Genomic DNA, 72,089 nt, shown 5'->3' on the forward strand with positions numbered 1-72,089 from the left:
ACTCAGAGACTAAAATTGGGAATTAGTGAGAATTAGAATAGATGGGGTGAAGGGAAATTCTGAAGGCTGTTTATATCAGGCGTCAACACAGTTTTCTATAAAGAAACTGAGAGTAAATATTTTACGTTTTGTGAGCTACATAATCTTTGTGACAGCTACTTGACTCCGCCATTCTGCCACTGTAGTGCCAAAACAGGCATAGACAGCACGGAAAGGATATGTGTGGTTGTGTTTCAATAACACTATTTATAAAAGCAGCCTGGGTTTGGCCTGTGAGCTGGTGGCTCACCAACCCCTGCTGAAGAGGGGTTCCAGGACCCCAGGAGCTAACTTTTTGCTAGAAGGGTTCAGTCCACTTTCAATGCCCGAAGAGAGAATCAAAAGCCTTGCTTTTTCTGTGGCATCTTGGCTCCAATCCAATGGAAGTTAGTCCAAGGCTGCTGAGATTCTCTCAGTGACTTGGAACCCTGCAGAGCCTGCAGCATTGCCCATTTGGAACATTCATTAGTCTCAAAGCACAGAACCATGCCAGGGTCAAGTCCAGAGGGGCCTTCCAAACTTACTTACATATCCCTCCAGAACTAGTTCTTCCTTAGCAACTCTTGAGTCCTATTATTTTAGATTTGGGTCATGAAACCAGAGATATTTTCCCTTCTCATGGATTCCTCTTAGGAATCTTTATGACTCCTCCTACCTGAAGACCTCTTGTTTAGAGACACCACAGATCACCTTGAGAGTTGCCCTTATTTTTTTAATTTATTTATTTTTTTGCCCTTCATTTTTAAATTGGGGTCAGAGTCCAGTTCTTTTTCTTCCACCAAGACCTTAGCTTTTTATAAAGCTGATTCATCTATCAACATACCAGAGAAAATAGAAAAGTAGTGCCCTGGCAACAGAAGTTGTTTGATACCCTTCTCTAAGGACAGTGGGTTCTATTCAATTTACATTTGCCTATGTCAACCCTTCTCAAAGCAGAGATCTGCTCCAAGGTGACTTCTTTCTTTGCCTATAGAATGAATGTGCAGTTTGTCTTTATAAAAAGAAAATTTAGCCCTGTCTAAAAGAAGCTCTTATTCAGGTGTGAGGTCATTTTCTTGGGATGTAAGCAGCTCTTTCTGGAAGAGCTAGATTTTCTAAATTGAATAGGAGCTAAATTATCTAAAACGCAAATTAGAACAACACTACATATCTTGATTATTTTAAATTGCCAGTGCACCACTTATCTTTATTCTGGCATCATCTCACATGGGCTGGCCCATCACACAATCTGCACAGTTCACCAACCAAAATCTGTTAACCTCAGTTAACCCCAGTAAGCTCCGTGCATGGACAAGATGTGTATGCCTGCAAGTAGTGAAACTCCAGAACCAGTGCTTAGAAGAGGTTCATCAACACTTTTGTCATCACCCCTTCTTGCAGATTGTGGGTGACAGCAAAAAAATGCAGTGGTAGACAACTTGCCTTGAGGTTTAATTTATAGTCTATTGGGATACATTTCAGGATGATGGCATGGTAGGACTCTGGCTTAAAATCAATTAGATACTGCCCATTAACACCTCATACTTTATTCCCAGAGAAAAACTCTTACAATATCATTAGTATCAATATTATAGAGTGTGTATTACAAAGTAGTTTTTGGTTTATAAGTGACAGGAACTCAAAGAAAAGTAACTTGGGCAAAAGTGGCTTGGAAAGAGGTGATTACTGAATCATGTAGCTGAATCCCAGAGAAGCTTGTGTTGCTGCTGGCTTTGTGGTAATTGAATTCAAGAACTCAAAGCTCTCTTTTATATATTCTTCTCCCTTAACATAAGCTTTATTCTCTTCTACTACTATAAGACTTTGCTCATTTGGCAGAGGAAATAGGACCATGGGCAGCTTGGGACTTAAATTGGCAAGCCTTGCTACCTAAAGAGAGGGAAGGGCACACTTCCCTCCACCTCTAATTAGGAAGCCCCTGTGAGGGTACTTTGATAGGTTCCTGTTGGTTTTATGACCATCTCTGGACAAATCTATTGCCAGAAGATAGGATATTATATATGATAGGTCTCACTTCAGTCATGTGCTCACTCTATGACCAATATGCTGAGTACTGAGATAGTAAATGTCCCCATGCCTTGGGACCACATATTGGCTTGTATGTGGAGAAGAGGTCCTACCTCAGAAGAAAGGATGGATGCAAACCAAAACACTAGATGTTTCCAATGCCTGGAACCTACAAAAGATAAACAATTGATGAAATAATAGTTTACTAAATTATGAATCAGTGACATATAATTCAATGTAAAGGGTGAACCAAAGAATTCTAGCATTTAAATGGGCACCATCTCCACATTTGCAAAGATCTGTCATGTGTGACTCCATAACTGCGTGAAATCAACTTTGTATTAATTTTGTACATCAAAATAAGGTCCAGCATTAATATACCTATTTTTCAAATACCAATGAACAAATCTTTATCAAAGGTATAACTGAAGGGGTAAAAATTATTTTAAGTGTATAATTTTCATGTAGTTTATATATTACTGTGAAATTAAATTGTAATCCTATTTGTTTTATTTTAAAGTTATGTAATATCTTAATTTTAAGAACTATCTTGTTTTAGCTCTTTTCACAACTGTTTCCAGAACATACTGAAAGAACAAAAGCGGTGTGAGTGGCAGCAAAGGTTAAGAACTACTGATTTATAGCATCTTACATTTCTTTCCATGTCTCTTAATAATTCCTTCTAAAATCTTTTGGACTCTTGTGCTAATTTTTTTCCTAATTTATTATAAAACATAAGCATGGTGACTATAGTTAATAATACTGTATGGGATACTTGAAATATTGCACATTTGAAAGTTGCTAAGAGAGTAGATCTTAAAAGTACTTATCACAAGAAAAAGAAACTTTAACTATGTATAGGGATGGTTGTTAATTAGACTTATTATGGTGACTGTTTTGCAATATATACAAATATCGAATCATTAGGTTGTATACCCAGAACTAATTGAATGTTAAGTGTCAATTACATATCAGTAAAAAAAATCATAATGGTTATTATCATGACATTCAAATCAAGAGGGAACATGGAGAAATTTTAGTTTAGTATGACAAATAAAATATAATTCCCAGTCCACAGAGGAGTTCAGCAGCCAAGGAGACCAGGATAGGTGAAAAGATATACAAGAGGCACCTAAAAAATGCACAGGTGTTCAGAGGAAAAAGAGAACAGCTCAACATTTGGATTCTAGAAAACATCTGGAGCTGTTAGAGACTGGAGATAAGGCTGGAAAATTTCACAGCGGAAGTGAGTCTTCAGTAGACTTTAAGAGAATTTGAGATGCAGTATTTAAGAGAGTGCATGGTTAGCCACACACTAGGAAGAGAAGAGATGAAGATGCAGAGCTGCTTTAATGGAGCACAGTTTTCTGCAGCTCCAGAGAGAGGCTCAAAATTCTCATGTTGGACTAATTATTATAAAAACTCTATGCAATCAATGGGTAATCAAAGGATCAAGAGAACTAGAGTCGCTCTGGACTAATTAAAATAGGTTCTTATTTGTGTGTCAGATGCCTTTCACACTCCTTGTGAAAATTGCCAGTGTACTCGAAGTGTTGAGAGAGAGAAGAGAAAGAAGAAAGAGAGTGCTAATCCCAGTAGGATCATAAATCATGAAACACTAAATTAATCAAAGTATTCACTCAGAATCTTTATTATTCCAGGGTTATACCAACCAGTGTAGGGGAGAATAGAAATTATGGAATTTAGTTATTCAATAGGTATTCACTGAACTCTTGAAATGTATGGAATACGATGCTAAGGGTTGTGTGTAGGGTCTATACAGGGGACAATGGAAGATGAGACAGAAAGACTGGTGGAGGCCAGACCAAGGAACCTTAAATGCCAGGTAAGAGACTGGAGAACCATGGAGTATTTTTTAGCAAATAAGTAACATGATCAAAATTGTGTTTTGGGGAAATTATCTTGCTGCAAAATTAAAGAACTGGTCATAAAATGAAGTAATGAAGCCAGGGAAATTGACCCAGAGGCTATTATAACATCATAGCGATAATGATAAGACTGGAACAAAATGGTGAGAGCAGAAATGTAACAGAAGGGATGGATAGAAGAAAAATGACCTGTGTCATTCTCCCAATCCACTCCTACAGGTGGAAATACAAGGTTCGAATATATTAAATAAAACAAAATAATCAAGGTCATAATCAAGTGTCACATCGTGCAGTGCAAAATAAGTTCTGCTGTTCAGACGGAGGTCACTGGAAGCATGGAGTAGCATCAATAAAACTCAGAAATGTGAGGTGTGCGTGTGTTCCGGAATAGGGGAAGAACATATGAGTGGACTCAGATGCAGAATGAGCATGATCCAAGTATGGCTCAAACAAGCGCATCACAGGAGAGGACACAGTCTGCAGAGAGGAAAGTGAGGCTGTTTAACAGAGACAAGGGGTGTCCAGTGGAACCCTTATTTAGAGGTGTGCTGTATGGCAAAAAGAGCTTGGAGGACACAGCAAACTTTTGTAGGAAACCAGGTATTAATTGATGCCAGTGGAAATAGAGGAGACACAAATACGAAAGAACAAAATTTCACTGGAAATTCAAAAGGATTTGGAGACTAAATATAAGGGATGAGAGGCACGTATAAATCCAAGAGGATAGTGAGCGAGATTTTTAGACTGAGTGGTTGGGTCCATCTTACACTTTAATTAGTTGTTGCTTGTTACCCACTGGTAAGATAGTAGAGAACAATTTGCCCAGTGTGACACTGAAGGAAAAGGAAGCATCAATTTATATTCATGTATTTCTCAACCTTTTGACACATAAAATAGTGTATTCATACAGCACACTAGGGTAAAGTAAAAGAAAATTAAAGGCAGCTATATAAAACTTGGTGGGAAAAATTAATTATATTTTTACAGTATGTAAGCATGAAGACAAATCAAATGAGAAACTCGAGCCTACTGTCATAAATATGATTTTGTACAGGGAATGGCTATATACAATTAAAAATTTTGATCTCTCTAACTTTGTGATAACTACCATTGAAAAAACTCTTTGTATAGTAGTTAATAAAAATCTAAAATCATTGCTTTACAATCATTGAAAATAGAACAACCCTTGAAATGACACTGAAAGAATCCAACAGCTATGCTTTTGTTGACCAAAGTCATGTTTAAATTTCTTGTGATAACTGCATGTTTTCAAATCCAGTTAAAATTTTTATATCAAATGTCTCAAAACAAAAATTTTGCTCTTATTTCCAAAATGTGCCTGTGTTTTTAGGGCATTCGCACCCCCATAAAAGAGACATTGGTCACCATGGGCAAAATTAACAGATACAAGACAGAGAGGTATTAGTCACTGCTTTTATTTTATTTTTATTTTTTAAAGATTTTATTTATTTCAGAGAGAGAGAGAGAGAGCAAGCACGCAAGCATGAGCAGGGGCAGGGACAGAGGGAGAAGCAGTCTCCCACTGAGCAGAGAGCTCGATCCCGGGACCCTGAGATCATGACCTGAGCAGAAGTCAGACGCTTAACCGACGGAGCCACCCAGGTGCCCCGTAGTCACTGCTTTTATCTGTACCCACAAGGAAGCTGCTGGGTCTCTCCACTCTGTCACCAACCCCAACAGACCTGGGGTTGTGCCCAGTGCCACTTGGGCAGTAACATGCTCTGCGGCTGATTGTCTGGGGGCTATGTCCAGTGGGTTTCCAGGTGGTGGGGCTCCTTCCTGGCTCTGTTCAGTGAACTGGGGTGGAGCAGCTGTTTCTGATGCTCCTCCTCTGTTCCTTTGGCTCGCAGCCCTTTGGGCTTGCTGTCATATGATGCTCTACCCAAAGCAGAATGCTTGCAAACAGAAGCAACCAGCACTGAAGTTCCCGCACAGACCCTGCCACACCCCTGAACAGGTAAATATTTTGTGGGGCAACTGTAACCCATTCTCAACACAATACATATCAATGTACACCCACAGCAAAGCTCAGCAATGCAACTTTTTGTTTGGTTCCTTCTGTCACTGTATGGGATTTCTTAGGATAGCCACTACTCTCAGAGCAAAGGCATGTTCCTGTGGAATGGGGCTCACTAGAACTGTGTAAGCCACCTTTTACTGTGCCCTCATGGGAAATCACAGGGGACCATAGTGGGCAAAAGTCACTGATAGTAGGAAAATGTAAAACTCAATTAAAAAGTCTCTCCTGACAGAGAATACTGTTAGGTGTCAGATTTTTTTTAAAAGGTCTTAAGTTAATCCTTTAGTGAATAAGTGTCTTTGTATTCATTAGGGATTTTTGGTTGCAGCCACAGAAGTAGACTCTGGCTAACTTTATGGGAGAAAGGGAGAGGGGAAGAAGGAGAGAGAGACAGAGACACAGAGAGACAGAGACAAGAATTTATTTGAAAGGATATGGGAATTTGCAAAGGAACAAAAGAAAAAAGAAAACCAGACTTCTAAAAGGAAAGGAACAGGTCAGTTCTGAGAATTGAAAGACCAACATTAATTGCTGTTCTCTCTGCACCTGCCATGGATCAATACCAAGAGTTTTCCATCTCCGTATCACTCCCTTCAAAATTCAAATTCCTGAGGAATTGATTGCATTCGTTTTTACTTGGGTCCCCATCCCTACTGCCCCAGTTGGCCTAGAGAGGACTGAACACCTTCACTATAGCTTTGAAGGCAAGAGTAGACAGTTCATCATGAGAATTCAAGACACTGTCACAAAAAGGAACAATGGATCTTGGACCAACAAAAACAACAGATGTTCATTTTACCATTCTAACTCCATTTTTAGGTGAAGAAACTGAGTCCCTGAGGTAAAATGTTCTCCTCAGTCCATGATGAGGCCAGAATTAGAACATCACTTTCCCATCTGCCAGGACTTTCCTCATTTTACTACTTTTTCTCCTTCACACATTCAGTCCTTTTAAACCTCTCTCTTTTAGGAAAATGAAATAAAATCTTACATTGCCTCCCCAAACTGCTTTGAAGTGGGCTGATGTCTGAGAAATACATTACTAAATTAAATACACCTTTTTTCAACCTTAAAGATAAATGCCAGACAAATATCCCAAGGATGCATGGTTACCAGAAAACTGTTTGTATTTGGAAGAGTTTGTATTTGGCTGTGAGCACCCAAAACCAACACATAGGAAAACGACTTCTTTCTTATCTCAGGAGTCTGACAGTTTTAATGATCATGTCAAATGCATTTTCAGTCATATTTTTTCCAGGTTATTTGTGCTATGAAGTACTCTGTCTTGGGAAATGTCAGAGTGCTGTGCTTTCAGTAGGTGCGATTTTTCATTTGAATGCACTGGAACAGGATTTCCACTGAAAAATATTCAAGTTCTGTGAGGCACATTAAATTGTTTTTAATGCCGCTATTATTATGAGAAGCTGCAACCAGCAAACCTGAAGCAACATTCAACATATAAGTTCTGCCCTTGGCGCAAACACGGACATACATGGTGAGTGTGGGGTGGAGCATTTTTAGTTCAGGAATGTCCTCTAGTAGCCTCAGTGCTGGAAGTGGCTCAGAGGTCAACTCTTCCTGAAGCCTTCCTTGGCCACCACACTTGAGAAGTTTCTCCATAGTAATTACAACTTCATTCTAATTGTTTCCTTAGTAGCATACATCACAAGAGGTAATTATATGTTTGTTATGAGAGGCAGTGTGTGTAGTAACCCCTAAGATCATAGAGCTTGGAGGGGTGCCTGGATGGTTCAGTTGGTTGGGTATCCAACTCTTGATCTCAGCTCTGGTCTTGATCTCAGGGTCATGAGTTCAAACCCTGTGTTGGGCTCCACACTGGACATGGAGCTTGCAAAAAAAAAAAAAAAAAATCACAGAGCTTGGAGTAATCTACTGGGTTCAAAATCTCAGCTAATTGCAGTTGTTGCCCTTGCGTACAATAATTAACCTTTCTGAGTCCCAGGTCCTGTAACCGAAAAATGTGACACAGTGCTATGCAGTTCTTAAAGATGTTGTAAGATTTAAATGAACTTAACTGGTGCAAAGCATTTCTAAAAGTGACTCATCTGTAGTGGTTTCGTGTAAGTGCTTTCTATTGTTATGATTAATTTATTGTCCTGCGTCTCTCCCCTTCCACCTGCATTAGACTCTGATTTCTGTGAGGGCAGGAACCATATCTCTTATTTTATCCAATGGGTATCCAGTAAGAAAAGTGCCTCCCACATATTAGGGGGGTCAATCAATATTTGTAGGTTGAAAGGATGGATAGATGAATGGATGGACCAATCTGATAATGTCCCAAGTGCTTTCACATATATTGTCACATTCGAGCTCCCAAGTAGGGCTGTCATATGGCACCAATACATCTCTCATTTTATGTATTAAGAAACTGAAATGTTGGGGCACCTGGGTGGCTCAATCGGTTAAGTGTCTGCTTTGGCTCAGGTCATGATACCAGGGTCCTGGAATCCAGCCCACTTGAGGCTCCCTGCTTAGCAGGAAGTCTGCTTCTCCCTCTCCCTCTGCTCGTCCACCACCTTAATCGTGCTCTCTCTCTCTCAAATAAATAAATAAAATCTTAAAAAAAAAAAAGAAAGAAAGAGACTGAAATGTGGAGTAACTTGCTTGAAAGCAGATTTCAAATATAAATCCTGGGCTTGAGCTCTGGTCTCTGACTCCAAATTTCATTCTCTTCTGGTTCAATCTTTCATTTCTTCTTAATGTTTTCCACCTCTGAATCCCATCTACAAGATTATTCTATAGAAGAGGGAAATAATTTGCCCTGTTCATTGAATTGTTTTGAACATCAAAAGTTAAAGTAGGTAAAATACATCACACTGTTACCCCAATGTAAAATTATTATTGTGTTTAGTATTTGGGGGATTGCATAATGTAGCTGGATTGTTTTGTGAAATGACTTTAGAAGGGAAAGAAAATATTTTAAAAGAGGTGGAAGAGAAGAAAAGAGACTCTGGTAAAGGGAGGGATAAAGGATTTACAATAGGAATTGGCTTTGAATTTGAAGCATTTCCTGATCCCAGACCATGTGGTCAGGTCACGCTGGTCAGGCCACCTAGAGAGAAAAGGAAAGTACCTTTCTAACGTTTCAATAATTTCTTGAATTATTGAGGTGTGGTCAATATGCATCTCTGACATTTTATCGCAGGTTTTCAGCTCTTGCCTAATGACATTAGGGAGCTACAGTTTTAGCCTTCTGTTTCACCTCCCCTTCATATAGAAAAACTGAGTTTCTTGGATGATAAATTCAGAAATCTTATTTTTTACTGCTACCGCAACAGAATCACAAATTCTGTTAAGCTACTAAGAGAGTTGAAAAAAGGAAACACCCACAAAAGAACTTTGGTAGTAATGAGAAGTATAATTGCCGATTAATAGCATGATGATTGATAAACAGAATCGACTAATAATTATTGAACATTTAGTATGTGGAAGAAACTACGTTACATGGTTTTATATGCATTGCTTATTTCTTTCTACCCATATCTCCACCTACCTCCATCATTTAATTTAATTGATTCATTCATTTCTTCGACAAATATTTACTGAACGCCTATATGCCAGGCACAATTTCAGTTACTAGGTAAGACTTACTGACCTTTTAGAGCTTATATTCTAATGGGACATAAAGTCAATAAAAGTCAATGAAAAATTGACCAATAAATACTGGATAAACTATCAGATAGTGACAAATTCTATGAAGAAGAACAAAATAATGTGTAAGGATAAAGAGTAATGGAGGCCTGAGGTGATTAATGCTATTTAGGTGGAGTGAGTGGTCCTGAAGAGTTTAAATTTGGGCAAAGGTATGAGTTAAGGAAGAGGTTAAGCCATACAATGTTGCCAGAAGCGCATTCCCGGAGAAAGAAACAATCAGTGCAAAGTCCCTGAGGCTGTACAAAGCTAGGCTGGGATTTCCAGATCATTAAGGCATAGAGCAATAAATCAGGCAGAGCCCTGGGGTAGGGCTTTAAGGAAGATATGGGGAGGTTGGATTTTCTCCTGAGTGTGATGGAGAGCCTTGGAGGGTTTGGACAGAGGAGTGACACAACTGGATTTACTTTTCAGAAGATCATTCTGGCTCCTCCTGCATAAGAAAAGGTTTGTAGGTTATAGGGCTAGCATGAGTAGAAGCTGGTAGAACAGTCAGGAGGCTGTTGTGCCAGTCCAGGAAAGAGACAGTGGTAGATGTGGAGGGTGAGGGATGGGGGCAAGTAGTCAGCTTTGGAAGGTAACATAGTTCTCTTCTGATTACTTCCACTCTCTGGGTGAAATGAGTTGATGTCATTAGCTAAGAATGACAAGATTTGAAGAAGAAAAAAAAAGTGTGAGTTGGTCCCCAGAGAGTGAGAAAGTGAGCAGACTTTGGAAAAATACTAGGATTGTGGGGTAGTGGGGCCCGTTTGAAATGGTCATCAGTCGAATGTGAGACAATGCCACATGGTTGTGTGTTTTTCTCTACACACCTTCAGTTGCTCTGGCAAGGGCAGAGAATCTGGTTTAATTGGGGCTGGGATTTTGCTTGCTTAGGAGTGGTGCATAGGGAGGTGGAAATGAAGGTTTGTACAGCTGGGCTCTGGAACCCAAGAAAAAGAGGGCATAAGGTTATACTGCCTGTGAAATGTGGACATCGGTGGATCAGATTGTCTCTCTGCTGCCAAAGATCTACTGAAGTGTGCTGTGGACTGAATTTCTGTGTCCCCTCAAAATTCTTAGGCTGAACCCCTAACCCCCAATGTGATGGTATTTGGAGGCAGGGTCATTTGAGAGGTCATTGTTTAGATGAGGTCATGAGGGAATTGGAATTGGAGTCAGATGCTTGAAATGGAGACCTTGAAGAGATTGGGGCACGTGATCATGGAAGTGGGTTATCTTTATTAGTATAATACAGTATGTACTGTGTTTTATATTTGCTGGGTGTTTTTCTCCTTTGTATCACTTGACCCTTCTCGGTTGTCAGAATAATCAAAAAGTTGAGACCAGCCAAGCTCACAGTCAACAAGGTGAAGGACTTACCCTAGATTAAATGTCTGAAGAGGTGCCTCCTATTACAGTTAAGACTGTGATGTTGGCTTTGTTCTGGAGGTGTGATGATGCGGTTAGAACATGCCCTGGCTTTTGGGCTCAGTAAGAAAGCCCACCACACATCTGCCTCCCTTGATGCAGGGAACCCTCACCATTCCCAGGCAGGTGATGGTGTTTATCAGCAGGAAGGTGTTGTAGGGACCCAGGGAGTCTCCTAGGGGCCTTCATTCCTGGAGAGCCGCCAGCTCTCAATAAGTTCCCACCACGGCCTACTTTTCAGAATGGGATCCAAGTTTCAATTTCATGCAGGTAGAGATCGGTGTGCATGCGGTGGGTCAGTGCGCAGGAGCTGGGCTTCTGCTCTCCAGCAATCCTTAAGTAAGCGCCTGGAGCGGCCCAGGAGACTTTCCAGGGGGGCGTGGGTGTCTTAGCTCCTCAGCCTCCCTGCTGCAATATCCAGGGGTGCGTCCCCCCTTTTCCGATTCTTGACGTCAAGCTCTGACAGCGCGGAGCCGGGCAAGGGCGGTGGAGAGCGGAGGGAGGGTGGCAGGGAGGGGAAGCCATTGCAGCAACAGCTTGTAGGAGGGAGCTGGACGTCTCTCGGTGGAGCAAAACCCGGAGCGGGAGCCAGAGGAGGGGGAGGAAGGGGACCTGCCCGTTTAGGGAGCCGCCAGGTTGCTGCAAAGAGGGGCGGGGAGAGGCGGGGGCGCTGCATGCAACGCGCTGGCTCCAGCGGCGCCCGCGGGGAATGTGACATCAGCGGCGCCGGGCGCTTGCGGCTGGAGAAGGCAGCTCGCCTCGGCTGCGCGGTGTACACCTCGCCCGGGGGAGGACGCGGACTAGGGCAGGCGGCCGGGATGTCGGCGAAGGAGAGGCCAAAGGGCAAAGTGATCAAGGACAGCGTGACCCTCCTGCCCTGCTTTTATTTCGTGGAGGTGAGTTGGTCCAGCTCCTTGGCATAATGCAGATCTTGCGAGCAGCTCCGGAGCGAATTCGGGTCTTGGACGGTGCTGGAGGCGCGGAGACTGTGCCGGGGCGCGCGCCGCTGCCCTAAATGCCCGACCCTCCCCCTTCCCCTAGGTTTCTCCGGAGCTCCCCCGAGTGTGCCTGTGAGTGTCTGCCAGCCAGGGGTGATTATCACTGGTGGTGTCGCTGCTGGGTGGCCTGCAGGGAAGAGATACCTGTGTGAGTGAGTGTGGGGCTAGTTCCCTGGCCCTCCTGTTCTGCCGGTGTGCACAGCGTGCGTGGCCCACGGGGGCCATGATGCCAATATTTCGGGATTTGTGTTTTCAGTCCGCGAGTACGTATCTAGAACTCTGTGAGCTTTTGGTAAGAATTCAACTGCATACAGCCATGCTCAGGACGTATGAGGTCTGGGGATGTTTATAGAGCACTAGAATTACTGACTGCTTTATTCACACACACACACACACACACACACACACACACACACACACACACAAACGTTCCCCTATTTTAATTACTATGGTGCTCACATCTGCTTCTAAAATTGGATCTGCATCTCTAGGCATCAATCTATTGGCCCTTTTCCATGGCTAACAAAAATTATACATACCTGGGTACATATATGTATGTGTATACGGATGTATATATGTATGTATAACATTTTAAAAATATGTGACACAATCTGCTTTTGCTTGATTTCTGCATGTACATTTATTTTGTGCTGAGCAGCATTAAGGATAAGCAATTAACACGCAGATGCAATCATAATGAACCTCTAACTTACCAAAATGCAGTATTTAAGAAAGGAACAATTTATGGGAGGGTCATAAAGATTGACAGGTACAGTGATTCCATGCACCGTAGTCCATTGCATTAGGAAGACATTTTTTTGGGCAAGAGGTTTATTAAGTCAGAGGTAGAAAAGAGATACAATGGATAGGGTTAGAGAAATTAAATGGTTTTGGTCATAAAATTACGTTATGTAATTAAAACCTGGATTGCAATAGAGAATATTAGAGTGTTGCTGAATTATAAATATCTTTCACTGGCCGTCTTTTCAGCCAAATATGGAGGTTTAGCACTTCCAAGTACAGATAGTAGAGTCTGTATTTGATGAGGGTGAGGCTTATCTATATTGAGGGATAGCCATTGCCTTGAAACTTGGGGGAAGGGACATTGTCAGATGGTTCTTGTAGAGGACAGTATATTTGCAAATTTCTCTTAGGTGTCCCAAATTCTAAAAATGGTTTCAGTTTTAAGAAGGATGTATGTGACTTGCATAAGTCTCAGAAAAATGATGGGTGACTCCTTCATCCATGACCCATAGGAAAAGAAGGAAAAGGAAAAAAAAAGAGGTATCCTGTTTATTTAAAGTAATTAATTGATTCATTTATTTTTGCCCTTTCTCTTTCACAAGGGATTTTGAGGTCATGGTTTAGATAATTTTGTTGAAAGATTATAATAGTTTCTCCAGAAAAAATGTGGACAGCAGAAGATTCCATGATGAAAAGGGAAAATAAATAGAAAGAAAATGGGATACCTGACTTTAAGCTAAATCATGTCAGGTCACTTGTCGCGTTGCTAAGCCACTGTGGTTTTATACTAAAGCACTTTCATCCATGTCCGGACCCCTTATGTGTTCTAGGAGAAATCCATTCATTTCTGGGTTCCACCTCCAGGATGGAGCACACCTGAGGTCAGCTAGAAGCTGACCACATATGGATTGCAGCTGTATGGCTTCAAGGAAAACACTTTTATGAAAGAGGATGCAAACCAGAGAATTAAGGATATGCCTTTAAAGAGTCTATGTGTGCACTTTGGAAGTACCTTTCACAGCGGTACATACATATCACTTAATCTAAAATTTTATAAGCAAAAATGCCTCATAAATGCATTTGAAATGTGTCTCTAGGACCAAACATCTCACAAATGTCTCTTCTTTTCCATGAGTGGAAACAGCCCCAAATCATTGCATTCCCTTTGACCCATTCAAATAACCCTCTACAAATTCCTTAGCAGGGCAAGCTATAGAATAATTACTTGAAGACTATGCATGGAGTTTGAATGAGCATTAATGACATTATATCCTGGGGGTAACAGATTTCAAAGTGAGAGCCACAAAAAGTGGATTACAAATTATGTCCCTGAAACTTCAATGCATGATGAACCACTAAAGAACCTCTAGAAAATTGGAGAAGACATTAGTACACCAATTATGTAAGGGGTTGAAAGGATGCACTACCAAGCTTCTTTGGAATGACTCATTTTGAAACCAGTGAGAATGAGTTTTGTATCTCCTTTGGAGGATGAATAAATAGCAGGAATTAACATGTCAGTAAAATGCTTTAGAAAAATGACACTTTGTTTTACACATAGTTTCCTAAGACCTTAGTAATTAAAATGGAAAAGTGAAACATGAGCGAATCTTCCATCACAGACCAGCCCAAAGCATGTATCTCAAGCCTTTCTCTGTTACCTCAGACAATAACTTAAGCCCCCCCTCCTCCCCAATTTCTAGAGGTGGTTCAGGTTCCAGAGCATTCCTGAAATGGACCTATTTTAATGGACAGGAAAAGAGAGAGTAACCAACGGAGTGCTATTTACAGTTTGTACAGTAATAATGACAACCATTTATGAAGCACTTAATAGATACTAGGAATAAAGCTAAATGCTTTACCTGCACCATCTCATCCAGTTTTCAAAGGTTCTCATTAAGAAAAACGCCATTATCATCTATGTTTCAGAGAAGAAGAAACAGAAACTCATGGAAATTGAACAACTTGCCTGGGGTTTACAAAGCCAGGTCAGAGGTAGAGCTGGGTATTGATTCAGAGCATGTGCTCCTAACCACTGCACCAACTGTCTCTCCCCACACACTGAAAGAATATTCACAGGGGCAAAGTTACTGCCTGTGGTCTCCCACTGGTAAACATAGGAATATATAGTTTCAAATAAAGGCACATCGACAAAGATGACAGTTTTTTCCATAGTTTTCTTCCTCAGCTAAGCTCCTCCTCCACAGGGACCCTCAAGACACAAAGGTTGGTGGACAGTGTCCACTCCCCATACTCATTCACTAGTTAGCTGCTAGGGTCCCCTCAACAAGTCCCCATGACCAGGTATAGAGAAAGAGTGGAGACCCTGGCAGTCCAGGTGCCCAATGTCAGAGGGTGGAGATTACATCCTTGTGGGCACTGGGTTAAGTGGTTCAGCCCCTAAAATCAAGTATTCTTGTCCCAATTCACCACCAAACTCAATGTTAAGCAAACACTAAATTAATGGATAGAATTCATTTCTCTTACATCTTTGGTTTATGCTGCCAGCTGTCTGCTGACGAAGGGGTTATGCTTGACAGTAACTAAATATATTAATATTACATGGTGATTTGAAAAGCACATGATGATTTCCAGCGGGGTACCTCGCTTTATGAACAAGTTTGTTAATTTGGTTTTGCATTGTTCAACTTGAAAGAAACTCTCAAACAAGCATATCCAAGGCCTTATCAGGTTGAACAGAAAAGCAGGTTAAAAAGGAATGTTCCATTGAAGAAAAGGTTTCGTTTGCCTTTAAAAGTTCCAAAGCACTCTCCGACTGATGGTTGTGTCACTTGGTGGCGATTGCAGCTGGCAGCACACCTAGAATTAGTAAAAGGTCCTTCAAGCTTAATCATCCAACATTACGTGTGATAAGGCTGATTGTCTGGGTGCCGAATGCATTTCTTTTATACAAGTCATCATAATGGTTGTGCTTAGACTCACCATTTTGTTCTCATCAGTCATCCTATTCAAAGATATGAGTTCACATCAATTCAGTAGATAATATAAACAAATGACAAATACCTTTTAAGCCAAAAAGGTATATATTCTTAATAAATAAATGGGAAAGAGCTTTTTTTCATTTAAATGTTCTGTTTTATGACTTACACTTTTATTACTAATCTGATGTTCTTTTTAGGGAGGCTGAAGAGCTGTGTTTGACCAATATGCCAGGATATTTTTATAGGATCACAGAGACAGATCGTTTGAAATTCTTGTTTTTCTACATACACACACACCTGTACACATAGGCAGGCACAAACCCAGGTCGAGTGAGACTATCATCTCTCTCCATTAAGCATCAAATAACAGTATCTGAAGCATTCCAGATTCAGAATATTTTAAACACAACGAACTTGAAATTATACAAAGTTTTCACCAGTTTGAATGTTGTACTTAACAATGGCTATGTTTCAGGATTTTCTTAAGGCAGGTTAATTACTGTAGGGTTGGTAACCAGACAGTATGTTCGAGAATAAAAGCCCTTGTTTCTCGGTTGCTGTCCTACCTGGAGAATTTCCAAAAGCCTTTATTTGAGCACAGATACCCTGGTTAGGTCAGTCTGAATGCCACGCCCAGACATTCTGGTGTCCTGATAAAACGTTAATCTGAATTTTGTTTTCTTCCCACTGGAAAGTGTCCACAGATTCTTAATTGTGGCAAACCTTAATTCACACAATTTCTGTTCTAGCTCATGATCTGTGTGAAAATTATATAACTCACTTGATCTTCTCACTGGGAAATATAGCTAGCTTATTTCCTTCTACATAAACTTTGGCATCGGTAAGAAGTACAAAATCACATTTCTGCATTGCACATACCAAAATAGTACCCGAAGGCTTTTCCCTTTTCTGGATGGCATGGTGAAATAGTCTGCTCAAAGTAGTCCCGCAAACCTGCCAACAGAGATGAGCTGACAAATTTTCCTCCTCTTTTAGAGTCACAGTGCACAAAGTCCTCTGATGAAAAACCAGAAGGAAATAAAGAATAGATTCCTAAATTTTAGAGAGACTAAATGAGGACATTTCCACAAATACCAAGTATTGGTAAATGTGCAGAACCTGCAACTAGGGAATTCTGTGCTGTTCTATGCACCATCACCATCCAACTGTGTGTCCATGGCCAAGTCACTCATAATGTTCTGTGGTCTACTTTTCTCTAACAGAAAAAAAAAAAAAAACCCACAACCCCAAAACATTTGGCTTCTACCAAACTCAGAGGAGATTAACAATAACAACAATAATAATAAATAGAGAAGGAACAATTTCAGTTCTCCTTTATGTGACAGACCCTATTCATACATTATCTTTAATCCTGAGAACTACCCTAGAACTAGTATTAATATTGTGATGAGGTAGTACCAAGAAAAGATTACTATCCTTTTGGATATTTTAAATCAGCAAACTGGAGCTCAGAGAGCTAAATGTTTGTGCGGACACACGGCAATGAAGTGAAGCAGCCAGGATCCGAGTGCTGGTGCATCTCACTCTCGCATTGCCATCACACTGCTCCCCATCACTCATGCTCTACTAAATGTAACAAAGCAGTGTGACGGGGATACCCACCTCTACCATGCTCAGGCTAGCTTCATGGTGTCTGAAGGCAGGTCCTTGAAAGATGTCTGGTCAGGGCTCCTTCTGAGTTATGGAATAAAGTTTTTCTCTTTTATTCGGCTACTGAACTTGGCTCCGTTAGTGCCATCTCCTACTCACAGGAAGAGATTTAATCGTGACTCGAAGGTGTAGATGACACGGTATCTGTCCGCCTAAAAAGGCTCTTCCTTTGGGAAGGCACAGGGCACCCGTGAGTCTCCTGTGGAGACCAAAAGAGCAGCTAGAGATGGAGTGAGGAGGAGTTGGAACTGAAATAAAGCTTAGAAAAGGAGAGTATGCAGGTCTGTGGAAGAAAGAATCACAAAGAGACAACAGAAACAGAGAGAGGCCAGGCCATGGGGGGATTAGGAGAAGATGCATGAGAAAATAGAAGGTAGGCGTGAAATGCATGTGAGGGAATGGGGTTCCAATCTGTGAACAAACCATGGAGATTCCTTTAGGCATTTGGCTTGTCTAAGCTCGCTTGCTAAATACAAAGCATCGAAGGCACAATTGTCAGTGTTTCTGTCAGGAATGTATTACAGATATCACGCCCAGAAGATTTCCTACCAGCGTGTGTATACAGCCCAGGCTATTTTTCAGGCAAACTCTGTTTTTAAAAAAAGTGAGGAAATGTTGTATCACAGAATTAAGTCTAATAAAATCATGCACTCCAAGAATGTCTGGTTTGGTTCCTCTATCACAGAGGAAGAAATTGGGCCTTGAAAAGGTTAACTGAGCTACCTAAAGACACACTCTGGTTAATATCAGCTCGGGAATAGAACCTGAGTCTCCCGCCTCCTGTTCTAGTGCTCAGTCCTAATTATTACTATTTCTAGAATTCCTCATATTAGAAAATTTCCCCCTGGATTATAACACTAAAAATACAGGTCATTCTAATTGTACATGTGAGCAAATTGTGCTAGTTGTTTGAAAGTTACATCTCAAGACCTAGGGTGCACATTTCATGACATCTCATTGCGTTAGTCGACATGTTAAAGCAATTGTGAATGGATCTTTTGCTTTTCCAAATTGTTAGGCTCTTTGAAAAGCATGGTTGCTAAAGATTGTAAATTTGGAAGTGATATTTTTCTTTCTCATTGCCTAATTGCCCACCTATAATTTCACAACTGCTTCCTTTGACATGAGGTCTCTGACAGACAGGAAAAGAAAGGAAACATTGAAGGAATAAGAATATAATTTACATCATCAGTAACAAAATAACTGAATTTTCTATTATAATGCAATGTAATTTTTCACATACATTGTCTTTTTTGATCCTTTAAATACAACTGAGCAGTAGATACTAACTCTGTTCTACAAATGAAGTAACGAAGACTCAAGGAGGTCCAAGAATATGCCTAAAACCCAAGTAGTACTATACTCCTATGTTGGGCACAAGAAAAAAAAGAAAGAAGTTTGTATTTAGACTGTGAAATGTCTGTCTATTTATGAGCATCTTAGCTTCTATGGTTTCCTCTAGAATTAATTAGCTGAGAAATGTAATTCCAATAATTTCCTCATGGTCAAGTGGATTTTGGAATATGGAAGCCAAGGACAGAAATGTTAATTTTGACACAATTAATGTGGAGGTGTTTTTCAGTAATTAGACACTGAATCGGTTGCCCTGTAGTTCCATTATTCTTTGGTTGTTTTCAAATCACAGAACATTTATGTTAACTCAACATAAAGGAGGATAATTGCTTCCTTATTTGCTGTAACAAGATGGCTTCTGTATATTTTTCTAGAACTGGCCTTAGACCATTGAGGTATAAATTAAAGAGAGGAAGAAATATAGGTAATTAAAATCAACGTATTTAGAGGAAAAGGTAAATGAGGTATCAGATTGTTTAGCAGACTGTTGTTTGGGAGTGGGAACCATGAAACTATGTGTGAATGTGCTGTTTACAATTTAATGTCCTCACCAAAAACCTGGGCTATGTAATTGCCTTAGTGGTAAAACTGCTATTTTATAAAGTCTTAATAATGATTCAGAAACCAGGCCCATGTGGACAGAGCCCAAAATAGACCAATCTTATATTAAGTAGTCTCCAAAAAAGGGGTGCTAAAATGAAGTACCCAGGTATAATCTGTTTGTACCTTCATGACAGTTCCTTTATTCATTGAATAAATATTTATTGATTGCTTATTATGTGCCTTTTAGTTAAATTAGTGGAAATGATATGGAACCATTACTGGCGTTCTTCCTAGTCCATAGTAGAGTTTCAATAAATTTTCACTGAATGGATGGAATAAAACAGCACTAATAGGAACATAAATTTGTCCTTAACTTTCTTTTTTTCAGCTAACGGAGACATTTTTATTTATAAAGTAAGTGCTGATGAACGTCCCATCAAATATGTTGCTCTGTCTCATGAATTATTGAACGATGGAAGATTAAATCAATCTCCAAGGTCTATATGAGTCCTCAGTTCTTATACTCATTTTATGATCTAAGGCATACCTATGGAGTTTTTGAGATTTGAGACTTCAAATCGGTGTCATTTAAACAAAGATCTAATTGTTTTAATTTTCATAGATAATACTTTTAGTTACATAAGGCACACATTCAAGCAAACTCTGGGTAACTCACTTTCTCCAAGTCTCAATTTCCACATGTGTAAAAAGGTGCAAAAACTGTGGGCACACTTGTTTTTGTGACTCTTTGATTGTGTACAAATTATATAATGTGGCTAGCAATTTCTAATGGAAACTGAGTGCTTAGTAAATGAGTTTTCTCTTTCCCATTTGCCAACACCCACCCACTCACCCCTCATCTTGTCTAAAGTTAACTTTTTATGTGGCTTCAGACTTTACTAGATTCCCCAGAAAGGAGTTTGTTTTCCTGATTTTCTTTTTTTTGTATCACACATTTTGGTATGTTTTATAATGTGCATATAGTGATAAAGTAATCCGTTTCAATATATAAATACATATAGACTAAAGCTTATTGGACTTTAGTCTATGCTAATTTTTTATTGATAGAAGCACACACCACACACACACACACACACACACAACACACTCACAAAATGGAAACCGCATTTACTGAACATCTTCTATGTATTAGTGTAACACTCTACTTCAAGTCTTCACTCCAAGGATGTTGGTAGGCCTATACTCTGTGAGACCCTGCCATTCTTATCTTTTTAGAATTCTGTGGTACCTTATATGAACTCAGCAGCAGCTATCCAGTGCAAATTACATATCTTCTCATGTTTCATTTCAGCCATCTATGAAATTTAAAAAAAATTATGTTCTACAAGAAAAGATGAATCAAAGGGTAATCTTATCTTTGGGAATAAGTGACCTCACTTAAACTATTAGAGTGAAATTCATTGGAGTTTTTTTTTTGAGACAGTTGGATACACCCCAAAGAATTAACAAATTTTTTGCCTCCTGTGTGATGATGTGGAGATGCTTGTATTGTAGCAACTGAGATCTGAGTGATTAAAACACAGCTTCCAACTGTAAAGATTTGGGTTTAGATCATGAGTCTTCTCCATGGGAAAACATAAAAAGATAGGCAATAATCTGTTACAAACTGTATACTAGAAAGAAATGAACTTTTGAAACTTTTCTACTCTGGGTTTCTACTTCCAGTTCAATGTTATACATACATGAAGAAATTTATTCAATGATGCTAGATTCTTTGATATTTAAGTCTCATGCATATATAGGTATTCCATGGACAATATTGGTTCTAGTGACTTTTAGATAATTAGACCAGGAGATAATTAAGATAATTAATTTTTTTTCATTTTTTTTAAACTCCAACCTCTAGAGCGATAGAAATAACAGGGAGAAGATAATAGGCTCTCATAAATTTGTGTTGCATTAAAGTCACATTGGTCAAGAAATCTGTCAGTTAATGGAGATGGGGAGATAGAGACTGTACTGAGCCTCAGCTTTAGTTGTAGCTTTGGCCTCAGTCTTCTCTGCCTGATTCCAAAGGCTAGTGGTCCTTCTAGTCCAGTTCAGAAACAAGGGAAGAAATCGCTAAGACTTCATCACCCAGATAAGTGTTCCAACATGTCCAAGAAGGGCCAAGTGCAGCACCTCCCAGAAGATGCCTGCTCTCTGGGGCTATAAAATAATTTGACAGACTGTTCATTCCAAAGCTCCCAGCCCACCTGACTCGACAGGCTGTCCCTTCCTCCATCACCAATCTTGCATTTTAAGATTGCAGAGGTCAACACAACAGAGGAGAGGAGAGATGGGTAATAGGAGATGACCGCAAGAAGCACAAATACCTTAGTGAGCTGTGCTTCAGTCTCACATCCTCTCCTGTATTGTTTCTTCATTTTCCAGGCCATATTAAAAACCATAATGAGGACAACAACTTCGAATCTAGACAGAGGCAGTTAAGCATAACAAAGGGGCAGACACTGAGCTTGGGCAGTGAGGCAGGGACCTCCCCTTCTTCAACAGCAAAATAGGGCTGCTTAGCTACACAGACCAGATGGTTGGGTTGCCAAAATCAGAGGCTGCTCAAATCTTGGCATATGTGCAGAGGCTAACCAAATCTCTGATGGATGGCTACTTCTTGAAATGGGTAGAGAGGTTGCTTAAAAATGTCATCAGCCACAACACTGCTTAATGGTCCCTCCAGCTCAGAGACATCCATCCTACTGGGCCACCTTCCAAAGATATGTGCATGGCACCAGGTAAAACTCTAATAAGTCTGCCAAAGGGCACGTGCGCACACACACACACACACACACGCACACACACACACACGATCTCATTTACTCTTTTGACTTTTGGTTCAAACTATTTACTTTCCCAGGTTTTTGTGTTGGTCAAGCAATCCAGCAGTAATTAGATTTATTCATTTAAAACTTGAGTAATAAAATGTGCCTCTTTGCTAGATGTACTTGTATGCCATGTTATATTGTATTTGGTGTGTATATTTATTCATCTGACTTTTTGATGCATGTCAAAATGAAACACATGATACAATTATACTTAATTTAATCACAGCCTTAGGATGTTGGAAAGTAAAAGTTATTAATGTCCTGTCCCACGTTAATATTCCACGTTCAGTATTCCTTTCATATTCATTGATGTCTTTCACAGATACATTCGGGTAAATAAAATCCTTAGCAGCCTTGGAAAATCTTTAATCTTGAAGGTGGGCTCATAATATGCATTTAAGTATGCATCTAAGTACGTGGGAGACAAGCTTGAAGGAGAGAGTGGCTCTTGAGACATTGTTAGTTCTTATCTAAAAAATAGATTAAAAATCCCCTTGTTGGATAATTGATAGGTCAAATAAAATATATCAGCCACAAAGTATACACTCAATAAATGTTAAGATTTTAATCAGTTAATTATTACATAATAAAAAATATAAACTTTTATAGTGCTTACAAAGAATAGTTTAATGATAAATTTGGTACCTGAATTTAGTGAACAACTCAAAAATTTTTCAAAAATTGATGTCTCTAATTCAGTAATTTCTGTGTTTATAACATAAAATTATATGTCACTTTAGATCTCAAAATCATAATTTTGGTTTTGTTATTCCATATCTCAAAATTTTAGTAATTTTTAGTTACATTTCATTTCCCTCACATTGCCTGACAATATTTATTTATTTTTCTTTTACTCCTATGTTGTTTCATATTAGGAAATATGTATTGGACCCCAAAGGTACTATGTATTTCCTTTGTAAGACCATTCAGGTGAAAATATATATGTTTTCTCTACATGAATAAAATAATCCGAGTAATGGTGAAAATAATCCAACTAATAGTACAATCCATTTAATCTAAGTATATTAATATTTTAATTTTTTAGAAGATATCAAAAATACATGCATAATACCAATCACAGCAGAAATTGTAGGGAGGCATCCATGGTATATAAAGATAAAATGTACTTTATATTAGTTTACTTTTTCTATTTCTCAATGTCTTTGTGAAGGCAAAGGTCAGAGGTGGAAGTTTTAGCAAAAGGCAGTAAGTACAATGATCACGTACATGAACTCAGGCATTGGGCTTCTTAGAGTTTATAATCTAGCTAACCAGCTGTATAATCTTGCACAAATCCTGTCATATATCTATGCCTCAGTTCTCTCATCTGTGGGGATAATAATAGTACCTAATAATAGTAAGAGGTTTTGCAAAGATTGTATGAGTTCAGAAATGTAAACTACTTTAAATGGCACTTGGAAAATATTAGTAACATTAAATTGTTGCTTGTATCCATATTTTTAAAAGTCGGGTATGTGTTCTAAGGGAAAAGAAATTACAACTCTAGAAAGATTTAAAAGCAATTACTTTTAACAACTGAGGTATAGGTCCCCAGCCTCAGGTCTTAGTGTCTAATTTGGTTTAAAGAACAAAATGCTTTCCAAGACAATGCACATACCTCATTGTCTAATTATGTAAGAGGAGCAAATCTTCAAAACCTGAGGTTAAAACTGGTGGTTACAAAGCTTACTACCCCAAGCCTAATGCTGGATCAATATTCAGATAATAAAGGACATGTATTATTATTTTAAACTTTTACTGTTTGATCATTGAATGATTCTAATTAATGTTTTTAGAGCTATGAAGATGTAATTTATATTTGGATATAAAGACATAGAACAGAGTTTTCGCATTAAACCTAACATATATATTAAGTCTGGTTGCTCATCCCTATTAACTACCATTGCTATTTGAGGGACTTAGTTTGAGTTTCTTGTGTTCTTCAATGCTTAAAAAAAAATTGTTATTCGAATTCTAGAAATTTACAGTGGGAGCATGTTCTGTGAGAGAAGTAGGCAAGGATCTTTTAACGTGGGTATTTTTCTTTTATCATATTAACCACATGGCAAGAATTGTGTAAAACACTTAACATCTCTGTTAGAGCTATCCATCCATGTATGTATTTATTCAACACTGAGGCTACTGAGTATGTCCTTTGCTATACTAGGCCCTGGGGATAGAGAAGTGAGTAAGACCATTTCTCTGTTCTCAGGGGTCATATCACTGGGTAAAAGAGAAAAGTGAAGGAACTGCCATCCCATATGACAATCTCTATGACAGAGGCATTCCTCGGTCCATCTCTGTGCAGTTAGAGAAAACAATGCAGAGGAAACAACGAGAACAGGAAAGCATCTGGAGCTTTAAAGGTGCCTAATCCCTGGTATTTTATACTAGAAGTTATTTACGAGGGAAAACAAAAGTGAAGATAGGAGCAGAAAACATCCAAGATATAATTAAGCGTTCTTAAGATATTACCAAAAACCATTAAAATTCCGTTGGAGAAACCGCATGGGGAAGAGCTTTAAGACCTTGGACTATCAGATGATCAAGAGTGTGATTTGAAAGTTCCTAGCACTTTTCACTCTTGGTGCCACTGTTGAAACCCCATCGCACACATGGCCATCTCTCGCCTCTGTCCTCACACGGCATTTCCACGGAAGGCTGGGGTTCTTCTTTCCTGAAAAGCACCAGACTAATGCCAGATGGTGGCATGTGCCAGAGCAGCAGCAAGGTGGAGGGAGGCTCATGCTTCTGGGAACTGAACAGATACGGCTCCCCACTCTGGCTTGGTACTTAGAAGCCAGGCATGCTGTTTAACATATCTGGAGCAGGGTCTTTTCCTCAAAATTTATCTTACAATTCCCATAGAGGTCATGATGCTTACATGAAAACCCAATAAAAGTGCTTTTCTTTTTAGATATGAATTGCTGCTCGATAAATTCTACTTTCTTTTGTTTTTATTTTTGTTTATTTCATTTATTTATTTATTTGACAGAGGCGCCCCATAAATTCTACTTTCAGTAACTGAAAGTTAACTGAGCTGTAGAAAAGATAGGTAGTAGATTTGAGCACAAGAAGCAATTTTCATGGAGCACCTGGGTGGCTCAGTCGTTAAGCGCCTGCCTTTGGCTTAGGTCATGATCCCCGAGTCTCAGGATCAAGCCCCGCATCGGGCTTTCTGCTCCGGGGGAGCCTGCTTCTCCCTCTGCCTGCTGCTCCCCCTGCTTGTACTCTGTCTGTCAAATAAATAAATATTTTTTTTAAAAAAAGAACCAGTGTTCATGTTTGGGAGCTAAAGAAGTAGAGAAACTGTTTAAGAGTGAAGAAGTTGGTGACTTTTTTTAAATGGCACACATTCCCTGCAACACCCTCTTTCCCTTTGAGGATCAGCCTTTGTAACAATGTTGAGGGGAAAGTAGGTTGAGAGCCATGAGCAAAGAAATTGACAGCATGTTTCCTGAACTTAGGCACCTGGGTAGGAATCTGGGTGCTCCCACTCATCAGCTTTGTGACCCCTGGACAATTTATGTAACCAACATCTGCCTCAGTTTTCTCATCTGTAAATTGGGAATACCAGTAGTAGATACTTTATAAGGTGTGGACTGAATGCAGCAATCTGTTAAAGAACTTAACACAGTCTCTGGCACCCACATCCCCAAAACATATGCTATGGGATTGTTAAGAAATTGTTCATGTTTTCTGTTTATTTAATAGTAATGTCCTATTTTCTTTGGTTGAATTCGGTGAACATTTACTGAACACCTAAAACATTCATAGCACTGTGTGAAATACACAGGTCTCAATTTTAAGTACTTAATCTTAAGACTAGGGCTGGTAATATACAAAAAACTACAGTCCCAAGCAAACAGGTCCTACAATAAAATATATATGGAGTACAGGAGTCAGAGTCTTCCGTTCTGAATGAAGAGCATGGAGAAGTTTTCAGGGAGAAAAAATCATGTCATTTTGACCTTTATGAGGACAATTTTTATGGGACACAAATGTGAAAATGTAATGTCAAGCAGAGACCTAGAACATGTCTTTTGAGACGTTAAGTGTAATGGCTGTTTGTGAGTTGGGACAGTGGAAAGTAGGTATGGAACAAAATTAAACAAGAAAGGCAGATTAGGCTATGATATAAAAGGTCATGAGTGTCATTCTAAAAAATTGGCACTTCATTCAGTTATTGGTGGGACACTCTTAAAGAAAACTCAGCCTAGAAGTATTGTGGAGGATGAAATGAATCACGCAGAGGACAGAGGTAGAAGACCTAATACATTATAGAGGGTAGTGACCGTGTAAAAGAAAGGAGTGGAATGTCTCTGAAATCATGCCAGCACATGGAGAATTCTAGAACTACATGGCAATGTAAACAGCCCCCCATTTCACTGAGAACAGATGAGGCCCAGGAAGGTTAAGCGACTTGCCCCAAATTCTAGAAGCTAGTGGAATAAAGGAAGGGAGAAAGTGGCTTCTCCTGGCTCTAAGGCTGACATTGGTCTCCTTCTATCACACTGTCCCGTTTGAATTCGTATCTATGCATGCCATTTAAACCACAGCCAGTTTATTTGTGAAAACTAATTTAGATACCTAGACCTTGAATGGTGTTACAGACTCGTTCTTGACCTTTTCCTTCCCTGAACAACACTACACATGTCAGTGCGTTTTTCATAACCCATATTTTTGAGATTCATTGTAGTTCATCTAAATATGCTGCAATTAAGATAGTGTTATAAACTATAAAGCCCTATACTATACTATAGTATATATTTTTAGTTATTATAATTGCCAATATTTTAAGGAAACATTACTAGAAATGTCATTAAATATTGCACTGTAAGAAGTGGAAAATTCTATCATCACTGTGTTGACCTATGACAACCTCCTTTGTGGCACAAGTTTTAGTAAAATTACTTTGATCTGCTAATATTTCTTCCAGTTTCAACTTGATTTCAATATACTGTATTAATGTTCTAAATTTCACATTTTATATGATTTGGGGATACTTTATCAGAATTGGTTCCCAGGCTCCCACTTAAACTTTATTATTCACAAAAAAATAAATTAAATTAAATTAAATTTGTTATTCCCATTTAAAAATGTTTCTTTTCTTGTACATTACCTCTTGCATATGAGTGGTATGGATCTACACAATTACATTCTTTGACTTCTTGTGCCATTATTCGTAGTAAAAGCAAAGTAATTTCTGAAATTTCTTGGGCAAGCGTTCAAAAGCCAGTGTGATGTTGTTTAAATCATCCTGTATCAATCATATGCAGTTTTTCACTAGCAGCCTTGGTCCAGATTGGCATCTTACTCTTTTCTGACAGCTACATTTTGATACCTAAGAGGCATCTCAACTTTCCTATTTCTAGAACAGAACCTTAGATTTTTCCTACTCAAGCTTCTCCCAGCCTTCCCTCTTCCAATAAATGATGTCTCTGACCTGATTGCTCAAGCCTCAGATCCTTGAAATCAGCCTTGATTCTTTTTCCTTCAGGGACCAGACTATCAATAAGTCCTGTCATTTCTGTCTCCAAAATCGTATCCGGATCTGACAACTTCTCTACATCTCCAGTACTGCACCTGTGATTGTGGCTGGCCTGGCTTGCTGCAGTGGATGCCGCACATCCATTAGTAGGGAAGCTCCTTGGGTGCAGAGAGTTTTCTGTTGTTGACTGAGGTCTTCCTCACTTGCAGAGCAGTGTCAGGTGCACACTACGTAGTAATCAGTAAGTTTTTTCTGAGTTTTGAAAAGCCTTGTAAATTTTCACTCTGCTTCTACTTTTGACCCCCCACAATTCATCCTCAACCCAACAGCTAGAGTGACGTCTGTAAAATATATTTCAAGTCATATTACACCTCTGCTTAAATTCTCCAAAGCGTTTCCAAACATACTTTGCATAAAATATTAACTCCAGCCACAGTCTTCAATTCTCGGCAAAGCTTGGCCCTAAATCCACCTCTCTGACTTCTGTCACTTCTCCCTTTTGAGTCTGCCTTTTACCTGGTTTTTAGATGGTTAGTTCTTTCTTGCCCCGTGAAGCTGTTTGCTTAAATGACACCTACTTAGGTAGGTGTCATTTTCCTGATCTAAGAGAACAATCCAGGCGCTCAGCTACCACAGCCTTCTCTTTTATCTTCTTTAGAGTCTATGTTCTTTCTCATATTATAATTTTTAAATTGTTATCTGCCTTCCTCAGCGAGAACGAAATCTTCATGAGAACAAAGACTTTGGTTTATTCCGTCTGTATTCCCGGGATGCAGAGCAAGGCCTAACGCTAGCAGGCTCTCAGGAGATATTTGTTGAATAAATAAATAAAGGAGCATTAATATTATATACATTAATTGGCTCTTTGCGACTATGTTCCCACCAGTTTAAGAGGATTTCATAAGACTCTACATTCATGATGGCCATGAAAAAGGAAAAGAATGGAACTGACCTGTATTACTCTAGGCCAAGAGCAAAGTAGACGCTCCCAAATGAGAAGGAAAGCTTGTTTTTATTATCAACATGCTAAAAGCAAGTAAGTTATCTGACCTAGATAAAATGTCGTGATAGACTCCATAAAATGTTTTGCTAAAATTGATATATACCGTCGATTTGTTTTTTTTTAAATAGGCCTCAAAAAATCAATATTATCTAGCAAATGTAATCTTTTGAAACGCATTTCTTTTGTTTGCCTTGTCCTCTAAAACTGTTGTAATTGTCTCTTAAAGATTGCTTCTATTATTTTTACTCACAAGTTCCTTAGCAGATGGTAATTATAAGAATCAATCTCTTTTAAAAAAAAATTTCCTAATCTTCAGGTAATTTCCCTCCTCTGTATCACTGCATAAAAATAGCAAGTTCATACTTTTTTCTTGGCTACAAAATAACTAGAGAATAAAATTCCTAATGCCTGCCTATATGGATCTTTTAAAATCTCTTTTAAAATCTCATTTTAAATGCAATTGAAAGATGTCTGTGCGATTTTATTATGTATATATATATCAATTCTATATCTGTACCCAAATTAGTACATACCATCTGTTAAAATTCTTCCATTCAAAAAGAAGTTTTGTTGATGAGTATTTCAAAAGATGAAAGATACCTCTGAAGATAAGTGTGTTAGAAGGAAGCATTGTAATTTAATTTATTATGTTATCTGATAGTAAAATACAATATAGGACAACAATGTATAAAATTACTTTTTCCTCAAATATTATAAATATTTTGTTCAAATCACTATTTCTTTTTTTTAAGATATTTATTTATTTGTCAGAGAGAGAGAGAGAGAAAGCACAAGCAAGGGGAGCAGTGGGAGAGAGAGAAGCAGGCTCCCCACCGAGCAAGGAGCCGGATTTAGGACTTGATCCCAGAACCCCAGGATCATGACCCGAGCTGAAGGCAGATGCTCAACCGACTGATCCACCCAGACATCCCCAAATCACTATTTCTTAAAAACAAATTGAAGTAGAATGCAAAGAATAAAAGATTTTTAAAAAATTCAGAGAAACCAATACCAAAAGGAAGAAAAATATGGTCATTATTTTGAAAACAGATGAGAGTCTTGAAACATGTTTCCATAGAACTGTAAAAGCTATTAATACATGGATAGAAAACCGGTGTCACTGGGAAAATCTTGAAAGCAGGCTGATGTCTGAAAGGACTAAGGTGCATAACATTACTGAAGGAAATTATTTTCACCAAAAAATTAATTTATTATATTCATATATATGCATATATTTTGGAAGTCACTCTGATGTATAATATTAGTGGAAGTGTAGAAATGAGTAAGATTAGGCCCCCACTTTAAGGAGATTTTCATTTGGGAAGCAGAGCAAAGGCTCCAGCTAACTTATAGCAGGTAACTGTAATAAAGAACAGCATATAAAAATTTCCTAAAAAAGAGGGGCCCAGGGGTGGCTCAGTCTGTTAAGCGTCTGCCTTCAGCTCAGGTCATGATCTCAGGGTCCTGGGATCGAGCCCCACATCGGGCTCCCTGCTCAGCAGGGAGCCTGCTTCTCCCTCTCCCTCTGCCCATCTGCACTTGGTTGTACTTTATCTTTCTCTCACTTGCACATGCTCTCTCTCTCAAATTTAAAAAAAAAAATTTTTTTTTAAATTCCTAAAAATCTCTGGCACCCGACCGCATGTGGAGTCTCCAAACCCAGCAGATCCCTGCGGTGCTCAACAAATGGTGTTGGGAAAATTGGACAGCCACATTCAGAACAATGAAACTGGACCATTTCCTTACACCACACACAAAAATAGACTCCAAATGGTTGAAAGACCTAAACGTGAGATAGGAGTCCATCAAAATCCTAAAGGAGAACACAGGTAGCAACCTCTTCAACCTCAGCCGCAGCAACTTCTTCCTAGAAACATCGCCAAAGGCAAGGGAAGCAAGGGCAAAAATGAACTACTGGGATTTCATCAAGATAAAAAGCTTTTGCACAGCAAAAGAAACAGTCCACAAAACCAAAAGACAACCAACGGAATGGGAGAAAATATTTGCAAATGACATATCAGATAAAGGGCTAGTATCCAAAATCTAGAAAGAACTTATCAAACTCAAAACCCAAAGAACAAATGATCCAATCAAGAAATGGGCAGAAGACATGAACAGACATTTTTCCAAAGAAGACATCCAAATGGCCAACAGACACATGAAAAGGTGCTCAACCTCGCTCGGCATCAGGGAAATCCAAATCAAGACCTCCATGAGATACCACCTCACACCAGTCGGAATGGCTAAAATGAACAAGTCAGGAAACGACAGATGTTGGCGGGGATGCGGAGAAAGGGGAACCCTCCTACACTTTTGGTGGGAATGCAAGCTGGTGCAACCACTCTGGAAAACAGTGTGGAGGTTGCTCAAACAGTTGAAAATAGAGCTACCATACGATCCAGCAATTGCACTCCTGGGTATTTACCCCAAAGATACAAATGTAGGGATCCGAAGGGGTACGTGCACCCCAATGTTTATAGCAGCAATGTCCACAATAGCCAAACTGTGGAAAGAGCCAAGATGTCCATCGACAGATGAATGAATAAAGAAGAAGTGGTATATATACACAATGGAATATTAGGCAGCCATCAAAAGGAATGAGATCTTGCCATTTGCAATGACGTGGATGGAACTGGAGGGTGTTATGCTGAGTGAAATAAGTCAATCAGAGAAAGACATCTATCATATGACCTCACTGATATGAGGACTTCTTAATCTCAGGAAACAAACTGAGGGTTGCTGGAGTGGTGGGGGGTGGGAGGGATGGGGTGGCTGGGTGATAGACATTGGGGAGGGTATGTGCTATGGTGAGCGTTGTGAATTGTGCAAGACTGTTGAATCACAGATCTGTACTTCTGAAACAAATAATGCAATATATGTTAAAAAAAAAGACAAAGATAGCAGGAGGGGAAGAATGAAGGGGAGTAAGTCAGAGGGGGAGACGAACCATGAGAGACGATGGACTCTGAAAAACAAACTGACGGTTCTAGAGGGGAGGGTGGTGGGGGGATGGGGTAACCTGCTGATGGATCTTAAAGAGGGCACATTCTGCATGGAGCACTGGGTGTTATGCACAAACAATGAATCATGGAACACTACATCAAAAACTAATGATGTAATGTATGGTGATTTCTTAAAAAAAGAAAAAAAAATTCCTAAAAAGAAGTACTGGGGAATTGAGAGTGAGGAAATTACTCTCAAAAAGGATTACCATATAAAAAATTACGAGAAAGGGGACATTTGACAAGTATAGTATTATTAATAGTTACAGTAACAACAACAATAATAATAATACTAACATTTATAAGCTATTCTTCATTCTAGGTATTGTTGAAAATTACTTGCAATAGTTCATTTAATCCTTTCAACTGCCTGTGATGATGGGAATGTACTGTCAATGTTCCTATTTCATAGATAAGAAGACGAGATTTAAGGAAACGTTTCCAAGGTCACGCTGGTGGTAGTGAGTGGAAGAGCTGATATTAGAACCTCCCTTGAAAACTATATGACCCCACTGGTTTGACTACAGTATGTTGAATTCAGAGTGTCCCTCCCTGTTTACGCAGACACACGTACATACATGTGTACACGCGGACACACGTACATATATGTGTACATGCAGACACGTACATACATGTGGACACGTGCGTGCATGTGTACACAGAGACACATGTACATGCATGTGTACACACAGACATGTGCATACATGTGTACACACAGACACTACAGTAATAGAACTTTCATTTCACGGCTATATCTTCATTGGTACAGTAAGCAGATTCTAAAGTAATCATCCACAAAATTCAATGGCAAATAATGTCTTTCCTAAGGAAGATTTGTTTAATTTTCAGACTGGTCATGTTGATTAAATTTTGTTCACCTTTCTGCAGAAGATATCAAACTCACTTTACTGGAGCATTAGTATCTTAAACTGAGATGATCAAATGCCATTTGCGTAGGTATCAAGGGTCTCAGATCTGACTCCCATTTACAAAATATCTTTATAAGACCTAAAATATGAACTAAAGGCATGAAGGAAAGAGGAAAGAAGATGGTCATCAAATCTGGTTTAAAAGTGAAATACTTATCAAAAACTAATGATGCAATGTATGGTGATTAACATAACATAATAAAAAAAAGTGAAATACTTAACATTCACATTAATGGAGGGAAAACTTTTACTGACTTTATGGAGACAGTACTTTTAAGATAATGTCTATTTATGCTAAAGTGATACATTATTTTTATCTAAAGATTTGCAAAGAGAAACCCTTAGTTAAACAGAACTTTAAGCTAAACAACACCCCCCATTAATTGATGCTAGTTGTATTTCATTATCCTAAAACTCTAATCCCATTTTTGAAAAAAAAAAAAGCGTAGAATAATGGTTAAGAAATAAGACTTTGGAGTTACAATTCATGGGCTCAAAAGCTACCTCTGCCACTTACTAGAGGAGACTGGGCTTATCCACCTACAAAACAAGGATAATAATAGCACCTATGTTATATCATAATAAAAAGTCTTAAGTTAAATGAGTTAAAAATGATTTAATAAAATTATTTAAGGTTTCTAAGATAGAAAACTGATGGCACATAATAAGGGCTATATGCATTATTTGTTAAATTAAAAGTAAAATATATTTAAGTGGATTTGAGTGAAAAATCTCAAACACGCACATGCAGCATGAAGTGATGCTTTCTTTATTGGTTGAAACTGAAAGCTCCTAGTTGTGTATTACAGGAAAGGAGTGGTGGGGAGAAATGATCAGATATTTGGAGTGATCAAATGATCATGGGTTCTAATGGGAGAAATGTGAGTGTTTTGATGTACTTTTTGTTCTATTGAAAAGCATCAATCTGAAAAACAGGAGGACAATGCCAAATTAATATTTATACATAGTTTTTCTAATAAATGTAATTCTCACCTCATTATAAAAAGACCCTTGGGAATAGAAGGCATAATGCTGTTTTGTAGATTTATTTTTTTAACTGAACAACCAGATATCATGGATGGTCAATAATGTCTTCATCAAAAACCTGCTCTGTTTAGTCATCTAAATCTTTTATCCTCCACAAGTAACAAAGCCTTAAGCTAAACAATTCTTAATATATGTGCAATTTAATCTGAATTTTCAGATTCTGAAAGGTCTACCATCAATGTATATGCAGTATTTTCTCTTAAGTTGAGAGCAGGTGTCTCATAATCTTATGATCCTTGCTGGCCAAGCCCATGTCCTGTTCAACCATATGATAGCTAGCATCCACATGGTACCTGGCATATTGTAGGTTGAGTGAATAAATAATTGAATCCATAATACAAAGTCTCAAAGGTAAATGTGTAATTTAGGTTTAACCAGACAAACTAAAGGACGTCCAGTGAAATTATAATTTCAGATAAACCATAAATAATTTTTAGCATAAGTATCCTCCAAATATTGCATGGGACATACTTATAGTAATAATTGCTCATTGCTTATCTGAAATTATAATCTCATTGGGTGACCTGTATTTTCATTGCTAAATCTGATAACTCTAGTCTAGTTATTAACTTATTCAATCGGTCATTTATCAACAAGCATTTATTGCAGTATTAAATTATTAAAAGATGTACTACATTACCACCATGTGCCAGGAACAATTCTATGCCCTGACTCAACAATAAATAAATATCACTGGCAGACTCTCACTTCATGGAACATGTATTTCAGTGGGAGATGGAGAAACGGTAATGAAAAATAAACAGGTGAAGTATTAAACTGACAAGGTAATTTTGGTTAATGATCGATGCCATGAAGAAAATCAAGCAAGATGATAAGGGCAGAGAGGGAAGGATAGATCAAGCGCTACCTTTGTGTGTGTGTGTGGGGGGGAAGCCTTTGTTGATAAATAGTTTACAATGAACTAAATAGAGTGACGGTTTATTGGGAATAAAAGCTCAGGCAGGATCTCCGTGTCTCCACCCCTGCTCTAGCTTTCAGCCTCTGCCTTCCTACTAGCCAGTTTGGACGATGAGGCATTGGTGGGCATGCTCAGCCTCCTCGAGCCCTTGGGGGCCTCTGTCTTCCTGGCCAGGGGTTCATGCACCATCTTAGACTTGCCACCCCTAGGAGGAGCAGCGGCCTTGGCTTTGGGCCTCTCCTTGGCCGCATGGTCAGCGACTTCTTTAGGGCAACTGTCTTCTTTGTTTTGGCTGGAAAAGCAGCACCATTCTTGCCCTTGGGGACCATGGATTTTGAACTCTGACTCCCAGCTTTTGTTTTCCTGTGGGCCTCACCATCTTGTCTAGTCCTTCTGCCTTTCACCTTTGACTTCCCACTAGGCCCGGTGGCACTGGGAAGGGCCCGTGTTGCCTCGTCTGGCTGTTGGGAGACCTGATGACAGGAAGTCATCATTAAATGATGAAAAGAAGCCAGTTTATACAAAGAGCCAGAGGAGGAGCACAAAAAGAAGAAGAAACGGCAAACGCAAAGGACACTAAGTAGAAATGAATGTGACTGTTTGGGAAAAGTGTGGAAACCAATTAGATTATAGTGGGCAGAAGGCTGGGGAGTTGTAAAAACATTGTACAAGAAAATGTAAGAAACTGAAACAAGAGCCAGTTCATGCAGAAATTTATACTCCACGGTGTGACATTTAGATATTATTCAGGCAGAATGGAAAGCACTATAGTGGTTAGGATAGGAAGGGATATGATCAAAAATATTTTCCAAAGACCCCTTGGTTTGCTGGGTGGAAAATGGATAGGTGGGGTGGGGTGGGGAGAGAAGACTGAAAGTACAACACCAGTTAGGAGGTGATCTGAGAGCAAAGGTGAGGGACAAGACATGGGCTCATAGCAGGCTGGTGACAGAGGTAGGTGAATTAGATGTTCTGAAAGCAGAAGCCAAAGCATTTATGAAAGGTTTTAAGTCTGAGATCGGAGGAGAGTGGTGAGAGAAGGGGAAATAGCCATTTGTTTCGTCTTAAAGATGCACTGGTCCTATGTGTGACCCGTGCACCATAATAAATTGCTCTTCTATATCCTTCCTTCTCAGTTGCCTATATTGGCATCATCGGTGGTTAGCCTGTATTTCCTTGAACTCACGGATGTCTTCAAACCTGTGCACTCTGGATTTAGCTGCTATGACCGGAGTCTTAGCATGCCGTATATTGAGCCAACCCAGGAGGCAATTCCATTCCTCATGTTGCTGAGCTTGGCTTTTGCTGGACCTGCAATTACGGTAAGAATTGCCCCCAAATTATGTCTGCCAGTCCCCAAAAAACTAAGAATGACCACAAGTATGTAACAAATGGGTTAAAAACAAACAAAAAGTGAACTCAACATCTTGTAACAAAAAGATCATGTCTTTGAGATATTTTGAAAATGTCATGTGACTTAATAGTTGAAAATCACTGGCATTAAAAGTTAAGATTGTATAATTGCAAAATTGATGGGTCTCTAATGTTCAGTTTTACAAATCATTCTAAAAAAATGTTTGTAACTGCATAATTCCCCTTGAATAGCTAATATGACATTTCTGATATACTTCCTAATTAATGTGTTGATATGGTATCTCTGAAGTCTGGAAAGCTGGAAGGGAAAAACAAATTAATTATATAGCCAAGAACTTCCTTCTCAAAAAGCATCTTGATATCACTTACAGTTTCATTTTGTACTGGATTAGCACTTTTTATTGATTATGAGCACTGAGCACCAACAGTTACAAGGTAAAAAGGGCACAACTCACATTACTGGCACGTTGGTTCACGCATGTGTGCACACACCAAAATAAAATAGATGCAAGACAGGTGTTTGTATTTTTAAATATATACTGTAAAGAAATGCCCTAACTTACTGGAGTTGAATTTAAAACATAGTTATTTTTAGTTTGCGAACTTACACATTATGAATAAACACATTTTCATTAATCCATTAATAGTAAGACTGGACAAGCCTTTCCACCATCTCTTCTATGCCCAGAATCCCACATAAAGGACAAGAAACATATTTCAAGGGGGGATGGGTTAGCCTGGTGATGGGTATTAAAGAGGGCACATTCTGCTTGGAGCACCGGGTGTTATGCACAAACAATGAATCATGGAACACTATATGAAAAACTAATGATGTAATGTATGGTGATTAACATAACAATAAAAAAATTTTTTAAAAAGAAACATATTTCAAGGTTAATAATATTTATTTCTACCAGTAGGAACTCTTAGTTTGCTTTTATCATGCTCATGAATGTCAGAGGAAGTGGTTATTAAATGAAAAGCTGTATTTGAATGGAGTTTTTACAAGATTCCCTAATGAATCGGCCAATTCTGGTTCAGCACATCAGCAATCTTAGAAAAGTCTATACATAAGCCTTCCAAAGTTTATACTTTTATGTAGCTATGAATTTGTTTTTTCAAAATTTCCCCTGCATTAAATAATTACAGCATATGTTTACACTCTAAATAAATTATACAAAACATTTTCAGGAGGTAAAATAGAACTTAATATTCCATACAACTTTATCATACTTAAAAGGTCTCAAAATCCTTTGTAAATTAATGAGTTTTTGAACTCCAGTTAACTCCAGGGTGATTGGAACTATTAATGATGTGCTTGGAAATAGCTGAGACTCTAATAAAAGATATTTAAATGCAGTGTTGCTCAGAATAACAGCATTTTCCTGTCATTTCTCTAATGACTTATTAAAAAATCCATATCATCAGTCATTTGATAAGAGCAAAAAGAATGTATGCTTTAAACTGTTACACCAGAAAGCATTTCTCCTAGTTGGGGTGTAACCCCCAAATTTATTGTAATAGAATACTTGAAATAAAATAAATAAAATTCTGTACAAATGTTCATGTTGAACATGTTGTGTTATTTAACACAAGACTATGTTTGATATTTAATCATTTAAATAATTTGTTTTTTATATGTCCAGAAGACTTTCTTCCTTAGGGTATTTTATTAAGTTATTAGGAAAGCAAGTCTAATTGTGGCACTTGTTGGTGACACCATTTACCTCACATCAATCCCTTTGCTGACACTGTTACACATCCTGGGGACAATGACCTTGGTCTCATTGCTGTGTTCCTGCATCTGTGAATCCTTCATTTCCTTAAAAAATTCTCAATATGCCATTTAGGGATGTTTTCCAGGGCTTCCGGGCCAAAGCTTTCTTCCTTGAACCTTGAGAAATGACAGGGCAAATCTGCCATGGCTGCCACTCACCACGTTGGACCTCGGGAGCCCAGTGCCAATTCCTCCTACAAAGGGCCCACTAAATCTCAGAGTCTCCACAGGGCCCCCATAGTGCTGCAAGCCTCTTAATAGAACAAGAGGCAAACTAGGGAAATATTTATATTCTGGGGTCCCTAAGTTCCTCCATATCACTTAGAGCTCCACAATACTCCAGGAAGTCAGTGGTTCTTTTCTTCCACAATGGGTTCATAGCTCTGGATAACCAACTCAGTGGTAAAACAAATCTTTATTTTGCTCACATCAAATACTGCTTTCACACCTTTCTATCCAAACATATATCACACTTCTTCTAGATTTCTTTCCAATTTCATTTTCTCCTCTATCTTTAAGGACTTCTCCCAAAACATTCATTTTCTCAACATTGGTCTTATGGGGTCTATAGTCTTCTTGTTCCAGATCCATAATTCTGTCTCTAATCTTACTACATAGTTACTACTCTAATCTCTTTCTTCTCTGTTCCTGAAGGTGAAAAATAACAAGTAGACTCTAATTGCCAACTTTCAAGGATGCTGTTTTCTTTTTATCTATATGGTAGCATAAACCTGTTACAAAATGGGGTGGTGAGGAGGAGGAGAACAAGAAGAATCCTTCTTTTGGAAAGGGTTTTCAAAGCCCAGTTCTGGTGGGCATTAACGAGGGCACTTGATATAATCAGCACTGGGTGTTATATACAACTGATGAATCACTAAATTCTACCCCTGAAACTAATGATATACTGTATGTTAACTAAATTATATTTAAATAAAAAAATTAAAAAAAAATAAAGGCCACTTCTGTGAGGAGAAGCACTGTATTCACCCACTCATCTGACAGAAGAGCAAGCAAAACAAAAGACCTCATGTCAGCAATATTTTTTAAAAGAATCTTTACATGAACAAAAGAAGATCAACTGATTTTTGATACAGGCATTTAAATATAAATCACTGAGTGTTTGCTTTTCAGATTTCTTTTTCACTTTCCTGAACTTTATTAAAGAAAAAGCAATGATGGTAAATCTCGAGAACAGTCAATTTTCTAGGATTTTTCCTTGAAAATGTGACATTTGATTTCCAAACACATGCCAGAGCGTAAATGGTTCCCAATTGTACTAAGTAGGTGAGAAGCTGAAATCCTAAAATGTTCATCTTCCAACTTTCCCCAGTCTGTGGTCTGTCTTTGGATCAGCAATAATTGCCTGAACAGCTACTATGGCTTCATTAATTTTTGTCTGTAGCTCTCTGAGCTCTTCTATATGCAGCAATCGCAGAATTTTAGCAGCTTCATTAAGAACTGCATCTCCTGTGTCAAAACCAAGAATATGTTTGTCTAAAGCAACAGGCAAGCCCTCTTTCATTTGATTTGCTTTAGCAACTGCATCCTGGGTCAGGCGCTCCTGAACCAAAAAGCAAATTGCCTTAAGCATTACTAAGTAATCCATCATGACGCTGAATCTGAAGAAGGTTAGCCAAAGCCATTACACCAGCCTTAAAATCAGGATTATTTACGTCCAAGTTGATCAATGGCTCTGCATTTTTAGCTGCATTGTCAGCATTTTTTGTATTATCAGGTACCAAGTCCTTGTATTTTTCAGCATTATCTCCATATTCAAGTCTAACAGCTAAACCAAGAAGCCAGTCAATTGCTTCTTGTGGCTCTTGAATCTTGAAAGGACAGTTAACATCTTTGAGATACTTTTCAAAGAACTTGGGCCAGTCACTGCTGTGGATGTTTCTTAAATTACCTCTGTCTTCAATCTTGTAGTGTCTGATTTTCTGGTCTTCAAGCCAAACAATAAAGTTTCTAAATTCTGTTTCATCTTTGCAATTGAAGCCAGCCGGGTTGTGGTAGTAGAGGGCCGTCAGCTTGCGTCGGAACATGGTCCCCGCGTCTCGCTCTGGTCCCCCGGGTTCGGCCGGGAGAGGACAGGCGAGGAAGAGCGAGCGGCGCAGGCACCAGCGACGCGGCGAAAGGCTGCTTTTCAGATTTTTTAAAATGCTTTGAGAGACATTTTAAAAATATAACCTGTCTTAATGATGTTGTACCAGAAACTGTAAAAATTCCTTTCATGTCTGTGAAATACATTTTCTTATGTCTCTGAAATTGCCCTTAAATTGGAAAATTTCATCCTTAATACTCACTTTTCATTTACTTTAAAGTAATAATGAAACAAGCATTTTGTTCAGTCCTTTGGAGATTGTGTCTCAGGGAAAACAACACAGGATATCATAAATCTTCATGTAATCTATATGAACAGAAATAATGTATACTTTCTCTTTGCTGGAAGTAAACTTTTATTACATTTTATTAAAAAATAAGTATACCTAACTTTATAGGAGGATTCTATTGGAATTTGATTATAGTTCCTAGACAGTAACCTTATCTTTAGGACAATCAAAATGTACAATATTAAATGTATTAGGGTTTCCAAAAGACGTTCACTGCAAATTTAAACACTGAAGATACTATGATAAATATTACACTTTTTGTCATTCTCTTTTGCTGTTCTCAAAACAAAGACTTTTTTAAAGATTTTATTTATTTATTTGAAAGAGAGAGTGAGAGAGAGAGAGAGAGCAAGAGAGAGCATGAGCTGAGGGGAGGGACAGATGGAGAGGGAGGGGCAGACTCCCACTGATCAGGGACCCCAATGCAGAGCTCCATTCTAGGACTCCAGGATCATTACTTGAGCCAAAGGAAGACACTTGGTGGACTGAGTCATCCAGGCGCCCCAACAAAGACTTTTTGATTGTGAGTCTCCCTATGGTGGCTATTCCTAGGGCAGTGCCCATATGATTAGTAAAAAGAAATATATTTGTCACTGTGTCTCCCCTGAAGCAGAGCCACTTCAGAATCTCTTCCAAAAACCTGCCCATGATATTCAACAAGCAAAAAAAAAAAAAAAAAAAAAAAAAAAAATTCTTTTTTGGCCTGTATGCAGATTAAATAGAATATTGTGAAAAGATCCTTGTCAGAAATTGTTTCCTATTTACAAATGACAAAAGCAACAAATAATTTTATTGTCAAAGCCTAAACTCTGAAACCGTATTTTAGCACAACCGGGATGCCATTTAGAATGAGGAAACGAGCAGGCGTATTTAGAAATACATTAGGAAACATCTCCCCCCCACCCCGAGGAGAATTCCATCTTTGGACAAAATTGAACCACTTTAAAAATTCATGCAGTGACATGTAGATCAAGGTTAAATGAATAGAAGTGTGAGGAGAAAATTAATATTTCTTAGAGAGGACAGTTGGGTGATGTCAAAATAATGACAAGAAACCTCTATCTATAATCAAGCCAAAGAGTATTAAAGCACTCTCTTGACATACGAGTTTTGAGCATATTAGAAAACTAAAATAAAACTTCTGAAATCTCAAGATCATTTGAGATAATGACTATTGTGTTGTATGATAAGACACATTTCCCTAATGGCACTACACAAATAGATTCTTATATAATTTAGCATTCATGGACAAAATGTGAATCATTACATATATAATTGAAAAGAGGAGAAAAAATTATTCACAGAATTATTTTTGAGGAAGTGAAGATGAAGTCAATATCTTTAACCATACAACAGTGCATTTCAAGGATGAGTGGTTAATTTTCTTGAAATGATGAATTTGAGGTAACCATTATCTTATTTTATGTGTGTGGTATATCATGTCACATCTATCTATGCAGAATATAGGACCTATTGTGTTTCTATGTCTAACTTAAAGTGATAATGTAGGATGATATTTTTCAAGAAGTACAAATTAACTCACTGTTCAATGATTTGAAAAAAAAACCGCCTTTTGATGATTTCTATACAATTGATCTTCAGGATATTTATCATATATGCCACATGATTTTCACACATGTGTGGTTATTGGTAGAATTCCATTAAGAAAGTTATTTTTTATACAAATTAAAATTCTTTATAATTATATACATACCATAATACCTACAGAATTAAATATAGCAGATTGAACACTCAAAACAGAAGGTCGTAGGCTTACTGTCATTAGTTTTAAAAAAACTGTAATTTTAAATACTTCATAAAACAAATGTTTAAAGCTAGTAATGAGAACTGGGAAGTTTCCCTTGGGAAATCTGTTTGAGCCCCTTATCGTGACTATGACCTTTAAAGTGGCATCATCACTTGTATCTAAGAGACTGCCAGTATCTCCTATAATTTGACTCTTCTCAGCTCCACACATTTCTACAAGTCAATGTCGCATTTCACAATAATCTCTTAAGCATGGTAATCTTAAAAATTTGAAATTCTTTTACATAAATAAAACTTATAATTTCAAATCCTGTTTCTCTTGTACAGCATAACTAAAGGCCTGAATGCCCACGGTAATTAGCCAATAAGCATCCCACAGGGAAGTTAACAAATGCAAATCCCACAATGCCAACCATTGTGCTAGACAGTGAGAATAAAAGGTAAATAAGAAATGGCTCTTCCCTCAGGGCTTATAGTCTAGTGAGAGACAAACAAAGGAACAACTGAAGTGTCCTTTAACCAAGCTATGCTAAAAAGGAAGGATGATGTGCTAAGGAAGCCACAAAGGAGACATAATTCAACTTAGGGTGATGTAGGGTGTTTCAAAGAAAACTTCTTGAAGGAAATGATGCCTAAATGTATTGGGTCTCTTTCTTGATGTCCTATGTCTTAGAATCCTACAGCAAATACACTTTTCTTTATCTTAACATCTTCATCTAACATGTTAATCCTTCTGAATCTACAGTATGGCTCTCAGTCCATTGTAAACCTTTTTTTTTTTTTTTTTTGAGAGAGAGAGAAAGCACGGGGTGAAGAGGGTTGGAGAGAGAGGGAGAATCTTAAGAGAGAATCTCCATGTCTAGCACAGAGCCCCACGTGGAGCCCAGTCTCACGATCCTGAAATCATGACCTGAGCCAAAATCAAGTCAGACACTCAACCGAATGAGCCACCTAGACCCCTGTAAACACATTTTCTAATCTTATACCTAAGAAATAGTACCCAGCATTCTTCAACAAAATCGCTACCAACCACATGTGGCTCTTTCCATGTTAAGTCTAAATTGATTTAAATTTTAAATACTTAATTAAATACAGTGAAATGAAATAAAAAATTCAGCTCCTCAGTTGTAGTAGCTAAACTTCAAGGCTCAATAGCCACATGTGGGTAGTGGCGACCCTATTGGGCAGGATGGAAAATATTTTTATCATCATAGAAATTTTTATTGGACAGCTTGGCTTTAGATCACTCCTTTCTAACCTCATGCATGCTCTCCGTGGATTGAAACTTCTGTTCAATTCCGAATTGATTTATTGAGATAATATGCTAGTAAATTTTCTAATCCTAGCTCGGGTGTTTTCTTTATTCCTCCCCAACCTCCCAACCATCTTGTTTTTGTGCTTTAAGAGATGAAATGCCATGACTCTATGAGTTAGGGCAGAATCAGTCACTGCGCAATTAATCAATAAGGCATCATCCCTGGATGTTGTTGAGCAAAGGTCCAAAGACTGAGTGCTGCAACAGCAAGAAAATGCCAGGACGATATCACACCCTTGACCAGTACATAGGCACACAGAAGATTCAACTAGTGCTCTCCACAGTGCCCTGATTGCTTCTTCTCACTGCTCGCTCAACTGATACTCAAGAGAAATTGCTCACATATCTAACGCTTTTAAGAAAAATACATCTTTACCTTGTTGAACTGATGATGTGTTAAGAGATAACTTAGAATTCATTTGTACACATCGAGTCCATTCTGAACACCATCCTGTCTTTGCAGATTATGGTAGGGGAAGGAATTCTCTACTGTTGCCTGTCCAAAAGAAGAAATGGGGTTGGACTGGAGCCCAACATTAATGCCGGAGGCTGCAATTTCAACTCCTTCCTTAGAAGAGCCGTCAGATTCGTTGGTGGGTGTGGGGAACCACAAAGAAAGGAAATGTTTTTTTTTTCAAAATAGAAATGTTATATTTAATTACAGATATTAAGATTTTAGAGCTATAATTTAGATGTATAATTTTGGGTACATGATGAGTTTTACATTATACAAAAAACTGTTAAAACACTAAGACTAGAGCTTTGTGTCTGTAATGTGTTACTTACAGTTATAGTCCTTGTTTTGAGAGCTAACACACCATGCATTTCAGTATATTTTTTTGTCTTAGCTGTGGTGGAAGCATAAATTTACTTTAAAATGGTTTCTCTGGATGTGTGTTCATTTTTTAAAATGGAGAATAAATGTCAGCAAGCCATTATGAATGGATAACTCTTCAGAAATTAGTTTAGCCACATCAATGATTCCATTTCAATTCTCCTGGAGTGTTTTCATCCAGAAGTTACTGCACATGGAAATGTCACCATAGAGAACTGAATCATGGCTTTTTCCTTGGTTCTATCCTCTAACTTTACCTCCTATTTTTTATCTAAACCCCCATCTCTTCTGATTAGTCTGGGACCATCTTAATGTTTGAGTCACAGGCCTCTTTGTTTTTTTAACCAAGTTGAGAAGTCAAAACACAGTATACCACACCAATATGAATGTTTTACATTCATTCCCAGTAAGTCAGTAAAATTACTTTACCTGTAACCTCTCAGCTCAAAAGAATAGGTAATTTTATCTAATATCTAGGCAATAATTAAATACAACCTTCTCTCCCACTAGAGGAAAAGTCTGGTCTAAATCATGCCCTAGACTCTGCTCCACTAATCAAGGTACTTGGAGATAGTAAGCCAAGAATAGTCCCCTTAGCGGGGTCACAAATTGAAGCAAAGAAAGAAATCTTCAGGACACATAACAGATCTCAGAGAAAAATTTCGCTAATGTAACAAATGCTTTGGACAAAGAGGCATACAACCTCTGTGAAAAGCTTTGTGCCCGTGAGGATGGTCTATCCTACCCTAGAGAAGAGTGTCCCAAAGTCAGCAACCTCATCCTCTGAGGGTCTGGAGATTCTCATTCTCCAAAGGTAAAAATGGATGGGCTTTCCCACTGAAGCATACTCTTCTCCAAGACCTTGCATGCTGCTAGGAATTAGAATGTAGAAAGAAAGGTTCTATGTCTTGAATCCCAGGTGATCGGGTGGAGAAGGAATTGGGAGAATTGTTGCTAGGTGGGGATAAGCAGAAAAGGAAAGTGGAAAACAGGGTAACAGGCAGGCTGGCCACCATGGTCTGGAGGAATTTATTGAAAAATTATCCAGCTGCCTCTTGTATTGGTTTCTATGAGCACATCATGAATCAAAATCCAGACTATCAAGTCAGAGTGAATCCAGGGTGTCGAGACAATGTAGAGGAAGCTGGCGAGTTCAGATCATGTGTATGTGAGCAGAGCTAGATTCCCACGCAAGGCACTTGGAGCAGGAATGGAGTTCAAGTGAACAAGCCTGAATCAGAGTTTGTGAGTTTCTGGTTTGAGGCTGGTCCCAGGAGACAAAAGAAAGAATTTGGACAGGGAGATACAAGAACATCATCTCTGAATTCCAAATATGCAGGAAGTCTCCTACAGCCCTGTACCCAAGATATGATTATTATTTCCGTGATGGGGCCCGCCTGCCTTCTTCTCTGTTTTAATTAGCATTCCCGGTATGACTACAGCTTGTGGAGAGTTGGAACCAGTTCTGTAGAGCTTGGCAACTGTGGCTGGAGTTAAGGAGTATGGGGAGAGAAAGCCCTGGAAGCTCAAACATGCTAAGCGATTTTAAATTATTTTGAATTTTGCTTCATTCTGCCATATTTAATCCTCCTCAAATCACACAGTTGGTCATCTTTACATGTCTCAGGTGTCTGACAAGTGACCTATGGTAATAATATTAAGAATGGGTCCTACTTAACCAAACTGACAAAAAATACCCCAAATGACTACCTTGGATATACTCATTGCCCTTATTTTGGAATAAAGTATCTGGTTTAAAGGTTTAGGAATTTTCTATCCTTATTTTCCCTAAATAAACTCAGAAAAAATGATCATGACAGATTTGCAGGTCATCACATTAATGTATAATAAACGTGATTGATGATGGCACAATGTCGACATTAAGAACTAACTTGGTAACAATTTCTTTCCCTTTGCATATAGGTGTTCATGTGTTTGGACTGTGCTCCACAGCTCTCATTACAGATATCATACAGCTCTCCACAGGGTATCAGGCACCATACTTTCTGACCGTGTGCAAGCCAAACTACACCTCTCTGAATGTGTCTTGCAAAGAAAATTCCTACATTGTAGAAGACATTTGCTCAGGATCTGACCTTACGGTTATCAACAGGGGCAGGTCAGAAATTGAGATTTTAAACTTTCCCATGTCAGTGTTTCCATTGTTCATGAATAGCATGAGGTATCATTTTAGACATACATTTTTTGGTTTTATTTTTGGTTTTGGTTTTGGTTTTGTTTTTGGTTTTGTTTTTGATAATGACATAATGATTTTAGTTCTTATTTTTCTTTTCTTTATTTTCAATCCAGTGATTTCTTTAGTGGTTACACCATAGAAACTCTTTGGTGGCTCATTCCAAATCCTTCTGTCTCACAAATTTCAGCCTCACATTCTTGCCACTAATCTTCATATCACCAAATCCTATTCATGTTTTGCGATCTACCTTAGACCTCATTGTGGTTTTAGGTTCTCACAATTGGTTCATTTTAGGATGTTTATAAATAATCATGAATTACAGTCAATATGTGTCCTGTATTGCTTAAGTGGAAAATTAAATATTTATATTTACATCTCCATTGTATGTTGTATTTTTAAAAAATCATGTGAATTTTCCTTTTGGTAGAGTTTTATACGTGCATCTTCTTTATATAAACCCAGTAGATCAGTATAGCTTCTAACCTTGCATTTTAGAAAATAAAAGACAGAAAAACTCAAGAAAATACCAATGCATTAAGTTTTTTTCAATCAATAAAGTAAAAATGAAATTTTTTGGCGAGAGATAATGTTTTGGAAATTCAAAAGAAAGAAATTTACAAAGGACAAAGGGCAATAAGTGATTGCTATAAGAATTGCATTTATTGTTCAGTGAATTCTCAAGATTAATTTAAGAGTTGAAAATACGTTAATAAGTACCCTTGAAGAAGCAGAACCTGATATTATGTAATTATACACATTCAAGTTCTCATGGTCCATTCAATAATTTTGACGCTACATTTAAGATCTATGTCCTCTATTCTTTTGATCTATGTCCTCTATTCTTTCTCAATCTTTGTACATATCTTGTCTGTGTTAAATGGTAATCCTTTTTATTGGGTGCCAAATAATTAGGAGGACATTAATATAACTGAATTTTATCTTTTTAAATTTTTTATCCATTAAAAGAAATCTCTATTTTTCTTCCTTCACCTGTCCTTTTCAGTGTTTCTCCCATGTCCTGTGTTCCACCTCTCTCCCAGCTTTCTTCTTAAATTATTTAACTAAATAAGATGCTCTGCAATTCTCAAGAGGATAATCACATTAAAGTGGAATATACAGAGAAACATTTTGTTAAAATTGGACTTCTTGTGTTTTCTAAAGTGTACAAATTACATTTAGACTCATTGCTGTGAGAAAATAATTTTGTCTTTTCAAGTTTTATGTAAATGCAACCATATATTTAGGAGCATAGGAAAAGTTTCAAAGCTTTAAAATCCTAGGTTTTATGGACTTTGACTTTAAACTGACATAATTTGAATATACCAAAGAACAATTATAATGTTTTCCAATCCACTTCCATTTTCAACCATCATTCCAATGGTGTAACAAAGTTATCCCCTCCAAAGCCGGCACTTTCTATTGGAAAGTGCATTGCTACTATTCTTTAATTCTAATAGTTGATTAGCAGTGTTTATTTTATCACTCAAATCTTTTCCCAGAAAACTAAAGAGAAATTAAAGTTATCACGTATTGCCTCAAGGCTCTTAAGTTAAACATTTTAACCACCCAGCGTTCTTGAGATGATTGTTAGCAGTGGATCTGAAATAGAAGGCATCATTTGACTGTCTTCTTTTGGCAGAAAATCATTTCCTTCTCAACATGCGACCCTGGCTGCCTTCGCAGCTGTGTACGTTTCGGTAAGTCTCTGGCTCTTTTTCTTCAGTCTGTGTTCTAGAAAATATCAGACAAACCAGTGTCATCTCCAAGTGACTAATTAGATGATATAGCCATTTAATAACAGAACAGTGAACTTGAACACAGCAGTCCTTCAACACAATTGCATCAAAAGCAGAAATTCGATGATACTGTACACAATATTACAGTAAAAGAAATTTCTACACAGTCAGAATATTTATTCAGCCTGGTATCCCTTCAGTGTAATATATCTCATGGCAAGGTCTTATGAGCTATATGAATGTTATAAATTCTCAAACTGAAAGAATTGTGTTAAGCACACACATACATATTTGCTTTACTTTCAGTATTTATGTAACAGTGAGTTCAAAGTCAGTGTAAACTTGATAAGTAATATACAGTGAATCCTCATAGTATCTGATTAATACAATAGTCCATCAGGTCTTATGTGAGAAAAGTTGACAGCAATTATGTGACAAGTAACATGGAAACTGAACAGTTATCTAGCTAATTCTACTGCTTCAATTTATCTTTCAAGCTTTCCTGTAATTAAATGAGATCTGTTTTTTATTGATGAGTTTTGCTATGTACTTCTTTTTCAGGTATAGAATATAGCCATAGCAGGGGGAATGGAGCAGTAAAGTTGATGTCAAGTGTACAAATTAGACTTTGAGTCTAACTTTTTATATGATTATAATTTAATAGTAAAATGACCTTTCTAACATACTTAGCAGATTGCTTTCATTTTTCAGATGTACTTCAATTCCACATTAACAGATTCCTCTAAGCTTCTCAAACCTCTCTTGGTCTTCACCTTTATCATCTGTGGGATCATCTGCGGGCTCACACGGATAACTCAGTATAAGAATCACCCAGTTGATGTCTACTGTGGCTTTTTAATAGGAGGAGGAATTGCTCTGTACTTGGTAAATAATTTACTATTCTCATTTGAGAATAAAACCACAGTTTAAATGGAAAACATGCATAGCACATTTTTACACTGATAATAATTTATTTGCAATGTAGTTTATATTTGTGAGAAAATCTCTGAGTGCATCTTCATTCTAAGCCAAAACACATATCCCACTTTTAGCAAAATAATATTTTAAACCCTTACCATGGACTAGCAACTGCAACTTTAAAATTATTGTATTTTATCCCATACACACACACACACACACACACACACACACACACACACACACACACACAAGAGTCAGGGACTATTTTTGCTAGTATAATTTTACAGATGAGGAAAGTGAGTATTAGTGAAAGTAAAGTTCATGACAGTGAAGGTTTGGTGGAAGTTTATAGAACATGCCCAACAACACAAATTTAGCACCTGGATATATTAGCACCAACTAATACTGAATTCTCTATTTCAACAGTACTCTATTTTCAAGCCCAGTCTTCCTTCAGAGGAAATATTCTCAGCAGAAGGAAACTGAGATTGTCCATTTCATGCATTCATTCATTCACTCATTCAATATCTGATCTGTGCCAGGTACTAGACTGAGCATCCATACAGTGAGAAATAAGACCCAGCCTTAAGGAGTTTTCAGTGTAAAGACTAATAAGAATATAGGTAGTTGCAGGATGTTAAATGGTATATTAGGGTGTGAACAAAATGCTTTGGGAATAGCACACTGAAGAAGGAGGTTAGAGAAGCCTTCACAAAAGTGATGTGGTTTTTAAGAAATAAGAAATTTTTTTCTTAGGGAAGGAAAGGAGGAAGGACATCCAAGCAAAGAAATTGCACATGCACAAAGACAGACATATGAAAGAGCAAATACAAGTGGAAGGTGAGGTAACAGAAGGAATGAGAGATAACGGCCAGGTTTCTAGCTTGGAAGACACGGCAGATGGTGACTTCATTAGCAGACCAAGGAAGGAGGAAGCAAGTTGGTGGAGGAAAAGGGTTTGATGAGCTCAATTTAAGGATCGATAGGCAGTTGAAGAGTTGCATCTGGAGCTCAAAAGGGCAATCTGTAGTGGAGAAATAGATTAGGAAGTCATGGACAGTATTGGTGGAAGTAACATTATGGTTATGGAGGTATATGAAATTGCCAGGTCATAAGAATGAAAGGAAGCCAGGCCACACCCACACACCAGCAGCATGCAGAGAAACAGGCAGTCACCAAGGAAACTGAGAGAAACTGACAGAGAAATGAAAATCATCTATTGCAGCAGTTCAATCATGGGATCTTGATGCCCTTGTTTGTGGAAGGTGTTACAAGACAATGATGACAAAAAGTTGTAAAAGCCCTGAAGCAAGCGATGATTTATTTTTCACTTTTATAAACTAGCATGGTCAGGATTGTCACTTTAAATCTCCTGCTTATGCGCGTGCTTTCTTCAGTGGAGGAGAAAGTGATCAAAGTAAAGTTAGCAGGCCAGGAACTGGGCATAAGCTTGGGTTTCCCATGAGAGTGTTGATTGGCAATGTGTCTTACAGAATAGGCAAGGAAGACTGAGAACTACCTCTCTCAAGTTCATTCATTGCCTTTGTGTGGGTGTGATTTCATGGTGTCCTGGAATTAGCCTGGGCTCCATAGTCCAAAGGATTTGGGCTTGAATCTCAAGTCTCTTACATTTGGCCAAGTTACATAACCTCTCAGAAGCCTGTTTCTTCACTTATTAAATGAGAATAATAACTGGCTACTTCATATCACACCAAGGATGAAGCAACTATATTTATTGAGCACAGTGTTGGGCACTGCATGTCGAACAATATGGCAGAGTTTACTTACAGTCTAATGGACGATTTTCCCAAACTTAGAACTTTAAATACAATCATTAATAGAGCATTAGGTAGCGACTGCTCATCCTGAGAACTCTGGCAGTGAGAGCAGAGATAGATACTATTTAGAAGAAAGTTTGAACCAAGAATTAAAATAGAGAGGCAGAAGCTGGACTTACTTCATTTCTGTTTCCACTCTATGCCCTGAAATTGGAAATTCATCAGTTCCAAGCCAATGCTATTATAAATTGTTAAGCACTCTATAAAATGTTAAATCCATGGGATTCTTTTGGTTTGATTTGAAAAGTGGCTGCCATCTATGGACATTAGCTCCCAAATAGGTATCTGTTGCTTTCCCCATTATCTCTAAACTAAGCATCTCAGAAGATGAAAATCCAACAGGGATTTGGTTGTCCATGTGTAAAAATTGTAAAAATTCTGAATCCAAACTTTACCTTATCCAAAGTTTTATCCCCCAAATCTAAAATAGCAAAAATTCGTAGGTTGAGTATAAAGACAAGATTAAATAAAGTTTAGCTCAAATTTAGTGTACTAGCACTGAATTGATCAAATATTACTTCCAAACTTAAGACCAAGCTAAAGGAAAGAATGTGGGTGCTCCAAACTAGTGATGATGTCCAACCTCTCTTTTGAGAATTCTCTGTGCAATGCTGAACACACAGGGCTGTGCTTGATCTGAGTTGTAACAACATTCGTCTCTGACCTCACTGCAAAACCTGATAGCATGCTTTATGAATGATTCGCTGTTTTATATTTTTCACACCTCCCCTGCTTTCCATCATAAGGTGTGATTGAAAATGGAAGGTAAAATAAATCAGTTAAGCTATTCAAGGTGTCATTCAACAAGAGGCTCCTAAATCCAGGAAAATGAATTGCTTTGAAAAGCAGAAGAATGTCCTCATTTCTCTCATTGTCTGTCTTTTATTCTCAAAACATACAGAGGATAAGATTTACAAAAACATTCAGTAGGATGGAGAAAGGAGAGAAAATCCAACTAATAAAAAATAATGGGTTCTTGATTTCTGAACAGTTAGTTCAGTGATTTATGATATAACTTACAAATGATTTCCTGAGTAATTGTAGTTTGGGTTTTTTGTTATTTGTATTAGCCAATGGTGTATAGAGAGCACATACCTTATTTATTATATGCTTCAGTGGGTCCTCTAGGACAAATTCTTAGTAACCATGTCTTCTAGTGCATGCTGTTCATTGTTTTTCTTCAATACTAGGGCCTGTATGCTGTGGGGAATTTCCTGCCTAGCGAAGAGAGTATGTTTCAGCACAGAGATGCCCTCAGATCTCTGACAGACCTCAACCAAGACCCTAGCCGAGTTTTAGCCGCTAAAAATGGCAGCAGCAGTGATGGAATTGCTCACACAGAAGGCATCCTCAACCGAAACCACAGAGATGCTAGCTCACTGACAAACCTCAAAAGGGCAAATGCTGACGTGGAAATCATCACTCCACGGAGCCCCATGGGGAAGGAGAACATGGTTACCTTTAGCAATACCCTGCCTAGAGCCAACACCCCATCTGTTGAAGACCCTGTCAGAAGAAATGCCTCCATTCATGCCTCTATGGATTCCGCTCGATCAAAGCAGCTTCTCACCCAGTGGAAGAATAAGAATGAAAGTCGGAAGTTGTCCCTGCAAGTTATAGAGACTGAGCCTGGACAGTCACCACCCAGATCCATAGAAATGAGGTCAAGTTCGGAGCCCTCCAGGGTGGGGGTGAATGGAGACCACCATGCTCCCAGCAATCAGTACCTCAAGGTCCAGCCTGGCACTGTTCCCGGGTGTAACAATAGCATGCCTGGGGGACCCAGAGTGTCCATTCAGTCACGCCCTGGGTCCTCACAGTTAGTGCACATCCCCGAAGAGACCCAGGAAAACATGAGCACCTCCCCCAAAAGCAGCTCTGCTCGAGCCAAGTGGTTGAAAGCTGCCGAGAAGACTGTGGCCTGTAATAGAAGCAACAGTCAGCCCCGAATCATGCAAGTAATCGCTATGTCCAAGCAGCAGGGCGTCCTCCAAAGCAGCCCCAAGAACACCGAAGGCAGCACGGTCTCCTGCACTGGCTCCATCCGCTACAAAACCTTGACAGACCATGAACCCAGTGGGATCGTAAGGGTTGAGGCTCACCCAGAGAACAACAGGCCCATCATACAGATCCCGTCCACCGAGGGTGAAGGTAGTGGCTCCTGGAAATGGAAAGCCCCTGAAAAAGGCAGCCTTCGCCAAACTTATGAGCTCAATGATCTCAACAGGGACTCAGAAAGCTGTGAGTCTCTGAAAGACAGTTTTGGCTCTGGAGATCGCAAAAGAAGCAACATAGATAACAATGAGCATCACCACCATGGAATCACCACCATCCGGGTCACCCCAGTAGAGGGCAGCGAAATTGGTTCAGAGACGCTGTCCATTTCTTCCTCCCGCGACTCTACCCTGCGGAGAAAGGGCAACATCATCTTAATCCCTGAAAGAAGTAACAGCCCTGAGAACACTAGAAATATCTTCTACAAGGGAACCTCCCCAACACGGGCTTACAAAGACTGAGTGATGAAATTCAGTCACTTGAGCGACCCCCAAAAGACCGCGTGTTGATTCTATCTGTGCTCTGTTCCAGCGGATTGAGAAGCCTTCTCATCAAACTGGGTCATCTACCATCAGCCCGGAGCTCAATGACTCTTGAGAACTACTACACTCAAGCTTGTAGATTTCACACCAAGGGGAGGGAAAAGCACAATGAAAGAACCTAATTAATGTGATAATGTGAAGAATCTTAAGACCTATCTTCAAACTCAAAAGGTTTGCAGAAGGCAGTGTCAGAAGAAAGTGGTTTCCTTCTGTGTATACTATTTTACTTCCTGAATGTGCCAACTTTAGGGATTTTTCTTTATAATTAGCTGTGGGAATCCAGAACCCATGTTTCCCTACAGCAGAGGCCATGCAGTATTATATATTCATTTTGCAGAATCTGCACCTAAAGCTCAGTAAGGGTGGTGCTGATTATTATAGTACATATACCATGTAAACTCTCAAATTCTATTTAGCTGTGAAATAGTGGTGTGCAATTCCTTGTCAAAGAAATGCTACTGTATTAAGAAGATGCTGGCTGCTTTGTGTTAGAATAGGACACCCCGCAGCTTCTCTGTAGTGGCTCTGTCACAGTCAAAAAAAAATGAAAAGGTTTTGTGCATTTCTTCAAAATTATGCTTTCTTCGACAACAAAAATTGTGTAGGAATATTTTCAGTGAGAGGGAATAACTAGTACTTTTCTACATAGGTTTTTTGGGGGGTTTTTATTTTTTGCTGCTTACTTTTTATTTAAGTATAGGTACTATTACTGATTCTGTTTTTTAGTGAGTAAATTTGCATCATTTTAAAAATACATCATTTTAGAGTCTTTTGAAATTGTTGTGATCATATTTTGCATTTTATGGCTCCTCATTTATTTATTAATTAAAAAAGTTTTTTGATGTTATGGATATGTTTTTCTATTTTTAAAGCAAGAATAACAGTTGACATTCCTTGAGCAAAATATATCTCTGTGAATTTATAAACAACCAATCTGAACCAACACTTGACATTGTGGGTTACATTGCCAGCAATATTGGTTGAGTCTACCCTTGGATGACTCCAACCAGCTGGCTTTGGTTGCTATCTTAACAAGTAATCCAAAAACTTCATTTTGTTCCAGATTATTAATTTTTGATATACTAACAACCAGAAAATTAGAGCAACAAGGGTTGGGTTTTACCTTCTTCCCTCAGATATTTTTGTTAATTGGACATCAACAGGAAGAATCTGAAACAAAAATGCAAATTGATAAGTGAAAATATCTCACAGTATAAATTAAGAATGTATTTTTTCAAAATCTCTAAATAGGCACTATTTTGTGCTTAATGTGCAAACAACAGTTTTGCTACCTATCCTGAATAAAGCCGTCAGCCTAAATCAAAGGAAACCAATACTATCAATGAGAAGAAGATAAAACCAGAACACTTGGAGGTGTTTTCCAACTTAAAAATTTAAGTATGGAGAAATAACTTGGTTCTTGGAACTTAGTATCAAACCTTTTTTACACCATTTCTTAAGAATTCTAATATACACTCAATGATTGCCAAGGGGATAGGAGGTAACAACAAGCTGGTTGATCTGATCTGTTTTGTTTTCCATGAGAACAGAAGGATTTGTTTAGAGATAAAGACTATCATATCATTATCAACTTCTACAGGAAAAGGGCAAAGCTTTCTAGAGTCACCAACCTCCTAAAAGCATAAAAGCATTAGGGATTTAGCTGAAACCAGCAGAATTGAAAACTCTGGCAATAAAATATGATTCAACTATATCCCTTCTGGCAATTTCCTCCTCAGAGAGGGGAGTGGGAGTAAAACGTTGCCTTCCCCACTTCTCACCACTACCACCGTCACCACACTCCTACTGGCTTCTGCCATTTCATAGAGAGAAAGGTGGACTGGTTTTAGTACTCTGAAGAAAAAAAAAAAGCTGCAGCATTTCAGGTGCAGTAAGATGTTTCCTAATCTTTCCTATTTCTTAACAAAAGATTTTAAAGTACTTCTCTAGTCATTGAGGGTTTTTTTTTCTTTACATAAATATTGATATATTCTTTTTCTACTCAAAGTGCCAAAGGCTACAGTTTTTAATGACTGAACCAATTGTACCACATTGTTAAGGAAATATAATGATAGTCGCTAGAACTCAGACCTCTGCATGTATATTTGATAATACATCTTTTGTAAAAAAAAATTACAAAAAAATATTTGTTTACATTCCACTGGTACCTTAATTTAAAATAAATGAGACTAACAGGTGGTATCTCTTCTTAGTGTTCTATTTATCTGATTTGCTAATGAGAGCACTTCTTCCTTTGTTAGGCTGTGCTTTACTGAGAAAACCAAGTATTGAATAAAGAGAGTAATTATCTTTTTAAAGTAAATAAAATTATGAAAATATATATAATATATATAAAGTATTGTGTTTAATAAAATGTTATGCAATGTTTTCCAAACTGATAAAGTTTGTAAAGTGCTATAATGTATTTTGTTAAGTACAGATTAAAGCTATTGTGTGAGTATATTGTGCTAACATCATAGAAATAAAGATTAGATTTCTTCATCAAAATTGGAACATCTTGGTTTTTTACTTCAGAGTACGAATGGATAATAACTTGGCTTATAGGAAAACAGCTGAAGAAACAAGAATGAATCAGAGCTGATTATATTCATAATTGTTTAGAAGAAAGAGTGTTGCACTCACAAAGAAAAGTTTGTCAAACCATGCCATAATGTTCCCGCATCACTTAGAATTTTGATTTTATGCTTATCACAGGCGCTCTTTTAGATTTACTTAGACATAGATTTCTCACATATCAATGTTATAAAGTGTAAAGATGAAAATACATCAGGTCCAATTGCTCTGAATCAATTTTTGACTAAAAGTAGTTGATGGGCCTCTTTTCCCCAATATTATTGCCCTCTGTGGCAGCTTGTCTTTAAAAGGATGCTCTACTATTAACTCCAGGATTGTTTTCCAAGCCATCAGCATCTGTTATATGAATTTTACGGCTGATACTCTGTATGTCTCACTAGAAGGTACTAACACAAGTTTTTAGACCTCGACCAGGAATTATGCTTTACTCAAATGATCCTGAAGTGGCCCACTTACTGAAACATGAAGTTACAGTTATCCAGTAATGCCATCAAGTTCATGCATACCAGGCAACTATATCATGATTGCCACCTGGCCAACAACCACAGTACAATGCAATTCATTATAGAAAACACATTGATTTTAGAGATGCTAACATATGAATAATGATGTATATCTTATCATGGCTGAAATGCAATATTAAGACTCTCTGGATCTTGATTTTTCATCTCTAAAATGGGGATGTTCGGCTTTATTAACCTTTCTAAAATATATCCTAAAGTCTTTTCTAAATTTCTATAGATAATTATTAAGTATTTTATCCGGAGAGCAAAAACTAATGTCGGGAGAACAGGATAAATAGCTTGCTGGTCTAACATAACTAACTAATGAGTATTGTCATCTTTGATCATACGGTGGATATAAGCAAGACAATGGGGTTACGAAGAGTCTACATCTACCGTATCATTACATGATATGTCAGAATAGGTGATTGGTATGCAAGTAACCCTGATCCTAGTACCTTTCTCATCAGGTGTCAGGTGAGTGCATTCTGGATCATATACACAAGAAGCTATCATTAGAGGACCATATCATTTGTCTTTTACAGGTCAAGTCTTTACTGAATATCTGCGGGTCATTTCTACTATAGTTCAAAGGGAATTGAAAATTTAAGCATGGTTCAGAGAGTAATTTAATTAAAATAATATAACTGAAGGAAATCAAAAGGAATTGAAGTGGTTTCCTCCAAAAGGAAAATGGATAAAGGTCTGTTTGTGACTGGACATTTCATTTCCTCTGTTTATTGAATGTGTCTCCTGCCTTTAATGTGTAGAAAGTTTCTAAAATGTCCTAAGATCAAATGCTCCAGTTTGAAGAAAATATAGTTTTAAGTAATAGTATACGATATTACAGGTGAGATCCAATTATGGGAAATCCCCAGTGACCATACTTTTTAAGTGCAAAAGAATATCTAGATGAGTCCTCTGATACATAAATGACTTTTATTTCACTGTCCATACCATTGTTAGTCAATGAAAGCTCCTAATTGTTTGTGATTGTGTGCTGTAGTCAATAATAATGAGCGTTGCTGGAGTTGAGGGGGTGGGAGGGATGGGGTGGCTGCGTGATAGACACTGGGGAGGGTATGTGCTATGGCGGGTGCTGTGAATTGTTTAAGATGGATGAATCACAGACCTGTGCCCCTTGAAACAAATAATACATTATATGTTGATTAATAATAATGATAATGGTAATAATGAGGGCAAACTGAGCACATCTATAGTTCTACCACTAAATCTATTTTATGAATTTGTTTAATGCCCATTATATCTCCTTTACTCCCCCTACTTTAAGATTCTCAGTCATTGCCTTTGAGGAAAATCCATCTAAACTTTAATGTTAGCTTTACAAAATAGTACAACTGACAAGTGGGAAATGGGTTTGGAAAAAAAGTATGAGAATGGTATTCCCTTAAAATCTCTTTTTTTCCTTAATCACTTCAGGACACTTTGTACCCAGGTACCGCCTTTTAGAAAAAAAGCTAGATACTCTCTATACTAGAAACTCTTTCTTCCCCCCATGTCATGGTTTATACCTTTCAACCTGAGATGTCCCTCTGAGAAAAGGTACATCATCTTTGTGTTCAGGAAAATCTAATTCACTCCACTCCCAGCTCAATCTTTCCCATTCCACATCTAATTTAAATAATGGCAGATATTTCCAGAAGCATAAAAAGAAGTATTTTAAAAAACTAACTCAAAATGGGTTAAAGACTTAAATGTAAATATAAAACTATAAAACTTCTGATAAAAAAATACAGGAGGGAATCTTCAGGACCTAAGACTAGGACGAGCTACTAGTCCTTGGTTAGATATGTGGTTTGCAAATATTTCTTCCAGCCTGTAGTCTATGCTCTCATCCTTTAACAAGGTCTTTCAAAAAGCAAATGTTTTACATTTTAATGAAGCCCAATGTGTCCTCTCCCTTTGGCCATGTTTTTAAAGTCAAATCTGAGATATAGAAAAAATCCTGAGAACTCAACAGTCAAATGACAATAAATGCAATAAATATTAAACAACAGTAAAATAACAATAACACAGTAAATATTAAAGAGCAAAACAGTAAAATAAGAAATGAACAAAGGTATGAAAGGACATTTTGCCAAAGAGGATATAGAGAGAGCAAATAAGAACATGAATGGGTGTTCAACATCATTAGCCATTTAGGAAATAGAAATTAAAACTGCAATGAGATATTGCTCTACACATATAAGAATGACTAAAATAAAAAATGGTAATAATACCAAATGCTGACAAGAATGTGGAGGAATTGGATCATTTATCCATTACTAGTGAGGATGCAAAATGGTATAACTATTCTGGAAACAATTTGTCAATTTCTTTTTTTTTTTAAGATTTTATTTATTTATTTGACAGAGAGAGACCCAGCGAGAGAGGGAACACAAGCAGGGGGAGTGGGAGAGGGAGAAGCAGGCTTCCCGCCGAGCAGGGAGCCCGATGCGGAGCTCGATCCCAGGATCCTGGGATCATGACCTGAGCCGAAGGCAGACGATTAATGACTGAGCCATCCAGGCGCCCCAACAATTTGTCGATTTCTTTAAAAAAACAAAACTAAATATACACTTCTATGACCTAGGAACTATATTTGGGGGTGTTTTCCCACAGAAATAAAAACTCATGTCCACACCCAAAATATGGTACCTACATATTCATCTCAGTTTTATGACTAATAGCCCCCAACTGGAAACAACCCAGATGTTCTTCCATGAGTGAATGGTTAAAAAAAAACATGGAATACTACTCAGCAATAAAAATAAATGAACTATTGATAGCGCACTATTTGAATAAATCCCCAGGGAATTATGCTGAAGGAAAAAGCCGCTACCAAAAGTTTACATGCTATTTGATTCCACCTCATGAGACAGTCCAGATATGGGCAGCCCACATATGGAGAAGTGGTTTTGTCATCTTTACCACACAACTTCCATAGTTGTTCCAGTTGGAGTGGGGTGGGAAGGAGGAATTCAAAGACATGCAGCTTTGTCTTTAAAAAGAAGACATAGAAGTTTTACATGTCATGTGTAATCTACCCAAGTGGCACAAACTAGATCACCTTACTGCAAGAAAGGCCGGGGATGTAGTCTCTAGCTGAGATGCCCTGGGCCCAGCTAAAAATTTGTGTCTTTTCTAATTAGATGAAAAAGGATGAGAATGGCTCCCGGAGGTTGATGATCATTTTCTGTCATACCAGCTTCAAGACCCTTCACAATAGCTATAGAGCCTTATATTTCACTGCTTCTCCATACAAAGCTATTTGCTGCAACAGGTCGGTTTCTTCATTTGTGTGTGAAGGGAGGGGAGGTGGGTGGGCAACTGAGTGTGGTTTATTTTTAACTCTCTGGAAAGTCTTTGTTCCCCTTTTTAAAATCCCCTTTGTCCTTCAAGACTAAATGTCAATATTCCTTTATTTTCAATTTTTCCTTTATTCTAATTTTAGGGCTGGAAGGGACTTGAGATATCACTCATCCTTTTAGGTATAATCACTATAATTACCTACGTTTCACATATGAGAAAAGTAGAACATGTGAGAAGTGATTTACTCAAAACCACACAGGTGGTAGATGCAAGAAGGACACTGAGGGCAGGGAAAAATACCTCCTGTTCATTTTGTAATCCCTAATGTTTAGCACATCACCCACTGCATAGGTTGGACACTCAGTAAACATTTGAAATGAATGAATGAATGAAATATTTATATTTATAAATCTTTGTTCTGCATGACCAATGTAGTCACTTACTCAGTTTGTATTATTAATCAATTTGATTAATGAGGCATTGAATATTTACTACACATTAAATTATAAGCTTTCATAAGCAGCTCCTAGCACAATAGGTACTCAATAAATATAAGAATAATTGAATGAGTACAGTATGCTCCATTTACTATAAGTGAAAAAATTGTAGAAATGAGTAAGAGAATTCATCACATAAAGGAAAATATGAGAGGATTCGGAAAAGAAAGAAATGGTCATCCATTTGATTGTGCCCCAAAATCCTACAGTTCTCAGAAATCACCTCCATGACCCTGAAGCCAAGTAAGTGTTATTTATATTTTTCTCCTTTTTCTTATTTGAAGCATCTTTTTCAAATGTTGACATTGTGTAAGCCAGATTGCTTGGAACAAACTGTCTCCTCACAATAAATATGATTTTGCAACAGTTGTTTGTTCAAATGTTCCCACTGCCACAGTAATCTTGGTGGAGGAAGGTGTCAATAAAGAGTGCTTACTTAATTCTATCATTAAAAAAAAAAGAAAGAAATCCCTCTTTATAGTCAGTATTCAAGCTTATTTTTCAAATTCAAAATCAGATATCAGAGTCCAGGGATTATAGCAATTTCTTTATATCTGACATAACCACTGGTCTCTTATTCCCACCCAATCTACCATTTAGGATACCACAACTATTTTCACAATTATGGAGTAATGTCTTTTAACAATTCCATCTTTTAGGCAAAACAGGGGCACCTGGGTGGCTCAGTCACATAAGTGTCTGCCTTCGGCTCAGGTCACGATCCTGGAGTCCTGCGATTGAGCCCCATGTTGGGCTCCCTGCTCAGTGGGGAGTCTGCTTCTCCCTCTGCCTCTGCACCCCCCTTCAAATAAATAAATAAATAAATCTTGAAAAAATATAGGTGAAACATTTGAAATACTGTGCGGCAGTATACAAGTATTTGTTCCTATTCCTGGGCAATGCTGTGTGACTTCTTTATCTCCAGTCTTTACCTCTCTCCAGAAATATATAACTGCCTGCTTGATTGATATCTATACTTAAATATCTATAATTATCTCAAATTTAACATTGTCAAAATACTTTTCCTGACTTCTATTCCTAAATGTATTCTTCCATCTTAGTAATAGTAAACTGTTGACCCCCACTACAGTTGCCAAAGCAGAAAATCTAAACTATATACTTAATCCATTCCTTCCCCTTACCATTCACTTCTGAACTAAGTCCTATCATGTCTCCCTCCAAAATAAATCCTATGATCTCTTTCCCCCAGTCTCATTGTCTTTAGCCTTGTCCAGACTACCATGGACTCTTGCTACTCCTCTCTAGGCTTGAGGCTTCCATTTTTGCTGCCCTATAGTCCATTCTTCACATGGCAGCCAGAGAAAACATCTTAAAAACACAAGTCAGATAAGATGTCCTCCTAAAATTACCCAAATGGTTTATGGAAATTCAAGTTCTAAAAACAATGAAAACTTTACACATGGGTATCCAGTCCCCTTCACTGGCGAAGAGAAGTTTCCTGATGAAGGAACCCCAATCTTCAGAGATGGTACTGCTCCTCCCCCAACTTGCCCTCTTTCTAAAATAAATAAATAAATCTTTAAAAAAATAAATATATATGTGCTTGAGCAAAAGGGTTATAAATAATTTCATATAAATCAGTGATCATTTCATAAGAAAGCCATAATGTGATCTACATTTTAACAATTTCATCTTTTAGTAAATAGCTCAGTTGATGATTATTCTCACTAACATGTGGAACCATCTGGAAACCATTGCAATAGGCCATACTCACCAAGTGGACAGGGAGTGTGTTTTACTCGCCATTGTATTCCTAGTGTTTACTACAGTGCCTCAGCATTGAAGAAACTCAAAATCATCTATATGACTTTATTAAGTCTTAACTGTTCAAATCTGAAAAATGACTGGCAAAAACTCTAAGAAGTTAAAGGACTTTGTCAAGCTCACTAACTAGCTCTTGACAGACCTGATTTTAAAATCCAGGGTTCTGGGATTGCAGCTGTCTGTGATGGTGAGCCACAAAATATTTGGAATTTTTCCCCTTTTTGGTGAATATCAGGCTCAAAAATATCCACTCATTCAGCCTGGAGGAGGCATCCAGATTTGCCCATCCAGAAGATGGAACAACGCATTTAATTCACCAAAATCCCATCAAGGGAATTTAGCCTGGAAAATTCCTTATCAATAGCAAAAAACATATATATTCATTTTTTTTAAAGTAGGCTCCCTACCTAGGGTGGAACCCAGCATCGGGTTTGAACTCACCACCCTGAGATCAAAACCTGAACTGAGATCAAGAGTCGTATGCTTAACTGATTGAGCCACCCAGGTGCCCTTTGATTTTTTTTTTATAACACACATTTGATCAGAAGCCTTGTTCTAATATGAGTTTACTTTATCTTTTAAGATAAAGGTAAATCAAATTACTAATTCTGTTTTTTTTAATTATTTTTTTTTTTAAGAAACACTATAGCTTGGGTGCCTGGGTGACTCAGTCAGTTAAGTGTCTGCCTTCGGCTCAGGTCATGATCCCAGGGTCCTGGGGTCCAACCCCATGTCAGGCTCCCTGCTCAGCAGGGAGCCTGATTCTCCCTCTACCCTTCCCCCCACCCCCACTTGTGATTTCTCTCTCTCACACACTCTGTCTCTCTCTCTCTCTCTCTCTCTCTCTCAAATAAATAAATAAAATATTTGTTAATAAAAAAAACACTATAGCTTATTTTAGAAAACTTTAGATATATCTTAGAGAAAAAAATAAGGGCCTCTTCCAAAATCCATGATGAACCAGGTCATGATTATTGTCTCTAAACTGAGCTTTTAATCTATTCTAATGTTTTTGTTAATCAGTAGACGCCGGGTGTGTGGCAGGAGCCTGCACACTCACATTGTCTCAAAACTAAAAGGTTCAGCTCGGTTAAACTTACTCTGTCCACTTCACACATGCCTTACAAGACCTTGGAGCATCATTATTAAGTTGCCTCATTACCAAGTCAAAGAGATTCTTTCTGTTCCTGTGTTCTAGGTTGTTAGACATATATAAATAGGTGGCATGTGGGTTTGTATACACAGCCTATAAAAGCAAACATACACATTTATGTTAGTCAAAACTTCTAAGTAGTGACTGTATGAATATTTCATGTTTCCTCCTGGCCATTGCTTCTGTCACCTTTTTTTAAGTGATAAAAAGAGAGAGAGAATAGTGCGAGAGAGGTCAGTTTCCATAGGAACAAATGTAACAACAGAAAAACCTGTTAGAGCTAGAGCTTTGCCTCCCGGTAAGCAGAGCTCACACCACCAGTGTTTCATGAGCAGCACATTGCCCTCATTTTATTGCATTTTCCAAAGTCATCCCTAAAACCTTCCATAAGTAGTAAGTATTTACAACTTTTCTTTTCATTAGGCATCTTACTTTATTTTTTACAAACTGGTCTTTTGAATGTCTTCAGCCGGGAAGTGAAATAGATTCACCAAAGCCTGAATCCTGTCTTATATCTATACTGACAATTTTTTTAGAGTAAACCCAGGACACAGCCTTACCAGTAAAACAACAACCACCAAAAAATACTCCCCCAAATCATAATATATAACGAATAATTATACACATGAGCATTATTAGTTTAACATAAAATATGTAAAGTAGGTGTTATAAACATGGACTCTCTGGCCTCTGAAATAAAAATATTTTAAATCAGAAAATTAGCTATATTTTTATTTGGATTGGTATTATTTGAATATAAGAGGAAAAAAGCCAGCTAAAGCATAAATATTCTATGAGGAAAATTAAGGCAATACAAAATAATTACTTTTTCTTAAATACTAACTGTAGTACATCTATTGTTTTTTTTTTTAGATTTTATTTATTTACTTGACAGAGAGAGAGAGGGAGAGAGAAAGCGCACAAGCAGGGGGAGCAGCAGGCAGAGGGAAAGGGAGAAGACTCCCCCCTGAGCAGGGAGCCAGATGCAGGACTCGATCCCAGGAATCTGGGATCATGACCTAAGCCGAAGGCAGATGCTTAACCGACTGAGCCACCCAGGCGCCCATTAACTATAGTTAAAATATACTAGCTACTTGACATAGGGCATGAAGAATCAAAAAAATAATAAGGTAATAAGTAACTTATAGAACTTTTCTAAATTTACAAGGTGAATTAATATGAAATAATTCAACTTAGAAAAAAATTGGTAAGGGGCGCCTGGGTGGCTCAGTCGATTAAGCTTCTGCTTTTGGCTCAGGTCATGATCCCAGGGTCCTGGGATTGAGCCCCGCATCGGGCTCCCTGCTCCGTGGGAAGCCTGCTTCTCCCTCTCCCACTCCCCCTGCTTCTGTTCCCTGTCTCGCTGTGTCTCTCTCTGTCAAATAAATAAATAAAATCTTAAAAAAAAAAAGAATAGCAAAAGGCTTTAAAAAAAAAAAAATTGGTAACAAATAACCTCTCATTATCAACGTAACATAAGAAAGGACTATTCTGCACTATATTCTAAGGGCCCAGAGGAAATATTCCATTTTAGAAAAATCCATAATCATCCTGTAACTCTAAGACTTCTGTTTATAGCTTTTGAAAAGGGGTTTAAGTATTAAAATACTTACAACAGGTAAGGTCTAGAAATCTCAGGTTTATCTTTGAATTCTTATTTCCTCTCTCTCCATCCAACTTGTCATAAAACTCTGTGTTCTGTCCCTTCTCGACCTTTCCCCATGACCCCAGTCTAGTACTTGTATGGCCCCAGCAGCTCTAGGTCCCCACCCTGCAAGTTTCCAGGGCTCCAGTGCACTCTCCCTTTTTTGTATTTACTTGTCCACATTCCCATTCCTAATGGGCAGGTTTCTCATAGGTTTGTCAGAAAAGTCTGATTAAATTATTTTGAAATATAATGTAAATGACTGGTGGAAATGTCAGTCTGTTGTACTTCCCAGGGTGATGTGCATTCAAAAGGGAAATTTATTATCCCCAAGAATTAATTTGTTGATTCAGATCCTTTGGAAATGAGAAGAAACTCTTTTTTTTTTTTAATTTAACACTGAATACTCAAAGGAAGAATGAATCTATAACGTTAGAATTTCAGCAGTAACACAGCTGTTGACCCCCACAGACTCTTAATTTGCATAATTTTGACAAGCATCAGCTCTGTAACAAAACATTGGAAATTTAGAAGCTACCTGATTTGTTCTTTACCACTTGCCCCACAATTTGGAATTTGCTGCACCAGGTAACTTTAAAATGGAGATAAGGGTGAAGTTAAAAACAGCAGGCTGTTTGAGTCACAAGAGCCTCCAGATTATCTTCTTCACTGTCCCTTCCCCACCTCTGCAGAAAACTGAAGATGTGTCCTTGAAATGGTGAGACAGAGACTTATTTAGAGGGTAAGAGGTCTGTCCCTTTGAAACATACACCACAGAACAGGGCAGGAATCCATATTAAAACCTCAAAGTTCAGTGGAAATCTATCAGTCACATACTGAATTTTGAAAACGCAATCTTTTTGCCCACTGAGGTCTCAGAATGATGACAGGTAGGCTAATAATCTCCAGGTCAACTGTACAAAAATTCATTTCAGAGTATTTGACTGGTCAAGAGAAAAGAACTAAAGATACTGGTATCAGCCCAACTAGATTAACCAGCCCAGAGATCAATGAATCAGGAAGATATAATAGTCCTAAGTGTGAATGCACCTATTAACAGAACTTCAAAATATATAAAGCAAAAGTTAATGGGACTAAAAGGAGAAATTAAATTCACAATCAGAGGTGGTGAGTTTAACATCCCTTTCTTTCTAATTGATAGAACAGGCAGAAAGAAATTATCAGTAAAAACATGGACATTTTGATTAAAACTATCAAAAGTTGACCTGATATTTATACTTCACACACAACTGAAGAATATACATTTTTCTTAAGTGCACTGAAACACTCACTACGCAGATGATAATGCTGTGCCATAAAACCAGTCTCAGTAAGTTTAAAAGGACTTGAAATCATATGTTTCTATACCATAACTGCATTTAACTAAAAAAATCAATAAGATATCTAGAACATCTCCAATACCTGGAATTTAATCAACTTATTTCTAAATAACTGATGGAGTAAAGAGGAAATCATAAGAGAAATCAGAAAATATTCCTTATTCAATGATAATTAAAACACAGCATACCCAAACTAGCAGGATGCAACTAAAGTAGTGTTGATGCAATACTTAGAAGGAAATTTACAGTTTTACATATTCATATTAAAAAAAAGAAAAGGCAGAGCCAATGATCCAAAACAAGGCACAGGGCTAGACACCAGAAACTCAATGGTAACTAAAACACAGTCCATGTCCTGATGGTGAATATATCCTAGTGCATATTGGTTGCCATATATTCCATGAGTAATCATCATCAGGAGTATATATTAAAATGTAGAGTCATTAGGATGTAGACCAAATTACAGTTTTCCCTAATGAAGCAATCACTATTTTAATATGCCCTTCACAATGAGGAGCTCCATGTGGCTAACAAACATACGAAGAAATCCAATTTCATTACTATTAGAAAAGTGTTAATTGGAAACAATGAGAATTCACTACACACCCACCAGAATCACTAAAGGAAAAGGGCAGAAAATGCCAAATGTTGCAAGGATGTGGAACAACCGAAATTCTCACGTACTGTTAGTGAGAATTTAAATTGGTAAAACTACTTTGGAGAACCATTTGGCAGTAACGGCTAAAGTTGAAGGTGTAGAAACTACATGACTCATCAATTTCCTTCCTTGGTACACACCCTACAAAAATGCTTACATGTGTTGACCAAAAACCATGTACAATCGTATTCAGAGCAGCACTATTCGTAAATAAAGACAAATAAACACTACTTAAATGTCTGTCAAGAGTAGAACAGATTTAAAAAATGGTGACATATCCACATAATTAGAGACTGCATGACTTTAAATAAGAAAGAAGTACCAATATATGCAAAATTTGGATGAATATCATAAAGGTAACATCGAATAGAAGGAGCAGCATTAATAAAACGGTATATACAGAATGATTCTATTCATACGAATTTCAAAAGCAGACAAAACTATTCCACAGTGGTTGAAGTCAGAATGATGTTTAGCTGTGGGAGAGTGTGGAGTGGGGAGTGACTGGTAAGGGACATGAAGCTAGCTTGTGGGACGGCAGCAGTATTCTGTTCCTTGACTTGTGTATGCTATTGACATTTGAAGGTTCGCATGGGGTAAAAATTCACTGGGCTGTACACATAGAATTTGTTCATACAACTTGTCTATTTCATTTCAGTTAAAAGCTCAGATAAAAAGAAAAGAAATATTTCCCTTTGTTTTTAATTTGATTCATAAAAGTCATCACCAAAGTATCTTCATTATCGGGATTTCTCATGCCTACAATTGCCAACCACAGTTCTTTTTCTCCTTAAATTTAGTTAAAATGGCTTGGACTATTCCATTTGTTCTCACACTTACTATGTACCCTTTGGGTGTTCAAATGAATGGGAGTCCTTTAACGTTTTCAAAGTCAAATAATAAGTTTAATATCTCATTAGGAGAATTATTTTTAAGGTTAATAATTGACGATGTAATCCCCGTGTTGCTCTATGTAATCCTTTTTGAATCAGGGTAGCGAGGTTTATAGCTCCCTGAGCGTGGGCACTTGAGCTATGTCCCTTTGGGAATGGAATATATTGCTTTCTGAAGCTGAACAAATCTATATTGAATCATAATCCTCCTACTCTGGACCGTTGGAGATATCTGGCATAATTTAATATCTACTTCTTGCACTCTAATCATTTTCTTTTTCCCTTAGTAGACATATGGGAAAACAATCACATAGTCACTGGTTTTTGTAAGCGAACTTTGGAGAAGCCTTTAATTAAGTGAATATTCATAGAAATATAAATTAGCTTGTGTTCCTTAGTAAATGATAAATGTTTTTTGTTGTTTAGGAAAATAGCCCTTACACTCACATTGGTTTATTTGAAGTTAGATTACAAGTTGCCTTGCGATTTAGGGCATAACTGATAATGATTTAATGAATAAAGCATCTTAACTTTTTTTTAAGATTTTATTTATTTCTTTATTTGAGAGAGAGAGACAGAAACAGCAAGAGAGAGCACAAGCGGGGAGGGGAGAGAGAAGCAGGCTCCCCGCTCAGCAGGGAACCCAACACGAGTCCCGATCCCAGAACCCTGGGATCATGACTCCAGCCAAAGGCAGACGCTTAACTACTGAGCCACCCAGGCACCCCCAAGGATCTTAACTTTCTGACATTCCTTTTATACACCTCCATTTTAAAGCACTGGACACCCGCAGATGAGAAAAGTCCATTCGTTAAAACATTTATGAAAGGAACATGTGCTTTCTTTTGCTTTATCTTTTATAAGTTAAAATATATATATTTTTAAAAAGATAAAAAGAAAACTGGATTCCATTCCCACCAGAATTTGCTGCAATTCTTATTGCAATATTCTCAGCGAGCCACAATTATGAGTTCAGGAATGATAGCATTAGTGCACCAAATGTCCCATAGGCAATTAATTGTCAAAGGATTTTCCCACCTTGATGGTTATATAATATGATTCCCAGCCTCTTCTGCAGTTTCACCCAGCAGGATACAAAGTTTGTGCAGTGCTAGTTGTAGAAGATGGGGATCCGGGTCAAGACGTCTATCTGCCAAATCAAAAAGATTTGGACATTGCATTTGAAGTAGGTTTAATATTGGAAATTTAGAGAATACTGGTTATTTGCCTTAAGGTACGGGCTTCTCAAAGTACATGAGTTTTATATTTATCCAATTTTCTGAAAATAACTGATTTCTTGACAGCATCTTAAAATGAGAACATGCCTAGCTTCATTACAGTTGCACAAATTTATACTAGTGGATAAAACATCATTGTAAATTGTTTTTCCTTCTGCAGTCATCTTTCATAACGTATCCTATTTTGCATTTTTTTCCTAATAATTACCAGAGATTTTGTGTTTTATTGCTTTTTATTCATAATACTCACATCTTTACTTACACTTTCATGGTTTCTGAATTGATTGCTATTTCAGTTTCTATGGTAACTCTGCCAGTTGCCTACCTATAAATAGATATTTTATAATAGCAGGCTTACAAAAGTTCAATTTTTAAATACCCTTCTGCAATAAGGAGAATTGCTAGAATAATAACATATAAATCAAGATTTAGGAAAACAGGTATCTTATACTTGTCAGGGTGTAAAAATAGATGACTGAAATTGAAAGTTCAGTTAGACGAATGCTGGCAAGCACATGGCGAAAAGACAGAATACTCAAATATTTAAAAATAAAAATGTACAGTTGGGATATATTTTTCTTTAGCCTTCATTGAAAAATTCAGGATATCTTTTAAATAACATTCATTAACTACATACAAACTCTCCAGACTGCATTCCTTTCATTGGAATCTTATACAACTCTTCAACATGATTTTGTGGAAATTCTTACGGATATGTGTATCTATGGATATTATCCCTTGGTTTTATATGTATATATGTTATATATATGAAACTTATATATATATATATATATATATATATAAACTTCTATTTTTTAATCTTTTAACGGTCTTTATATTATGGTTTAATTTGCCGTACAGGTATTTTAATTTATGTCGCCAAATATGTTAGTTTTCCTAATGATGTACTATATGTTGGCTAATTGAATTTAAATTAAAAAAATGTTAGTTTTCTAAAAAAATTTTAAATATGTCAGTTTCTTCTGTGGATTCTGAATCTGTGCCTCACTTAGGAAGCCTTTCCCTACTGCAAGATTATAAAAACATTCCCTTGTATTTCTTTTTTATTCTTAAATAGTCTTAAAAGTATATTATGTTATTAATCTATCTGGAATTTATTTTTGTGTTTAATGTGAGGTAAGATTCTACTTTTTATAGAATGTCAATTGGATTATCAGTAGTTATCATCTCCCTGATGATCTTAAGTGCTCTATTTATCATATATTAAATTTCAAATATATATGGATCTATTTTATACATGGACCCTGTATTATGATCCCTTCATTTATTTTTTAATTCCCACACTGATTCCGCTAAGTAGCATGTTTTAATATATAGTAGTACATTTCAAATGTATGTTAGCATTCTGCTTATTTACTCTTCTGTATGAACTTTAGAATCAGCTTGAAGTTCTATAAAATCCCCATTACTGTTTCCATTTAGTTTATTATTTAATTCAGGAAAAATGTACATCTATATAACATTTAGTCTTCCCATTTAGAAACATACGAACTATCTACATTTACTCTGCTCAGTTTTATGTTCAACAGGAAAATCACATTTTATCCCCTACTCAGAAAAATTCTAGGGGCGCCTGGGTGGCTCAGTTGGTTAAGCGACTGCCTTCGGCTCAGGTCATGATCCTGGAGTCCCAGGATCGAGTCCCTCACCGGGCTCCCTGCTCAGCAAGGAGTCTGTTTCTCCCTCTGACCCTCCCCCCTCTCATGCTCTCTCTCTTTTATTCTCTCTCTCTCTCTCTCAAATAAATAAATAAAATCTTTAAAAAAAAGAAAAAGAAAAATTATAGAATTTTGTGCTATTGTATGTGGAATATTTTTTCCGTTATTTTTCTATTTGCTAATTGTTATTAATTCTACTACCGCTAGCATATTTATCCAGCATTTCACCCCCTAACTGCATTATTGTATGAGTTCTATTGGCTTTACAGTTTTTTTATATGTATATTTAAAGGCATGCTAATACATGCTTTCATTTTCTACCCACATATCTCATAAATCTTATAAATATAGTTTTGCACACTTTAGGGAATAATCTAAATATGAACCAAATCCTTGGGAAAGACAATAAATGTATATGAATCTGTTCATATCTTCCCCAGTTAATACATTAATATCTAGAGACAGAGTGGGGACTGTAAGTCTACAAAATAAGTAACATATTAACATTTTTTTAAAATAAGACTTATTAACTTCAACTTCACATGATAGAATCTCCACTGGATTATGAGCTCCTTAAATTCTGTGGATCCACCTTATTCATCTCTGGGTCACCAGGCCCACTCAGTAAAATTCAGCGTTGTTGGATCAATCAATCAATCCTTACCATCTTAATTACCTGTAGTCAGCAAAGAAAGCCCACAGTTTGATTGAGGCTTATGCGATTTTGCTCTGCTTTTGAAAATATTATAATTTTATACCACATTTGGTCTCATTCCTAAATGCTTTTTACATACAAGATGATCGTGCATTCAATGAAGGGACCTTTTTCATTTTAACCAGAATAGGCCACCTATAGGTGTCTTGCACATAAAGGCACAGAAAAATTAAAAATGATTATACTCAAAAATGTCTTTTCCCAGACAAGACTATTTGAAATGAAATACTAATATCATCTGAATACTTGTCAAGTTTTCCTTTTTTTCTGGAATTTGATTGTAACTATCATTAGCATTATACTTTCTGGGTAGTTTCGTGACACAAATCAATGAGTTGTATTTGCCTGTTCCCTTTTAATATAGCAAATGTAAGTTGCATATTCCTGACAGTGTGTTAGCATGGACAAACATAAATTACTCCTAACAGTTCATATTCACATGAATCACTTCTTTTGAGGTTTCTTCAGAGCACGATGGTAATCGCATAAAGAAAATGCAAGAAAGTTACTCCATTTTACTGCATTCAATGCAATGTTCTGTTGATGGATGAATTTTGCATTCATTGCAGGAGAGATTGTGTAATGAAATGCATGCCAGACATTTAATGTCTGTTAGACATTTCATCTCCTTTGTATTTAAAAGCACAAGTTGACCTTATCAGTTGCCTTATAAGTGAAGTAATTGTACCTTGTACTAATCAAAAAATCTTCCATTATAACAGAAATGAGATTCAGTTGCATCATAAAGATATTATTTCTGATGTCCAGTAGTTTATGCTTAAATAT

The 72,089-nt window shown here is 37.6% G+C and overlaps 1 protein-coding gene and 1 pseudogene across 1 annotated transcript; one reads left to right on the top strand and one right to left on the bottom strand.

Annotated features, from left to right (window-relative positions):
* The first annotated feature begins 11,610 nt into the window (after window positions 1–11,610).
* Window positions 11,611–55,798, top strand: PLPPR4 (phospholipid phosphatase related 4). Its single transcript, XM_027575185.1, has 7 exons — window positions 11,611–11,954; window positions 35,677–35,862; window positions 43,630–43,759; window positions 45,925–46,120; window positions 47,838–47,895; window positions 48,646–48,819; window positions 51,884–55,798. Exons 1-7 carry the CDS (start codon window positions 11,733–11,735, stop codon window positions 53,207–53,209), a joined length of 2,292 nt encoding a protein of 763 aa, XP_027430986.1. The 5' UTR covers window positions 11,611–11,732; the 3' UTR covers window positions 53,210–55,798.
* On the bottom strand, window positions 38,923–39,813 carry LOC113912258 (annotated as a pseudogene).
* Window positions 55,799–72,089: the final 16,291 nt, after the last annotated feature.

Source organism: Zalophus californianus, chromosome 4 (genome assembly GCF_009762305.2).
Source record: "Zalophus californianus isolate mZalCal1 chromosome 4, mZalCal1.pri.v2, whole genome shotgun sequence".
NCBI classification, from domain to species: Eukaryota; Metazoa; Chordata; class Mammalia; order Carnivora; family Otariidae; genus Zalophus; species Zalophus californianus.

Excerpts from the sequence above, each read along its gene's own strand:
- PLPPR4 (XM_027575185.1), top strand. The coding sequence starts at position 11,733 with ATGCAACGCGCTGGCTCCAGCGGCGCCCGCGGGGAATGTGACATCAGC. Across the intron at positions 47,896-48,645 it reads TCGCAGCTGTGTACGTTTCG|ATGTACTTCAATTCCACATT; the intron begins GTAAGTCTCTGG and ends TTCATTTTTCAG. Across the intron at positions 48,820-51,883 it reads GAGGAATTGCTCTGTACTTG|GGCCTGTATGCTGTGGGGAA; the intron begins GTAAATAATTTA and ends CTTCAATACTAG.